The following is a 72,089-nucleotide window of genomic DNA, read 5'->3' as shown; positions in this document are numbered from 1 at the left end:
CCCACAGCCCTGTGTTGATGGTCTGAGTCAAACTAAGCATTTCTCCAGAGCAGAGAAAGCAAGAAATCCCTGTGCCCCCAACTCAAACTGATCCCATGGCCACTGAGTCCAGTGCAACGCATGGTGACTGTGTAGGACAGAATAAGGGCTCGCAACACAGGAAATCCAAAACACAGACCCCTCCCCAGGACCAATAAGGGGAGCAGCGACACTAGAAGGGTAAGGGAGGAGGGAGGGAGAAAGGGGGAACCGATCACAACATTTGATGTATTGCCTCCATCCCAGGGGGACAGACAGCAGAAAAGTGGGTGAAAGGAGAGAGCAGTCGGTGTAAGACATGGAAAAAAATAATTTATAATTTATCAAGGGGGCATGGAGGAGGGATGGTGGAGGAGGGAGGAAAAAAATAAAATTTGAGCTGATACCAAATGTTTTGAAAATGATGATGCCAACATTTTTACAGATGTATTTGATACAATTGATATACTGTATGTATTATGATAAGAGCTGTAAGAACCTCCAAGAAAATAAAATTAATATTAAAAAACCAAAATACTAATAATTTATAATTTATCAAGGGGTCACAAGGGTGAGTGGTGAGAGGGGGAAAAAAGAGGATCTGTTACCAAGGGCTCAATAGAAAGTAAATGTCAAGAAAAGAAGGACAACATTTGTACAAATATGCTTGATATAATTGCTTTAAGAGTTGTAAGAGCCCCCAATAAAATGATCTGTCAATAAAATAAAACAACTTAAAAAAAAGAATAAAACTGCCCCCTAGGATTTCCAAAGTCGTACATTTTCCCTAGAGGTGACTGCCGAGCCTTTTCCTTAAGGAGCAGCTGGTGGCTCAAGCTGCTGGCCTTGCCCTTAGTAAATAAGGGTGTCACTGCTCTGCCATCCTGGTTAAGCCCCCTTACACTGTGCCCCACCTTTATAAAAATTCAAATTATGTCAATGAATGAATGCCAGAGTATATTAAATTATTTTGCCCCCTCCCCATTCCTGTACATTTTCCTACCCTGTTTCATCTACCTGAGCCTGGCCATTTCCAGGACTCTTGATCCCAGCCCTCATGAAGGTATCTCATCTCCCAGGCACAAGCTTCTGCCCTCTGTCTCCCTATTAGCATGTCCTCCCCTCTCTCACAGAAGGCCTTGTTCGAAGGCTGGTCCTCTCTGGGCCCTGTGGTTTATAGAAGACCACATAAGAGTAGGTTTCAGAAACGCCCAAGCTGGCCACGTGAAGGGCTTATGTGGAAAAAACAGTGCTGGGCCAGGCCCTGATAGTTTCAGTCACCCTCGGGCAAAGGGTCTAGTATATGAGGGAAATCCTCTCTTCGCTTTCAGACAAACCACTACCAGACTGAGACCACATGAGACACTAAGGAAGAACCACACGTGAGAATTAGCACTGCATTGTTGATTCAACCATTCAATTGTGCGGTGGTTTGTTGAGTAGCAATCAATAATCAAGCCATCGGTTCTGCCAATTCCACCTGAGAAATGTGTCCCAAATCTTGCAGCCTTCTGGGACTAACCTGTTGTGTGTGGCAAAACTCTGTCTCTGGCCTGGGAGACAGGGTCTCCCCTTTACAGTCAGACCCAGGAAGGGATGTAAGACATGCTCCCAGCAGTTCTAAATGAACCAGAAAGGAGATGCACCACCAGAGCAGAGCAGGGAGGGAGAACGCAGACGTACTGCAAATTCAGAAGGCCAGGAGAGAGGATGATTCACCCCGAGCTGCTTGTCTTGACAAAGAGGTAGTGTTGACTTGTATCTTGAACACCAAGTGGTGGTTCATGGACTTGTCGAAGAACCAGAGCCAGCAAAAGGCTTCTGAGCAAAAACTGGATAGGATCAATTTCTCATGAACATTAGTGTGAAGTTGTTGAGGGTGTACAGTTAATTGCTTCTGGGAGGCAGAGTATGCAGGTGACCAATTGGGAGGCTGATGAGCAAATGATGGTGACAATCCAGGGGAGAAGCACCAGGACTGTGTGTGGCAGGGGGAGGAGGCAAAGAGGGGAGGTTGGAGAGGCAGCATCCGGACACAGAGAATGCTGAGAGCTGATGCATCATTTCATACAAACATAAGGGCAAAATGTGACACGAATTTGCCCTCTCCTCGAACAAGTAGACGCAAAATAAACAACTCTAAAGCTTTTATTTTGGAATAAAAATGTAGCTTCTAAAAGAAAATGGCTTCTCAAAAGACTTTATAATCAAGATTGTGTGTGTGAATTAAATGTATTACCTTAAAACTGGGTAATCAGAGATGCCCCCTTTGAAAATGCACAGCCTGTTTTAACGCACGCACATTGATTAACAATATTCATTACACCGTCGCGGAAGAACTCTTCACAAACTTCAGGCAAAACCATTGCTGATTTAAAGAAATCCTGCAGCCAGTGGTTGAGGCGATCAGGTAGTGGTGAACGTTTTTTAAAGTCTGAGTGCCCTCTGGTGGCCACAGCAGTTACTGCTTCATCAAACCGGTGCCTTTAGTTACATCTATTTAAATCATTTCAATGAGTAAAGTCTCAACTCACCTAGATCGAATTTGCGCTTTCAAATTCTCCTTTATTAAGTCCTAAATAGGCTCCACGAAATTCATGGTAAATTATCCATCTCTTAGTAGATTCTTTACAGAATTTTCTTTTTCAATGCACTCGAGGATGAGCATATATCCTCATAAAACAATTCCAGTTGCTGCTTTTTCTAAATTAAAAAAAATAATTCATTCAAATAAAGGTGCCATTCCCCCCAGGAAGGATCATTCTCAGCTGAGTCCTCTGAAGTCCCCTCTCCCACTAGAGCATGGGTCGTGCAGAGGTCGTTGAAAGGAGGGCAAGGGCAGCGGCCAGGCCAAGGGAAGACATTGCCACCTGGCATTACTTGTTGGGGGTCCACGATTGAGGCCAACCCCAGAAGTAGCTGCAGCCAATCGAAGTCTCCAGCTCTGACCATGCCACGACATTTTAAAGCTGCAAATGTGAAAGTGTTCTACTTTAAACAACAGTGTGAGCAGCAGAAGGGGTTGGTAACCAGTTCTGATGAAACTAATAAAACTAGCTTTAGGAGTGGGCAGAATGGGCAACTTGCCCAGATCCTGACCTTAAAGCCCCACCCAACTGCCTGTCTCCGCACGGTTCTTGCCCGCAGTGAGACGCACCGCTGCACACCGGTTGGTGGTCAGCCTTACGTTAGTGCAGCAGGAAACCTTGAAGCCTCTTCCGCACTGGAAAAACCATAATGAGCAGCGAGTGAAAGTGATTGTGATGGATGAAGAATTGATTGCAAGTAGAGGTTGGGTCTGTCGTTGCGAAATGAGGGCGAATTTGCTGAGCATTAAAGGGCAAGTTGCTCCTGAGAACTCCTTACGTGGTACAACCCAACACGGTGGCCCTGATCAAGCCTAGAGTGTGTAGTCCTACCAATGTAAACCAAGTGGGGAATAAAATTCGGGATGCGGATTCTGGGTAGTCAATTCATCCTACCTTTATGCCAGCTCTCCAATCCCTCATAGAAGAGGGGCAGGTAGCAGGGAATTCGGAAGGTTGCTGCTTGCTAGCCCAAGTAGTCGGCCCCTTCCTCTGTGAACAAAAATCTTGTTTAACTAAGCATAGCCTTTCTCCCAATGTTCTCATGCATCACTTCTGATTTAGGAGCGCTTTGTTTTTGTTATTATAAAGATCAAACCAGTTGTTTTATGGGTCTGTACATTGCAGCAGTGTCGGTCACACAGTTGATACTCTGTGCTGAATCAGTGTTATTACTTCATCACATATTCATCGAGAACTAGTAGATTAGATTTGAATATTGTCTTTCTAACTGATATTTCAGGGATGGTTCCAAGCTGAGCTATGAACTTTATTCCCTTGGTTTTCTGGCTTCCTAAGAAGGATCGGCTACAAGGAGCCCCGGGGCACTATTGGGTAAGTATTGGGCCACCCACTGCAAGGTTGGTGGTTCAAACCTACCAGCTGCTCCAAGGGAGAAAGATGAACTATATGCTCCTGTAAAGATGTATCGCCTCAGAAACCCTATCTGGGGTCTCTAAGAAGGGGGATCTACTCGGTGTCAGCCAAAGCAGGCTTGGATCCATTTAGAGAGTGTTCCAGAGCCAGCCTTAAGATAAATGTACACGGGATGAACGAAGCTATCTTTCTTTGATTTTTGAGGACAATCGCCTAGCTGTATAAGATGTTCACAACCACACTAGGTAATGTAAGGAAAAGAGCCATCTAATTCTGCACGGGGACCCAGTGTGATCACAGAGCTTAGAGCAAAGCGACCCTGTGGGGCCGTTCGACCTGGCCGCACAGGATCGCACAACCTCTGCAAGGACGATTTACGAAGGGGACTGAAAACACATCAGCAGGTCGGAAGGCTGCTCAAGCAGTGTGTCCGAACACCTCGCTGTGTTCCCAACACTCACCCAAGCAGAACAAGGGACAGAAACGGACTGTGCGCAGTTTTCATCTTCAAGAAAAACATTTTTCAATGTCCCCCTTTCAACATGAAACAGCTACTTGAAATAAAGTACACCAATACGCTAAAACCACAGCCTCCTCCTCCTCTATTAACTTTCAGGGGAAAAGTGCAGATTTCTTTCTCTGACAAGCTTTTTTATTTGATTACCAAGCTCCGGAGCGACCTTCTGCTATCCCAGCTTCACGTTGGCCATCAGGGCCAATAACCGTTCAGATTCCTAATTGTCACTAATGGTGCGTCACTCTACTCGGTGTGCTAATTTCTCATTTTTAATTCAGGACAGCTGACAACTCACTACTAAGGAAGCCAACCTGTAGGTGGTTTGGGATCAAGGACCTCCAGCTTGCCAATAAACCAATGGTTCTCACCCTGTGGGTCGCGACCCCTTTGGGGGCCCAACGACCCTTTCATGGGGGTCCCCTGATTCATAACAGTAGCAAAATGACAGTGATGAAGCAGCAACAAATATAATTTTATGGTTGGGGGTCACCACCACATGAGGAACTTCATGGAAGGGTCGAGGCATTAGGAAGGTTGAGAACCACTGCGATGCACTGTTCTTCCTAAACCAGGATGGGGGAGGCGATGAGTCTTTATTAAATGGACAAGTCAATATGAAGAAATAACATTTCCCCAAATCATTAACCAAAAGCATGTATTCACTTTTAAGTGTTGGGTCACTGAGTAGTACGTTGTATTTGCAATTGTCTAGCAGGGGTCCTCAAACTTTTTACACAGGGGCCAGTTCACAGTCCCTCAGACCCGTTGGTGGGCCGGACTATAGTTTTAAAAAAAAACTATGAACAAATTCCTATGCACACTGCACATATCTTATTTTAAAGTAAAAAAACCAAATGGGCAGAAACACCGGGCGGCCGGATAAATGTCTTCGGCGGGCCACATGTGGCCAGTGGATCATAGTTTGAGGATGCCTGCTTAGCGGTATGAAGATGTTTGTATTTTTCATATGTTGATCAGCAGCTCTCTGAAGCTCTGTGCCGCTCTTTCCTCTCCAGTCCTCTCTGTCCTTCAAACTTTAGCCACCTTGACCTCCCCCAACTCCCAAGCCCATCGCCTTTCCTTGGGGAGACCACTGAGTGTGCTTCACGTCTCACGTGGGTCACTGAGCTGCACTGTCAGGTGCCCGTAGCCAAAATCCATGGTTGTACATCACTTACACGGGTGTGTAGTTGTGCGGAGAGAAGGGCAGGTGCGTACATCTGGTGACTCCATCTTGGCTGCAAACAAAAGCCTGCGACTATTTCAACACAGTAAAATGTGTTCATCTTTTCCTGGAACCCCCAAGGGGGAAAATATTTGATATCAAATTCTGCAAGGGTTATAGCTTTCCCTTTCTGAGTTAAGTCTTCACCCACCTGATGTAGATTTCGTGTCCGATGTAAGATTGAGGTCTGCTTTCATTTGCTCCCCACAAAGGGGGTCCTGATTTGTTCGTTACGCAGTTCATTGTCGTGATGAGTGTATTCTGCGCCACTGTTCTGGCTTTTACATGTGTGTGCCAATTTTACATGTTCTTCATAACAGAGAGGGAAACGTGTAGAAATCTCAATTGTTCACGAGATTTCAGACACCAGAGAGTCTCATAGACTGCTACTGAGAGTAAAAATAGGACAACTTTGAAAAAGTTGAGTACATATATAATATATGATTAGTATATATATCCCAAAGACTCAGACATTTATGTGAACCAGGCTACACTTAATATAAAATGCTTGGTTATAGTATGTATAATGTATGCAACAGTACTACAAGTGAATAAGCTGTGGTGTATTAGTGCAACGAAACACTGTAAAACAGTGAAATCGACAAAAGCACACATACATACGACCATGTGAATGAAAAATGCTAATCACGGCGTGATTCTACTTACAAAGTTAGCAAATGGTGTCCATGTTTCAGATCACAAACTTTAATGTGCAACTTTCTGGAAATGTATGCAAACCTGTTGATGAGAATAAAGAAGTATGGATTCTCTGTTGACGCGAGCTGCTTGCTGGAGAAAGGGGGTTTAACCTCTCAACGAAGTGGCATATTTCTTCTAAAGCAGCAGTCAGCAAATGTTCCTGCAAAGGACTAAACAGCCATCGACATCATGGAAAAGGATACGCCTGGCTCTGCTCCAGTAAAATGTTATTTATAGTAATAGGCAGTGGGCTGACTTTAAATACAAGTATTTTACATTAAGAACCATGCAGCATAGTTCACAAGAGCAAGAAACTGGAAGCAAAAGTAGCCCAAATGTCCCACAGTGGAAGAACGGATAAACTATAGTACATGCGCACAGTGGAATACTAGGCAGCCCTGATAAACAGTGAGGGAAGCATGAACCACTGTGTGACACGGAAGGACCTGGAAGCCATTATGCTGAGTGAAGCAAGTCAATCACAAAAGGACAAGTACTGTATGAGTTCACTACTTTCTGGAGAAACACCAATTAAACACATCTTAGAGACCAATTCCCAAGGAAGTAGAGAGTCTTCCATGAACCATACATTGTTCCCCCCACCCCCACCCCTGATGTGTGCTTCATAAGAAGCACCTCGAAAGAGGAGACCTCGTATTGGCTGGCCCACTCTTTCAAGAAGGGGGAAAGGGAGAAGGCCATCCAATTGATGCTGAGACAGGCTGTGACCAATCAACAGGCCCCCCACAGGAATGAGAGGAGGACCTTACTGGAAAGTCAAGTTAAGACCAGGGAGGGCAGCACCTACATTTCAGAGGAGGTGCAGCCGGCTCTGCAGGTGAGTATGGTGGGTGGAAGGGGAGGGGCAACCTCACATCAGGAAGGGATGCTAAAGAATAGTTGCAGGGAACCGAGGGGAAGAATAGACCCGGTTCTGTCTTCCCGAGCAGATCCTTGGAATATGTTTCTCCCCAGCCTTTGGTGAGCCACACCATGGACTAAGCACTATGATGACCGTAGATTCTGGCCTTACAGGGAACATGGCATCCCCCCAGGACCACGCCAGAGGGACTCCATGTGGAGGCCCGACTGGATGAGCTGGGCCCTACTTCAAAACTACCTGCAGTCCTTGGACTTACGACTGAAAGTCCCTGATGGAAAAGAAAGCAAGGAATGGCCACCCTAGGACTGTGGAAATGGTGATCATCGGACCTGGGGTGAGACCCCTGGCTTGCTGGGAATCCAATGAAAGGAGACTCAAAACCATCATATATTAAGTATCCCAATGCTCCCCTTGCATTAATATGGCAGGTAATAATCTGATGATCAAGTATATGGCCTTACAAGAAATGTTATAGGAAAATTTACCCTGGCACCAACTTCCATGCTAAATGTAAACAGAGCTCAATGAAATAAGAAACCAATTTGTACCAAACAACTCCTCATGAATTTCAGTTCACAGTTGGACTATACTCACATAATCTCATCAACAGTACCTTACATTCTATGCCATTGGATAGGTCATCGATGTTATCAGTGCAATTGCCTTATACTCATGGGGATGATCAACAATATTTTCTTTTTTGTTTGCTTTTGTTTTGGGGAGGCTGGTTGGTTCTTATTTTTTGTTGTTGTTCTTGTTGATTTTTGTTTTTGTCATAATTTGACTGCCAAAGGTAACCAGAATCATTTATAACCCATGGATGAGCAGATGGATTCTGGGCTCCCACAATTTTAGCCCAAATCCAAGAATTAAACACATTTTAGAGACCAATTCCCAAGGAAGTAGAGGCTCCTATAACATGGACCTACTCAATACTTGCCTTGATGAAATGATCACTGAAGATAAGATTGCTACAGCAAAGTGTGGCGAAGAAAGCAGGTGATGCCTGGCTATCAATTGGAGGAAGAGTGTCTAGGGTCTGAAAGGTTTGTATCCAAACAAACAGCCACTTAAGTGAGGCGTCAACTAAATCCACATCTAAGAAGCACACCAGCCTGTGTGATTTCAAGAAAATGATAATAAAACCCAAATATAAGAAGGGGGAAAGTATCAGCACTTAATTATGGAATACCCAATTTGTGGAAGGCTTTGGAGGCTGGTAGGAATCCAAAATCTATCTGCAGAGTATCTAGTCAGCTTAAGCCTGTGGCATGTCCCCTCTGGCCACAAGGTGAGGGACAGCTTTACCATCAGACAGAGATGATTGCAAACTTGATTATTATGGATCACACCACAGTATGGTATTTGGTCAGTTGGCCTCCCTCTTGACTCATTCTGAATTTGATCTAGGTTTAAATAGTTCTCACTTGTTCCACAACAGAAATTTCTTCTCTGGCTTTTAAAATATTGTTGGTGGTCTTTTCTTTCTTCTTTATTTTTATCTTTATATTATTATTTTATTTCTGTTTATTGTATTTATTTATTTTTTTAAATGTTTATGTTGTTTCCCAGTTTGTGAAGCACAGAAGGAGTGGATTCACAAAGACAATGACCGATGCGGTGGTTTATTGGGAACGGGCAGTGGGGAGGGTGAGGGGGTTTGAGGAACAAACAATGAATATGGGAGGGGCAAGGGAACACTAGAACTGATTTGATAATGTACATACATACAACTCTTTTGAAAATCAACTCAACAATGGAAGTGTATGATACATGAATACTGTATAAAGAAACCATTTCAAAAAAGAAACCAAAGTTGACCAATGGTTACCAAGGGTGAAGAAAGAAGAGTTTCTGCTTAGGGGGCATTGAGTTTATGTTAATGGTGGTGGGATAATGTGGAAAAGGATTTCAATAGTGGTTGTATAGCATGAAGAGTATAATCGATAGCAACGGAATTCAACTTGTAGTTGTTTTTTGAATTGGAGAATGTTTTGTTGTGTATACTTTTGCTACAATTAAAAAAAACCAAATTGAATCGGAGAATATTTTGTTGTGTATAGTTTTGCTGCAATTAAAAAAACAAATAACAATGAGTACAAGGAAGAAGAAAATGTTCTAAAATTGATTGGAGTAATAATTGTACAACTTTTCTTGACATGATTGAACTATTGAATTGTACAAGCTTTCTTAGTGTGCATTTTTTCCCACTAGGCGAGCATCCAGAAACTCTCTCTGAGTCAGTGCACCCAGTGATGTCACCTGGGAAGGGTCTCCATAGTCACAGTGATTTTTTTGTGAAAGCAGTTTTCCTCGAACCGCATTTATTGTGATGGTCAATTAAAGAATAGGGTGCAGCTGTGAAATTTTGCTTCCTGCTCAGGAAAACAGCTGCAGAATTGTTCTGATGCTGAACACAGCTTACAAGGATGGTGCTATAGGAAAAACTCAAGTGTACAAATGGTTTTCTCATTTCAAAGAAAGGTGAAATGTCAATTGATGACAATCCTCATTCTGGACATCCATCAACATCCCAAATGGATGAGAATGTCGACTTGTAGTGCATTTGGAGTTCATTCCACCAGGTCAGACTGTTAATCAACTTTCTATTTAGAGGTTCTGAAAAGATAGCATAACAGTGTGTGGCAAAAACAGGCCTGCTTTGTGGCCGACAGAGGACTGGTTTTGCCACTACTACAAAGTACCTGCTCACATAAGCCATCTCAGTGTGCCAGTTTGGGCAAAAAATTGCTGCCTCTCTTGCCCCACACACCTACTTGCCTGACCTCACTCCCTGGGACTTCGTTTTGTTTCTTCAAATGAAGAGGGTCGTGAAAGGACAGTGATTTGACCATGTAGAAGAGGTGAAGAAAAAAACTGAGGGAGGTGCTGTCAACTGTCCAAACAGATGCGTTTGAAAAATGTTTCCAGGAATGGAGTCACAGATTTGACAAGTGTATTAAGTGTAATGGAGAGTGAAGTGGATAAAGTTGTTTTGTTAAAAAAAATTAAATACATAGCTTTGGGGAAAAATTCTGGTACCTTCTCTTATTTATTTTTTCTTTTTGAAATATTTATTTCTAATGACAAATTTGTCTTGAACATGGTGCAGCATGGGTAACAGTCTTCACACTGGGTACTTGCATGTGGGCGTAGCTGTTTGTGGGCGTAGCTGTATGTGGGCGGACCCACCTGGAGACGAATAGAGGAGCAGTTGGTGTCTCGGTTCCTAACACCATCGGAAGTACGTGTTTTCTAATGGTCTTAGGCAACCCCTGTGAAAGGGTTGTTTGACCCCAAAGGGGTTAAGACCCACAGGTTGAGAACCACTACTATAGAACCTACAGAACAGAGTAGAACTGCTGTGGGTTTCAGAGGCTGAAACTCTTTCTCCCAGGGAGTGGCTGGTGCTTTTGTACTGCTGACCTTGCTGTTAGCAGCCCAACATGTAACCTGGGTAGAGTGGTGGGGGGAAATGTGCAACAAAACTCAAAACATTAAGAGTAAAGGAGTAAAATGAAAACAGAGGAAGCCCCCCAACAAGATAAGCGGACACAGTGGTCGCAATGACTGGAAAGATGGCACAGGGACAGGCGGTTTCATTCTGTGGTGCACAGTGTCTGGGACGAGAAACGTACTTTATGGAAGCAACCCAACAGCACCTAACAACAGCAGTGCACGACTAGCAAAGCGCTCGGTACTTCCTGCTTCCTATCAGCTTTGCAGTAGCTCATCCTTTCAGAATGGATAGCTAGCATCATGACCAAACCAAAAATGGAAACCTGGGCAATGCAGAGAAAATGTCAAAATAAATATAAGACATAAGAAAATTCTGATGAAGATGGTACCTATACCTTAATGGTCATTCATGTAATATATCAGTACTTCATTCTCAAAGGTCATTCATGTAATATATCAGTACTTCATTCCTTGTATGGCAGAATACTGAGGGCTAAGCTGTGCCTTTGAAAACATTATGGAACAACTGCAGATATAGCTAAAGCTTTTGAAGTGATTACTAGAAAAAAAGTGATTGCCTATAAACAGCACACTGTGTCTTTTTTGAGAGGCAAAAGTAGTAGCAACTACTATGAATAAATTATTCCACGAGGTAATCACAGTAACTCAATTGTGAATATTATCACACACTACCAACAGAGGAAGAAGCTGAGGCCCAGAAAGCTTAACTGAAGTTGTCTATAGCGGCAAAACTGACAAATGGCAGAATCAATTCAAGCTCAGATTTTTCTGCCAATGAAGTCTGTGCTTTTAACAGCCATGTGATGTATATCAGCTTTCAGGGACGTCTTCGGAGCATCCACCCCCACCTTACCTCCTCTACATCTTCATCCAACTGCTCATTATGATCCACTTCTCTTACTAAATCTTGCAATTTCTTGTTCGTCAATACCTGATTGTTTTCAGGGCTGAGCCGCCCTTCAGCACCAGGAGTGCCCAGTATCTTTACCACTGTCGTGCTATTGGCCATGGAGCCTTGCGGAGGGGTGCTGGCTGGTTCCGGTTTGATGGACGAGAAATTGGAGAGGTTGATTAGGGCTGAGGGGCCAAACTGGTTCATAATCTGTCGAGCTTTGGACGTCAGCTCATAGAGCTTATCAAGATCCTGCTTATTGTTAGAGCTGTTAGGACCAAGGTCAATCAACGTTTTCCAATCTGTTTTAGGATGGTTCCTCTATGGCAGCAGCCAGTACCTTCTCTTATATGTGGATGATGTGCCAATTAAACTGTTTAAAAAATAAAAATACCACAAACAAATAAATAAATAGATAGATAGATAGCTTGCAACAGTCATAAAGTACTGTCACGAAGTTTCTAGTTTATATATCCAGGGTTGTATTCCAAATAAAACGTGTTTAAACTTGCCCTGGCAGTCAGTAGACTTCTGCAGACTAGTTCTCCCAGTAACACATTTGTCTGAATCTCCACAAGGTGTCTTAAAAAAAAAAAAAAACAAAGAAGAAGAAGGAGGAGGAGGAGGAGGAGGAGAAGGTCCAATCAAACAGTAGCTTCTGAGGGGAACTGCTGGCCAGTTAAGTGCCAGGCAGAGAGATCAATTCAGAAGGTTATTTCTGTTTGTTGGGGGTATTCTAAATGGGAACTCGAGAAATTTTCTCAAAGGACACAGGATGATCATGGGATCTTATTATGAAAATTTTTTTTAATTGAAAACTGTACTGGTAAGACAAAGGCCAGTGTTGTGCTGAGAAAAGTTTTTCATCACACAAAGCCCGTGCCCATTCTTCAAGAGCAGCAAGGGTTAGGGATCCCCTACCTGATTCACCCTACACTCTTACCTCGACCCTCGGACTTCCTTTTGTTCCCCAAATTCAAAGCCCCGTCATAACCAGAAGAGCAGAGAGTTCTTTGGGCAAATGTCAGAGAGATGCCAACAGTGCCCTCAGAAGGGCTCAGACCTAGAAGGAAGGTATTAGCTCCACGTTTGGGTAATTTTGTTTAATGTAAGTTTAATGATTTTGTGGTAATAGCTTTTAACTTAGCTTCCTACAAAAACTATAAGCCAAACTCACTGCCATTGGGTGGATTCTGACTCATAGTGACCCTATAGGGCAGGTTAGAACTGCCCCTGTGGGTGTCCAAGACGAAATCTTTATAGGAGTTGAAGATCTCATCTTTCTCAGCAGATTCTGGTATTTTTGAAGTGCTGGCCTGTGGTCAGCGACCCATAACTACTACACCACCAGCACTCCGTGCTCTCACACAGGATCTGAAAACAGTCGTTAGCCACGGTGGTAAGGGAGTTCGGTGATGAGGGCAGGGAAAAATTTTATGTAGGTAAAAGAAATGAGGTTATGCATATAATGTATGTAAGAAAGTTTTCAGTAAACTCTTATTATTATTGTTGTTATTACACTTTGTTAAACTATGATTATTATTGCTTACCTTCACTTTGGTATGTTTAGTATGTTACCAATTCTTTTAATATAAAACCTAATCCTCTTCCTTGGTTGCGATCTTAGCCATCTTGATTGAATCTTTTTATGTTGGTGGGCCTTCTACCTCACTCTTTGCATCTCAGACTTTTGGTCGTGTGGACATCTCTGGAGGTAACTATGTGGTAAATCCACTGGTTGTTTACTTTATCTGACGGCGCGGGTACTTGTTTCCTGCTGTTGTTAGGTCCCACTGAATCCATCCCAACCCACAGTGAGCCTATTGCCAATAGAGTGAAGCACTTACTGGCCCTGCACCTGCCTCACAGTCATTGCTATGTGTGAGCCCATTGTGGTAGCCACTGTGCCCATCCATCTCACTGGGGCTCTTGCTTTCTCTTGTTGACCTCCGACTTTACCAAGCAGGAGATCCCTCGCCAGGGACTAGATGCTCCCGGTATCATGTGCCAGGTCCAAAGTATGCAGTGAGGGGAGTCTCACCATCTTCACTTCAAAGGCTTATTCTGGTTGTACTTTGTCCAAGACAGATTTGTTTGTTCCTTGAAACGTATGACATTCTTTGCCAACACCTTCATTCAAGTATTTCCTCTCTGTTCCAGTCTTCCTCGTAAATTATCCGATTCCACATGCACATGAGGTGCTCTAAATACCATGAGTTGGTTGGGTGTGTCTTCACCCTCAAAGTGACGTTTTTATTTCTTAATTTTTTATCTTTTTATCTTTATTTTTTTAATGAATATATCATTTTATTGGGAGCTCTTACAGCTCTTATAACAATCCATACATCAATTGTATCAAACTCTTAAAGAGGTCTTTTTGCAGTAGATTGGTCCAATGCAATATATTCTTTAATGTCTTGACTGTGGCTTCCATGGGTATTGATATTTGTTTCCTAGAAACCTAATATTGAAAAAGCACAGTCTGTTAGTTACATAATTGGTTGTCAATTTGAGACTTAAGAGTGAAGGGGTGGAGTTTAGCCTGTCAATCAGGTCGCAGATTGATGACCTCATTTGGAGGTGCTAAGGAGATAAATAGCTCACTGGAGGCAGGACACCAGCTCACTCCCTGCGAGGCATTCCTGTGAACAAGATGCATGGAGCTATGCTAGAGCCCTAGAGCTGAAGAGTCCACGTGGAGGCCCCTGTCAGCTCTGAGATGCGTCTATTGCCACTGGATCCACAAGACTTTCCACCCACTGGCCTGGGATCTTCCTGCATTCAGCGCCATTGCATGTGTTGCATGAATCTAAAGAGGAAATTATAGACTGATATTGGGTGTATGGGCTAGTATTGAACTTATGGATTTTCTCTGGACTGGGCTGGGGTGTTTTCTCAATATTTAATTGCCTTATATATAAAGCTCTTTCTTAGACACATGAGTTTCTATGAATTTATTTCTCTAGTCAACCCAGACTAACACACACAGAATATTACCAGTAGTGTACAAAATCTGTGCCTCCTTATTGACTGGCGGGGTGAAGAAAGTGGGCTGGCATGGAGTTTTGTACAGTCTGGGTCACACTCATCTGAATTCCAAGAGCATGTTCAGATAAAAATATGATTTCCTCCCATGAGGCTTCCAGTTTTACAGAGAAAAATATCTTCTGTTTAGTACATTACTTGACACAATGAGTGGCCTTACATTTTGGAGGAGAAATTATACAAGCACATTTCCACCACTCTCTCCAGGAGTCAAGATTCTCTGGCACTGAGTCACAATGAAAGGGGGGTCCCACTGGTGCTCATAATTGACACTGTGGGGTGGCCAACCTTATTGGGCTGAACAGGCGGGGTCCTTGTGTGAGCAGGATTGACTCCGCACTGTGGCCAGGTCAACTGAGACGGGGTGGCAGAAGCAGGAAAGAACCCAGACATGCAATTAGCCCAAGCTCAAGGGAGAAAGGAGTGACCCGGGCACGTCTCAGAAAGCACAGGTTGGGAAGCTCTTTGGAAAGATCTTCTGACTTGTTAAACACATCCTGTTGTTAGACCAGTGAGGTTTTTCTTTTTCTCTTTTTTTGTTGGGAAGAGAAAGAGGAAAAGCAGTGCTCTTAAAAAATGTGTTGTTGCGGGGTACCGCCAAGTCAATGCTCCCTCCTGGCCGCCCGACACGACAGGGCAGACCTGCCTCAGAGGGGTTTTTCTAGGCTGCATCTTTCTTCCTGAGAGTCATTCCTTGGTGGATTTGAACCGCCAGCCTTTCAAGTAACAGTCAGGTACTTAACCATTGTGCCACCCGGCTTCCTCCTTATGGAAGAAGCAAGAGTGTTTCACTTAGAAAACCCTAGGAAGCAATCGCATTGATTTGGGCACTTACCTCACACTCCTTTCATCACCTCTCATGCAAACCTGTGAGTACCAAGTAGTGGGCCCATCTCTGGGGTCACCTCTGCACACCCCTGCCTGGTTCCACCTGCCAGCCAATAAGATATTTAGAGCCAGGTCTGCATCCACTTCCGCTGTGTCTCAGTAACACACTGTCACACGTTCTGTAGTGCTCGCTAAGTACCGATGCTTCAAGATTGCTTCGTGGAGTGAAATCCCAGCTCTGGTGTGAGCATCTTTATTTCAACGCATGGCTCTTTACCGGAAGCCCAAATACATATTCATCTTTACACTTGGTTAAAACCATCTATGTAAAGTTCTCAGAAGCCGAACTCTCACGGTAAATCCAGGCTATAACCACCTCTGGATTATTTTACCCTTTCAACCCCAAATCTCAAAGCATTCTGCTTGTCCATAGGACAGGGTGGAATTGCCCCTGTGGATTTCTGAAGCTAAAAATCTTTAAAGGAGCGGAAAGCATCATTGCTATCTCACAGAGCAACTGGTAGTTTCAAACTGCTTACCTTACAGCTAACAGCCCAACTCCATAATCCACTAGCCAGCAGGGCTGCCTCAAGTTAGCTATGTCAGAAATGGGAGTTGTGTAACAAAGCACTCCAAAGTCTGTGGCTTAAAATACAAATTTCTGATTACAGTGGATATATCTGTAGGTCACCTAATGATTGGCTTATCTATTGCTGATGTCAGCTGGGCTCATTCATGTCTGCTAGGTACTCTGGGTGCTCTTAAAAGCCGGGTTTGACCAGGGAGCTGGAGCAACTGGGCTCCACAAGCCCAAATTCGTTTTTCTGAGCCTTGTGGGGTAGGCTAGGCCTGTCCTTCTCGTGGCTGGCTAGCACACGAGAGAAAGTAAGACTATGCAAAGTCATTGGAAGCCGAGTCTTGAAGCTGGAGCGCCACCTCTTCTGCCTCATTCTACTGGCGGAAGCAATTCACCTTGCTAGCGGGAGAGCAGGATGCTTCCTCCCGAGGAACAGAACCACCTAGTGGCATAGCCGAGAGCCCAGGCGCGGGCATGTAGAGAAGAGAGGTGGATCCACACCAATGCAATGTAGTACCACACCCTAGACAATCACTTATATTTTTATATTGCAGCTGTCTCAGACCACAAACTATATATTTCTAATTGTACTTAACATTTACCCATCTGCCATGCTTTCAAAATTGCTGCGGTCAGTCCCTGTCAAGCAGATTCCAGCTCATGGCACCTCCTCTGGGTAGAGCAGGAAGACTCCAAAGGCTTTTCTGGGCTTGGACTTTTCGGCAGCAGGTCCTCGGGCCTGACATCTGACATGTCTCTGGGTGGTTCCACACCCTCAGCGTTTGGACTTGTAGCTAGTTTTTAACTCTTTGTGCTGCCCAGGGACTCCTAATTTGAATTTTTACTGGATATATAATGCACCATATTAACCATCTCCTTTTATTAATTGGAACTATAAGTTGGACACGGTCAGTTGTACAGTCCAGTCATTTTGTGATACATGTGATCATGATAGATGATCAGACTGAAAATTTTCTTCTAAAATTCAGAAAATAAAAGCATCAATATTAAAAATTAGTTAATATAGAAAATTTAATGTCGCTATAATGTTGATAACAGCACCTCATACAATGTTTTTTTAAAATACGTGCTCAGTATATGTGTTTTGAATAGATACTATGTAAATTTATTTGGAATGTAAAAACTGGTAAAGCAACACATTTAAACGTGAGAAATGTTGTCCAAACAGAAAAGGACATGCAGAGTATTGATGACAGTGTTCATAAGAAAATGTCACAATTTGGTATCCACCATCCTCATTCTGGTTAGAAACATATGGAAATGCTTGTGGACTTACTAAAACTTTTGGAGCCATTTCAAATTAGGAGTGGCTAGAGAGCAGCCAAGCTGATGCCACATTGCTTTTTAACCGGGGCCCCTATTTTTTTCACTCCCAAATCACCACTACTCTTATTTAAAAGGACTTCAAGAGATTGTCAGAAAATTTTTATCTGAAGTGTGATAAGCTTCACTTTCCTAGCAGGATCAAAGGGCAAGACAACTTTGTTGAAAGTTTCTTTCTCAAAGAAAGAAAATCTTGGCTCCAAATTCATTTTCCAAATCAGGAAGCAGAATTTTTTTTTTTTTTCAGGAAAACACTGAACTTGGGAAGTTAAAAAAATGTTTTTCCACTGGTTAATTATTTTTATAATTAGGTCTTGAAAACATTACCTCTTTATATTTATAAAAAAAGATTTTAGTGTCTTCGATGATCAGTTATGCAGTCATTAAAAAAAGCCTGTGGGAGTTTCAGAACTACACAGCAGACGGACTCTTGTATTTATTATGTTTGGTAGATGCGTGTATTCCAGTGAGTACTAAATGTGTATATAGCACCCCTTTGTCTCCGCTCAGCAACCTCTCTAGAGCTCTGTTACGAATTATATTGTTTAAATATGTCCGCAACTCACTTTCCGGAGAGTGATTCCCAAGTTGCTTTCAAACTGAACACATGTCGCATCTGTTTTCTGTTTATGAATGTTGAATGCTTGGCACTTTAATTGGGATATTTTTCTTTGGAACGAAATAATCTCAAATATTCGTTTAATCAAAACATCAGTTTCCTCTTGAAGTTTCCATCGTGGACTGTTGGTAGAGTTCCCAGGGCCGCTCTTCGGAGCAGTGGGAGGACCCCGCTTCCCTCGGTGTCTAGGGGGCGATCAGAGGGACAACTGGACAGAGGCGAGCGCCCACGCCTTTGGCTCCTCCATCCTTCCTCCCTCTCCCCTGTAGATTTCCCCTGGCTCCCGAGAGCTCACATTCAAGCGCTCTGGAAAACTGAGCTCTCACTCTTCCGATCATGTTTATAACTCCCTCCCCACCCGAACCCTCGTTTGTTTGTTTGTTTTGCTTTCTACCCTTTAAATCGTAATGGGAATAGAAGAACTTTTCCCACAGGCCAAGTTCCGGGATGCTGGCGAGACCTCGTAGCTCCTTCCTCTGCCAAATTCAATCAAAAGGTGTTATGGGGTCTTGATCTTTAGGATAGATGTACTTGAGGGAAACTGAGGGACCATCAACAGCAATTCTGGCAGCATGCATACAGTGGAGCTGGGTGGAGTGGAACACAGAGGGACCGGAGCCTAAGAAGACCAGGAGGCTGTTGTAGTCCTCCATGGGAAATGGGGATGGTCATGACTGGACTAGGAGGGGGGGCGGGGGAGGAGGCAGGGGAGGAGAGGGAGACAGTATTTGTTATTGGGAAAAGTATGGATTTCACATTCAGAAAGTTCTAGGTGGAAATCTCCGCACAATCACTCCTGAGTTGTTTCCCCAAGAAAGGTATCAAATTGCTCTATCCCTCCACTTCTCTACTTGTGAAATTAGCATATTTCATTATGGTAAAGACTAAATTATAAACATTTTAAATGTCTAATCTTTAGAAGCTCACTGAGACTTAAAGCAGGCATATTTGAAAGACACTGTAAAGGAAGAACTAAATGCCCATGAATTGGATTCCGGAAATAAAGGAGAAAGAAGGTAGCTAGTTCCCGACGCATTACAATGTACTTGGGAGAGCATTGGTTTGGAGTTGTTGCTGGAGGAGGGTGGCTGGTTTTTAACCCCTAACAACCCCATGTGACGGCAGAGCTGCCCCTCCGACGGTAGTGGGTCACCAGGTCTTCCGCCCACAGAGTGGCTGGGTTTGAACCAACTCTTTGGTTAACAGTCGTCCCAGCTTTGGTTAACTCTTGTACCAACAAGGAAGATGATAAACTCAGTACTGAAGTTTGAAAGGATGGTAGACTATCCAACTCAAAGGGTCAAGAATGTAGTTGGAAATATACAGTACCTCCTGGAATACATACAAGAAGGTTACCAAAAATAAATAAATAAACCAAACGGCATCAAGTTGATTCTGACCCTTAGTGCCCCTGGAGAGGAGGTAGACAGTCCCGTCTTTCTCTGAAGAACGGCTGATGCGTTTGAAGTGCTAACCTTAGGGCAGGCAGCCTGACACTGACCTCACAGCACTGCCGGGCGATCGATGTGAAAGAAAGAAGCATGTAATCGGAAGCAGTCCTTGAATCCTGAGACTAGACAAACACACCATTGATGACTCACAGAACCTTTGGGAAATATCCACAATCAGGAAAAAGCAAAAGAAGATGAAGGGAAGAGGCTCCAGGAAATCCTTCTGGGATGGACCCATGAAAAGGTCTCAAAGGGTAGCTGATATCGGGAAATGATCTGCCACGTTGTCAACACAGTGGAGGCAACGGAGAGGTTCATCAAGGAGGGGGGTATTCAGTCAGAGCACTCGCCAAAAGTGGTTTTAAAATGCCGTTGCTGCAAATTTCAGGGCCAAGTTCATTACCTTGGCTCAAAATGGACTCCCTTTTCCAAATTCACTCTGTGTGCCCATGAGCTCCGTGTCTTCTTGCTCTTCATCTTCGGAATTCCATGCACTGGCGTTGGAGGATTTGGGAGGAGGCAGTCCTGTGGCCAAGCCAGGTGGCCCATGCTCTCCCTTCCTCTTCCTGTCGCCGTCTTTAGGCCTCCTGCCTCTCTCAAACTAGGGGAGACTGGCGAGTCACCTCTCCCCATTGCAGAGTTGTTTGATCGCATCGCGATTTGGTGTAGGAAAGCAAGATCGGGTGAGGTTGTCACCCAGTGTTTCATGAGAGTTTTCCAACACTTTTAATAGGTACAATTCAGTGGCCTTTAATTATTTTATTCATATGCAAACATTGCTCCTCTCCCTTTCCAAAATGTTCCATCACCTCGCCCCCCCCCCAAAAAAAACCCCAGATGCTCAGTAACTCCTGAACAGACATGGAAAATATTTTAGAACAATTGATAAAAACAAAAAGAACAAAGAAGAAGAAGAACAGAAACCAGGTTAAAGAACACTATATGCAGAATACAAACCTATCTTTTAAAATAATATGTAAATATATAAATACATATAGAATGTGGCTTGAAACTGTTTTCCGACGACGAGGCTCAGGTCATTCGGTCAAGGCGTTTGGTCATGTCTAAGGCATGTCAGATGTGCCTCTCACCTTCCATCTTCAATAGAGGATTCCAGTACCGTCCAGGGGTCTTCTGCATAGGAGCCTTCAAAATTGCAACTCTAGGCTTGAACTTTTCCTTCATTTCTTTTGGCTTGAAAAATGCTGAGTGTTTTCTTCCCTTTTGGTGTGTCCCCTGCCCACCCCCACCCCCCACTTACTAGAATCCTCTGAATACTTTTGTGGTAAAGGAGTATCCTGCAGTCAATAATTTGGGTCAATGTGAACATGACAGCTCTTTCTGGACGTCTCTCAACCACATCTTTACATCCACCAGTCTCTACAATTCCTTTAGAAAATAAGCCTATTTAACACGTAATCTAATATTTCCTAGATTTTTAAACCCTCTTTTATCAATGTTAATATACCATGGAAACAATGTCTGCCACGAAGACCGGGAGAGGCACTGGAGGAAATGTTAACGTCGTGATTGTGATGGGTTTCCTGTGTTTCCTGACATTCCCTCAGCTGATGGATGCAATCCCTAAAGACCTGTTGATTCCCCCAAGGGGCAGGCCCTCTGCCGTGTGGTGGGACTCCATCACGATGGGCCGCTGAACACCACTGCAGGATCTCAATGGGTACTCCACAATGTCACCTTTGCATTTCTTCAAGCCGAAAATAAAACGATAGAAATCCCAGAAGTTTGCTTCTACATAGCCGTTTTTCCCACCTCCAACTTTTCTTTCATTATCTGAAAGCTAGGAAAAGTTAATATTTCTTTGACTGTGTAACTTGGATTTTTCTCAGAGAGCATATGTGAAGAATTTTCTCTAATAAATATTATCATTGAAAATAGAGAGAGCAGAAGATATACACAAGGGCTAACGTGTTTTAGCTCCTTTTCAAAAGATATCCATGCTCTTTCATTCTGGTACACAGTCTAGTAACATCAGTTGTATATGTAGTGGTTAGTAACTAGCTTATTTTCATTTAGGACAGGATGTGCAAATTCCAAACTATGATATACTTCAATGTTGACTTTAATGTTTAAAAGTATGTTCGAGCTAGAATGAGTCTTTCTATTAGTCTAATATTAGTGTTATTAAAAATATTAGTCTAAGATTTAAAAAATAGGTCAATTCAAAAATCACGGAGTAGCTTTAAATGGCACATTTTGATCTGCTGTATCAAAGAGAACTCAGACATTAATAATCACTAAGATAAAATGAGCACTTTCAACCTGTCATCTTTCACAATCGACCGTGTCATCAGTGTCTCATCTTCTTTTACAGACCAGGGAATTAACGAATGATAACGGGGCTAAATACCGGGCCTTCAAGGCAATCTTGGAGCAGTCGAGAGGATTCCGACTTTACTCTTTTGCTCTCCTTCCCTTTGTTTGTTTCCTTTTTTTGACCAATTTGAATTTTGAGAGAGAGAGAAGCCTATGAAGTTGAGCAACTGAGCAGGTATCAGCCCCTGGGGGAACTTCAAAGCAAAGGCTCCAAGTCAGAGGAGGCCTGGGGAGGGGCCGTCCCACATGGGAAAGAGTCAGAACACAGGGCGGGGCTGTGTGTAACTGGATGCTAGGGACTGAATGGTATCCCTCCAAAACATGCGGTGGAAATCTTAACCCCACTGTCTCCTTCCAATCCCAGTCGTGAATGGGTCTTCTTTTTACAAAAATGGGCCAGTATTCATATTCAAGTAGGCAGAATCAATCTCTTTTGAGGGAGCACCCATTGCCATCCAGTGGTGCTGAATCAGAGCAACCTTACACAGGGTTTCTGCAGCTGTAAATCTTCGCAGGAGCACACAGTGCCGGCTCCCCTCTGTGAGGTGGGTTAAACCACGGATCCAGAAGGCAGAGGTCTGACTGGCATTACCTGACATGCACCAGAGCTCAGAGCTCCTACAGGAGATGACAGCGACTTCTTTCTCCGGCAGAGTGGCTGGTGGTTTAGAACTGCCCAGCTTCTGCTGTCAGCCTAACTCTTACCCGACAGTGCCACCGACAGAGGGCAAATCGCACAAGCCACGAAGCAAGAAGTACAGCTGGGGGAAGACAGATGCCATGCCAGATGGAATCTTCAGGAAACCCAGAAACTGGCTGGACAGAAAACAGGACCTCCCAGGCCAACAAAGTTCCAAAAGGAACTCCCTGCCATCGAGTCAATGTCGACTCCTAGCGACCCTACACGACAGGGTAGAACTGCCCCAGTGAGTTTCCCGGACTGTAACGCTTGACTCCTCTTTCTCCCTCAAAGTGACGGCTGGTTTCCAGCTGCTGAACTTTGCAGTTAGCCTCTCAACCGAGAGAGCTGGGACCTGAACTTGAACTTCTAGCTTCCTAAACTGTGAGAAAATAAAATGTGTGTTTTGAAGCAACTCTCTTGTGCTATGTGTTGTAGCAGCACTAGATAAAACAGACACTGGTTTATTTTGTGTTAGACACCAAGTGGGGTCCCTTCCCCCATGTTCCCTGAGCCCCAGGTGCCCAGAGCTCTTCCCAGGGTCGAGGCCCTCCTTATGCTGCTCCCTGCCTCCGGGGTTGTGATGGATTGACCTGGCTTGACCCCTGTCCTCCAAAGAAGATAGGTTGGAGTCCTCACCCTTATGGAAGCAGGATCTTTAAAGATGCAAGGTTCCTGTGAGGTTATCACGGAGAAGAGAAGAAAACACACAGGCGAGGTAGAGAAAGGACGTCAGCGCTAAGCCAGCTAGCTGCAAGCCAAAGATGCCTAGAGACATCAGAGCTGGGAGAGAAACCTGGGAAGAGACCCTCCCTTGGAGCCTCAGGAAGAATCTACATGGCTGAGACTCCACAACAGTGAGCCAAATAGCGTTCTGGTCTTTTAAGGCCCCCACCCCCCACTTGTGGCCCATTGTTCCTGCAGCCCTAGGAAAGTCGAACGTGGCACAATGACAGCCCATTCCACATGGAGTTAAGTCCTACACACTCTTTAGGTCCCAAGTGAAAAGTCGTTTTCTCGGAGACACCCCCTCTCTCCCTGCCTCCCTGGGCCCACATTCCCATTAAGACCACCCCTTCACAGAGCACTCCTCCTGTGCTTGCCGGTGCCTCCCTCATGCCCACCTCTTTCAGTGGAGTCCCGGTATGAGGAGCTAAGATGCAATCATCCCTATTATAAGACACCATGCGGGTGAGGGCCTTGCACGTAACAGCCAAGTAGATTGTGCTGCACCAATGAATCCTTCAATCACGAGGGCCAATACTAAGGCTTCCAAAACATACTTGTTGTGTGGTGTACTATTCCATGGCACCAGGGGTATGGCTAAAGGCGACTTGGGGGCTGCTTAACCAGGATGTACTGAAAGAAATGGGGCATTTAGAGGAAAGGAAAAAAAAATATTCACTAGCTCGAGATATTATAAAAGTCACGTGGCAGTCAGGTCAGAGCCAGGGGCTTAGCGCTCTAGTTGAAGAAGCTAAGGCACCGTCAATGAAGGTGGCCTTGTGGGTCCTCTTCAATGGACTTGTTTGCTCAAGGAACCCCTATGAAATGTGGGGCTCGGCACCTTTTCTACATGTAGGGACAACAAATGCAAATTCTGTGAGGGCAGGAAGAGAGAGTCGAGCAAGGATGACCTCTTGGAGGAGCTGAGTGTGGGCGCTCATCCCACAAAGGCAGAGGCTGCTCTGTGCCAGCAGAATTTTGCTCAGCAGCATCAGTGTTTTAAGCATTCATGAAAAGTCAGAAATTCAAAATTGTTTTAAAATCCTAAGATTTAAATGTTGATGAATAATTTAATTTTTTAAAATTTTGAAAGCTTCTTAAAATGCATCTGATGGTTAAATTCAGCTTCTGGTTTGGAATTGGGGGTGAGTGCTTTTGCCCCTTGCCAGAAGGAGTCCAGGTGTCATCTATAGTGGCTGCAAGTAGAGCTGCTAACCACAAAGTCAGCCGCTCAAATCCACCACTTGCTCCTTGGGAGAAAGATGAGGATTTCCGGTCCCTGTAAAGATTTACAGCCTCAGAAACTGTGTTAGACAGGGTTCCCTAGAGAGATAAAACCAGATTGCTGATAATTATATATATATATATTTATAAAGATAGATATATAACACAGGAAATGAACTGTTAAATTATAAAGCAGTACAAATGGCTCAGTGCAACTGACTCCCGTGAGAGAGTTGTGAGACAATGGCAGTCCCTCAAGTCTTAAGGGCCACCAGGTAGTCCTCTATAGTAGTGAGCTAGGTATCCCAGCACAGGCAGCAAATAGCAAGGCAGGTCACCAACCGTCAGTCTCCAGCTCCAGAGATGTACATTCCAATTCTCTGGTGAGGTAAGTCCTAAAGGGACCTCACATTACAGTGACACAGTCCACAGGAGAGGTGTCCCACAGGTCGTGCAGCTTGCACATTGAGGCACAGAACAAGCAAGGCAATTTGCACAGGTCCGATGATCAAAGAGTGAGAGACAAGAAAGGTGAGGCTCACCGAGCCATTTATCTCTCTGCCCTTCAATTAATCCCACATGCGTTTATCGGCCAGGCTGGCACAATAAACTAACTACTTCAGAACCCCACAGGGACAGTTCTAATCCATCCTATGGGGTCAATACGAGTCAGCATTGTCTCCAGGTCAGCGAGGGCCCACTTGTCAGGGACTGTTCTTGGTGTTTTATATATATTATCCCATTTTAATCAGTTTGTAAATGTGTTTGTTATACATATATGCATTACATATAAAATTTAAATCAAATGTATACTCATTTCTATAATGCACATTACTATTAGGCTTATAGTGAAAACAGTCCCGAGCTGCTGAACCCCCCCATTCCTAACTTCTTGCTCCCATGATTGTCAACCCTTTTAGTCGTTTTCTTCTGGCATTTGTTTAGCTATTTATTCTTTTCCATTTCAATCAAACATGGGTACATGCTTCTTCAATTCCTATTCTTTCAACATAGTCATAATCTCACTTTTGTGATATTAAAACTTACTGTTTGCATTACTTTGACTACGCATATCCAAAATTGAACCATATGGCCTAGTTTGATTTGATTTGCTTTCTTTTGCAAGTTTTTGCTTTCCTTTGGAGTAACTGCATCATCATTTTGTAGTTCAGTGCCTTTGAGTCAGACCCTACTCGTCGTGCCCGTATGCACTACAGAACGAAACGCTGCCCGATCCTAAGCCATCTTGACAATTGTTATGTTTGGGCCCATTGTTCCAGCTGCTGTGTCAGTCCATTTCATTGAGGGTCTTCCACCTCTCCACTGACCCCTGACTACCAGACAGGATGTCCTCCTTCAGGAACAGCCTCTCCTGCCAACACGGCTAAAGCACCTCACACAAAGTCTCGCCACGTTCGCTTCTAAGGAGCATTCTTAGCTGTACTTCTTAGATTTGTTTGTCTTCCTTGAAGTCCACGGTACTTTTGATATTCTTTGTCACCATCGTAACTACAAGGGATCAGTTCTATGGGCCTCCTTACTCCTTCTTCAGTTTCCCATGTACACGAAACAATCAAACAGATCATGGTTTGGAGCAGGTGCACCTTACTTCTAAAAGTGACATCGTTGTCATCCAGAACTTCAAAGACGTCTTTTGCAGCAGATTTATCCAAGTGCAATGTCATTGATCTCTTGACTGCTGTTTCCATGAGTGTTGATTGTAAATCCATATAAAATTAAGCACTTGACATCTTCAGTACTCTGTTCATTTATATTAGTATCGTCTACTGGCCCTGTTGTCGCCATCTCTAATTCCCAAAACCAATAATAGCATTGACATTCTCTCCTGGCTGGACTGAAATTCACTGGGTGAGCTGTCACCTTTGTTTTCTTCATGGAGACCTCCATCTGCTACTTCTGCCTCCTGCTTCCTTTGGACCAGTGGCTTTCTAGGACAGGAACCACCTTCTCGTCTGCTCTTCCCGCAACTTTAGGTTTTGGTTTGTATATTTTGCTTACTCTTTGTTTGGTGAGAGCTCACCCGACAATTGAAAGGGCACATCAGGAAAAGCGGTGGGTTTTGATGATTAACATTTCTAAAAGTATCTTTATCCTACACTCACATTAGACATATTAGTAAGTCATTCTCATTTGGAAATAATTTCCCTCGGAATTTGATAGTTGATTTTCTATTGAATTCTGGCTTAACATTTTGCTCTTGTGCTATCTGATTCAATTCTGATCCTGATCCATATATTGGATTTTTTTTCCTTTGGAAGCTTTGAAACTTTGCACGTAAGTCAGAAGAGGTAGTTACAGTTCGCATCTTATGTCAATCAAATGTTTGTCTTATATATTTTACAGTGCATCATTTTTTGAAAAATTGCTTTCTTCAAACTGATAGGAATCAGTATCGGTTTTATAATGTCATTTTCAAATATTTATAGCTATAGGTATTGAGAAAATTAACATAAAACAGAAAAATTAGGTTTTTATAGTATTTTTCTCAATTATTTGGACACTTTCAGCTTACTTGCTAAAAGTGTATAATTATCTCATTTAAAATGATTTGTACTTATTTACTACTTAGCCTAAGCCCTGTGGCATAGTGGGTCATGAATTGGGCTGTTAACCACAAGGTTAGCAGTTTGAAAACACTGGTCAGCTCATCGGGGATGAAAAATGAGGCTTTCTATTCCTGCAAGGGTTTAGTCTCAGAAGCCCATGTACAGGGGCCATTCTACTTGGTCCAATTGGGTCTCTAAGAGTTACAAGTGAAGGTGAACAAACCGCCATCTAACTCAGAAGCAACAAAGCCCACATGGAAGAAGCACACTAGCCTGTGTGATCACGAGGTGTCAAAGGGAACAAGTATAAGGCATCATAAAACAAAACAAAACAAAAAAACCTTACCATAGTGAATGAAGGGGGAAGTGCAGAGTGGAGACCCAAAGCCCATTTGTGACCACTGGAGATCCCCTCACAGAGAGGTCTAGGGGAGGAGGTGAGTCAGTCAGGGTGCGATGTAGCACTGATGAAGAATGCAGCTTTCCTCCAGTTCTTAAATGCTTCCTCACCGCCCCCCCCCCCACTACCATGATCCGAATTCTACCTTGCAAGTCTGGATAGGGCAGAGGTTGTACACTGGTGCATATGGGAGCTGGAGGCACAGGGAATCCAGGGTGGATACCTTCAGGACCAGGGGTGTGAGGGGCGATACTGGGAGAGTAGAGGGTGAGTGGGTTGGAAAGGGGGAACCGATTACAAGGATCTACATGTGACCTCCTCCCTGGGGGACAGACAACAGAAAAGGGGGTGATGGGAGACTCCAGACAGGGCAAGATATGACAAAATAATAATTTATAAATTATCAAGGGCTCATGAGGGAGGGGGGAGCGAAGAGGGAGGCGAAAAAAGAGGACCTGATGCAATGGGCTTACGTGGAGAGCAAATGCTTCGAAAATGATTAGGGCAAAGAATGTACAGATGTGCTTTATACAATTGATGTATGTATATGTATGGATTGTGATAAGAGTTGTATGAGCCCCTAATAATAAAAAAATAAAAGAATGACAGTGAAAAAAGAGTCTCAATTGAGCCAATGACAGTTTGGTTTTTCTACGCAAAACAAGAAAGCAAACAAAAATACATTAAAGAAGGACCTCTAGATATAATAAAGCATCTTTTAAAAGAACACAGTAATAACATTTTGATGCATATCACAGAAGTGTCCATTTGTTATTAGTCAAGTATTTCCTAAAATAGGCTTTACAGCAATTGAAGCCATGGAAGCTTTTGTAGTGGGGCATTGCCCAAATGCACATTATGTGGCACGTGACTGTGATGAATTCAGTAAAATTTTCCAATTCAAATTCGTGGTTTGTGTCCTCACTGGCCCTGATCCAAAGGCCCTCTGGGTCTCTGTTACTCTTATGATAATTTTCCAACAGCACCTCTTGGCACGATGAACTGATTTAAAATGTGTTTATTTATAGTTTAATCGCACACAAAATTGCTATTTTAAAAAAGGAGTCCATATTTCTAGGTGTATATTATTCAACAACCAAGAAACATTTTGCTTATCTTTTATAGATAAAGATGTGAAGGCACACTATTGCTTTGGGATCTAAAGGTCTGGCAAGAAAGGTAAAGAGGCTAATAGCTAATAGTGACTTTGACTGGAGTGTACAAAATTTTTCCCCCCTGGAAAATATTAATATATGTCCCCTTCAGGTATTTAGACCTACCTGTGTGGTTTTCTGAAAAAGAGGAGGCTGTTGGCTCCTGAAAAAAGACTTAGTCTCAAACCCCTCCATAGCATTGCTCTGCGTGGGAAGAGATGCAGCGTTAATGGTAAGTTTAGTCTTTTTGGAGGCTGACCGCCATGCCTTCCTCCCACGGAGCAGCTGGAGAGGTTCACATGACCAACCCTTTAGTTAGCACTCAAGTGCTTACGCATTATACCAAACAGAGACGAGTTCCTGCTGAAGATTTAAGAATAAGGAAACTCTTTAAGTACCTTTCTCTCCTACGGAAAGGGAGGTGTGGGGAAGACAAAAAAGAAATATTTCTCTAAGTTGTTTAGTTTCATTTGTAGGAAACTGACCAGTTGATGGTCTCCGTTAAGTGGAAGCAGTTTTGATGTGATTTCTCTTACTTCAGGAATTGATTTTCTATACTTTTTAAGATTTTATCTTTATGTGCATGTCATGTGATTGGAGGTGACGTCTGGATGCTGATTCCTGAAGCAGCGATTTCCATTCTCCCTTGCTGTCGTGTGCAATGCCTGAAAGCACCTCAAGGTGTCAGACTAGCTCAGCTCCAGCATGTACTCCATTCTACTTCCAGGGGACACTCGACTTGGTGTGTTATGGGGCAGGACTTCGTGCTATCATTGTTCAGACTCTTAAAACATGTCTTTAAAACTTTAAAAATTGTTCAATTCAAGCATTACTGAATCCTGCCAACATTTGTTCTTCGGTCTGTTAAATGGCCTACCAAGGGAATAATGAAGTGCCTACATCACAGACAGAAAAAAAAAAATTAAAGTGGACTATCTGCCATCTTGTGGAGAAGTGAGGGAAATACAATTACTCAATAGTCCAAAGCTATAAATCCTCAGCATTATTTCTCTATATACCATTGCCACTCACTTGAAATAGTACCAATATGTCCCGCTTTTTTACGTAGTCACGCGGAATAATTCTGACTGTTAGATCACCTTGAGTGCCTTTCGGTGATGCCAACGTTCCTCCACTCTTTACGTCTGCACGCGGTGCCCTCGTAGGGTGGCATTAATGCAACCGGTGTGTACACTCTAAGGTTGAACAGTATCCCCTAGAATTTTGCTTCTCCCATACCTGACATTACAACTTCAACAAACACAAGTGGCTGTCAATTCTGACTGATGGTGAGCCCATGTTTATGAAGGACTGTAATCCATAACAGGCTTCATGCGAATTTCCCAGTAGACTACTAGGCCTTTCTTCGGAGGCCCCTCTGGGTGGGCTTGAACCGCCAACTGTTCCGTTAGAGCCAAGCGCTTAGCCATCTGCAGCATCCAGGGGCCCCCTGAGCAGTAATGAATCCTTCAACTTCTTAAGACTGTTCTCTTCCTCATTTTAAGCAACAGACGCAAAAGAAGTCAATCAAGACAAGATTATGGTGAACAGGGATCTGAGGCAATTCAAACTGACTCTACAGCACACAAATCAAAGTTGTTTCAATGGTCAAAACCCATCTTTCATATCACGATGGCAAGTCAAAAAATCATTATGAAATCATAGAAACTTTCCTTATACAAAAATATCAAAACGTGAAGCCTGTGTTTCTCGACATCTCCATCTGAATCTATACACTGCTCAACACAGCGTTTTCGTCCAAGCTTCCCTTGAAGTACTTGTGCTCTTCAATTCACACACTAAAAGGAACTCAAATCATACTCCTCTTTAACGTCCCCGAGCTTGGGGAACATGAGTCTGTCTGAGGTGTAAGATCAGGCATATAGGGTGTTTGGGTAAGATTTCCCTCCCACCCAAACTCTCACAGCACACGACGCTTTCTATCTGCAGAATGAGCAGGCGCATGGTCACAACAGGACGTCTCTCCTGCTCCTTCTCACTAGTTCTCAATTCTAATAAGGTACTGTGATCACCATGTGTCCTTCAAAAAATCTACCTAGATTGCTCCTTTAGGATCGCAAGACACCATAGCCTTCTGAGCTGGCCCCTGCCTTGAATTTAAGCGGCCTAGTTGACCCCCTGGTGGGGTAGTGGTTATGATGGGCTACAGCTCAGAGCAGGAGCAGCTCCTTGGAAGACTGGCTTTCTACTCCTGTAAACACGAACAGGAACAGCAGAGCTGTAGAATAGTGTGGGAGGAACTCTTGGTGTCAACAAGTAATGAAGGATGGCATGTGCAGGCATGTCCGATTCTTGCCTCATGACAATCAGGAAGCAAGAGGGTAGCTAAACCATCTTCGTTGCATCAAACAGTAAACCTGTGAATGCCGGGCTTGCTCTGTTGCGTGGGAATGCTAGTGAGGGCTTTAAAGTGAAGTCCAGGTCATGGGCCATTCTGAACAGTACCACCACCCCCCTCCCGCCCCACCCCGGTTTTTAAACAGTGCAAAATGTTGTTACTGTTTTAATATTTAATATACTGTATTTGTTGTGTTGTTTTAAGAGGTATTTCTAAAACCTAGGGCTGTTAACTTTATGTTAAAGCTCTGGAGAAAAAAGAATTTAAAAGCATAATTACTGGGCCTCAAACCCAATTACTTGGTTTTCCATTCGCTATGGAAAAAAAGATATTTAGCTCTCAAACTTTTGTGTGTTTGAACAAGAACTTGGAACAAAGTGGGTTGGACAACCAAGGTTGTCAATGCATAGGGCCACGATCCATAGAAAAGCCATCATGCTTGATAAAGCAGAGTGCGGCAGAAGACAAGGTGGACTGGCATGGGGACCGCACAGCGCTCAGACGTGGTAACTGAGGATGGCGCGACCAGGTGGTGCTGCAGTCTGCCCCTCAACTAACCACGGACATAGGGTCCCTGCGAGCCAGAAACGACTCACAGCAGTGATGCCTGAGGTATTATTAAACACTTACTATTCTATCTTGCATAATAAAGTCTTCTGAAAGCCATTTTACACATGAACAAGCATAGTCAACAGGTATAAAACTGTTAGAAGAATTTCTAGGGGGGGTTGGGAAAAAGAAGAAATTCTCAAAATAGACGTTTAAAGCAAAGGGCATTTACATTCCTTTGCTGTCAAACTAAACTTTTTTCTGTTATATAAGCTGTCACAATGTTTACACTTTTGCCAACAATTGTTTCCCCGCCCCCCCCTAATCTTTAACATAAGATTTGGACATTAAGTTAAAATTGTTTCAATGTTCTCCATAGTTTTGAGTACTTTAGTTTTAAGTGAGAATAGTTGTGGTGCCATTTTTATCTTTCCCAGTTAACTGTTCACATCTTATGTGTATTTTTGACTGTTATCTGTGTAAGGATGGAGCCCTAGTTGGTTAAGAACGGGGCTGCTTCTATAAGGTCAGTAGTTCAAAACCAGCCACTCCTGGTGAGAATGACACGGCTTTTGACTCCTATCATCAGCAAGTTCTACTGTCCCATAGGGTCACCGTGAGTCAGGATCAACTTGATGACAGTGAAATAAAGTATTAAAGAAATTAGTCTTTTAACTTTGCAAACTGCAATCCCTCCCATTACGTTCCTCATAAGTTTATTAGACAAAACTCATTCCTTTTACTTTGCATTGGAGTCACAACTCCAAATGACTTTTAACGAGTCTCCTGTGATTTTTAACACCAGTTTCTCATTTCCTAACTTAAATCTTTAATACCATTGGTTTAAGATATAAAGCATCTTTTCCCTTTGGTTACCTATTATTCCAGCACCACTTAAGAATCTCTTCCCATATTTAAATGTTAACTGTAACCTATCGATTTCTAAATGTATTAAGGCGTTTCTTCTGGATAACCCACACTTATCATTCTAATTAAACACTGACACCGTAGTTTTACACTTCTATTCTTAGACGTGTTTGTAGCTTGTAGTAATTTTGAGGTCGTTCTCCCAGTTAACTTCCTAGTTAATTTATAGAATTATTCATTTCTGAATATTAATGCAAGTCACCATTGTTGAGTGTGCTATTTTAAGTTTCAGATAGCCACTTTAGGTTTTAGTTTTATATAAACGGCTCCATAGAAAACCTTCCAATATTTCCAGAAGTTAACTACATTAATACAAGGTTACAGGATGCATCATTTTGATACATCTTGATTTCAACAGATGTTACTGAAACCGTTTACATCTACCTCCTACTATTTATGCTTTTATCCACTTTTAAGATAAACACATATCCAAATTTATTTATTAGGCCTTGCAATCTCAAAATTCTGTGTGGTATACCTATATATGTCAATCCGTAGTGAATGTAAATGGGAGTATTAATCCCAGTAAACCAGTTTCATTCACAAAAGCATTACTTCAGTAATAAATATAAAGGTAGTAAAAAAGTTGTTCTTGGAAAGCACATAAAAGACAATAAAAAATTTATAAAACAAAGATAAACAATGCGGTGACTGTCACACTGACAGACCTAAGTGACTTAGGACACATCAAGTACCTCTAATGTACCGTTAAATGTCAGATATTTTACAGGTACACAGCATCATGTAATTCCATTGGTAAGTTAATAGTATATGTTGTTTTTAAATAATTTTATTGAAAGAAAACGTGGTTTCATTCACATCAATTTGATGCGTGTCTGTTGATAGGTACATAAGAAATGCCTATAAGCTTACTGTTAAAAATCATTTTCAAAAAAGGAAATAAAATACAAAGGTTCATTTTGCCCCCAAATCTCGTGTTCTTTTGTGTACCCAATGATCTAAAGACTATTTTCCAATAATCTTAACACATGGCAGTTAAAATGAATAGTGACAGCGAGACAAATCGCACACACAATGAAAAATAGCACCAAAGTATGGCACCATTTATGAACACATTCTATACACTATCCATTTCCATATTATCCTTATGAAGGGATCAAGTTCTATAATCCCTCAGGTTTTCAAAGGTCTATGAATTTTCATAGACTTGGAAGCATAAAAACATGGAGAAAGATGCAAACTTCAGAAAGGCTCCTTGTGATTAATGGGAAGAGCGGGAAACGGCAAAGCCCACTAAGTAAACAGGCTACCTCACTCTTGTATTAAAAAAAAAAGCTTTAATATAACGAATTAACATTCGGTACAAAAGTCGAGGTACCATATATATTCAAGTATAAGCTGAGTTTTCCAGCACATTTTTAATGCAGTTTTTGTGGTAAAATTAGGTGCCGCGGCAGATATCCGGGTCGGCTTACACTTGAGTATATATGGTTCTTTTATGACTACCTAAAATATCTCATAACAGTTATAAAAAATCACGTTTGACTAATCTGTCTTCCGCTATTCCATAATTTTTATTTTAAAAGAATCATTTTGAGTCTGGCAAAAATACAAGAAATTCCCCTGAACATGGAAACTCTCGGTTGTTTTTCCTCTTCTGTACAACTTGGGACTCAGCTATCTGCTTCCTCCACTTAGAATGTAATTAAAGGGCGCATTTTCCCAGTTTCACTCGCAGACGTAGTAAACTGGGTAGACAATCGCAATTAAATGAGGTCTGAAATCCTGGGTGAAGTAGGGGGACTGCAATGTCATTAAATAGAAATAAAATAACCAGGTTTTGTGGAAACGGTGCTTTCATTTTAGCCTAATGCAGCAGACAAGAAAGGCCGGGCTTGTTTACCCGGTAAACACAGCCACAGCATGCCTATTCTATTTGGTACACTGAAACTAATAACTTCATTATTTTCGTTTATTCCTCTTGCAATTAGAGATAAGTACTGAAAATCTTCTTTCCTTCTAGCTGGCCAATGTGGGGGGAGAAAAGCATATTTATGTTATATATCTATCTTCAAGAAGGCCTGGTGGCTAGTCCCACTATGAGACATGACGTCCCTCACTGGCCAATGGCCCTGCAGGGGACAGCACCAGAGACAGTGTGGGAATTGCGCCCGATCTGACCCCACCTCACTGAGGCAAAGCACTGGGGGAGTGCAGCGGAACAGCAAGGGAATGGAGCAGCAGGGTCGCCAGGGAATGCTGAAAGTGGACTTTGGGGCCAAGCCATGGTGTTCCAACAGACTGGACTGGAAAACACTCCTAAAAGTCAACAAACGATCCTTGAACTAACTACAAGCTTTTCTTTCTTGATGTGTTGTTTTGTTGTCAGTGGTTTGTTGTTTTGTTGTACTGTTGCTTTGTTTTCCTGTCTTGTTTTTGTGCATGTTATCTCCACAGGTCTGTCTAAATAAGATAGGCTGGATGAACTACCTGGAGCAAAAACAACAGACCGACAGTTCCGGGGGACATGGGATAGGGGGAGGTGGGGGGTAAGGAAGTGGTGTTAACAAACCCAGGGACAAGAGAACAAGGGATCCAAATTGGTGGTGAGGGGGGAGTGGCAGGCCTGGGAGGGAATGATCAAGGCTAAGGTAATGTAAAGAAGAGGTATAGCTGTAACCCAGGTAGGGACGGAGCATGATAGTGGGACAGAGGAAAGTCAAGGGAAATACAGGAAAGAGCTAGGAGGCAAACGACATTTATAGAGGTCTAGACAGACATGTACATATGCAAATACATATATATATATGAGGATGGGGAAATAGATCTATGTGCCTATATTTATAGGTTTAGTATTAAGGTGGCAGAAGGACCTTGGGCCTCTACTCAAGAATTCCCTCAATGCAAGAATACCTTCTTCTATTAAATTGGCATTCTATGATGCTCACCCTCCCGACACAACTGCTGAAGACAAAGCGGGTGAGTAAGCAAATGTGGTGAAGAAAGCTGATGGTGCCCGGCTATCAAAAGAGATAGCATCTGCGGTCTTAAAGACTTGAGGATAAACAAGCGGCCATCTAGCTCAGAAGCAACAAAGCCCACATGGAAGAAAACACCAGCCTGTGTGATCACGTGGTTCCGAAGGGATCAGTTATCAGACATCAAAGAATAATAAACCATATCATTGGGTGCACACCTACATGGTACGATCGCCGAGGACAAACGGATGCATAAGCAAATGTGGCGAAGAAAGCTGATGGTGCCCGGCTATCAAGAGATAGTGTCTGGGGCCTTAAAGGCTTGAAGGTGAACAAGCGGCCATCTAGCTCAGAAGCAACAAAGCCCACATGGAAGCACACCAGCCTGTGCGATCACGAGGTGTCGAAAGGATCAGGTATAAGGCATCATCAGAAAAATAAATCTTACCATAGTGAATGAAGGGGGAAGTGCAGAGTGGAGACACAAAGCCCATTTGTCGGTCACTGGAGATCCCCTTGCAGAGGGGTCTAAGGGAGGAGATGAGTCAGTCAGTCAGGGTGCGATGTAGCACCGATGAATACAGCTTTCCTCCAGTTCCTAAATGCTACCCCCCACACCTCCGCCCACTACCATGATCCGAATTCTACCTTGCAAGTCTGGATAGAGCAGAGGATGTACACTGGTGCAGATGGGAGCTGGAGGCACAGGGAATCCAGGGCAGATGATACCTCCAGGACCAGGGGTGTGAGGGGCGATACTGGGAAGGTGGAGGGTGAGTGGGTTGGAAAGAGGGAATCGATTAAAAGGATCTACATGTGACCTCCTCCCTGGGGGACAGACAACAGAAAACGGGTTAAAGGAGATGCCAGAAAGGGCAAGATATGACAAAATAATAATTTATAAATTATCAAGGGCTCATGAGGGAGGGGGGAGCCGGGAGGGAGGGGAAAAAAAGAGGACCTGATGCAAAGGGCTATGTGGAGAGCAAATGCTTTGAAATTGATGAGAGCAAAGAATATATAGATGTGTTTTACACAATTGACATATGTGTGGATTGTGATCAGAGTTGTATGAGTCCCTAATAAAATGTTTTTGTTTTTTTTTAAAAAAGGCCTGGTGGCAGTGGCTAAAGTGCTCGGCTGAAAACGCCCAGAAAGGAGGTGTGAATCAACCGCCTGCCCTGCAAGAGAAAGTGCGGCAGTCCGCTTCTGACAAGACTGGCAACCTTGGAAACCCCCCGAGGCAGTTCGACCCAGGACAGCAGCATCGCTACGAGTCAGAACTGGCTCCCTGATAAGGGGTGATTTGGTTCGACCTACATTTTACTCTACCCCTGCCATGAACACTGAATTCCTTCATTCTCCAACCAAATGACCTTTCTCTCTATTCACTGATAACCTTATTCCAAACTTCAGTGAGAAGAGTCTTAACCGAATGTAATAAGTTTCATAGTTGGTAATATTCATAATTATCTAGATTCATATATACTGATGATAACATTACAAGAAAATGGCAGCAAATGGTACACAAAAGGTAGCCCCACTAACATAAAACTGATTACACATGAGGATTCATACTGTATTCTGAGTACCAGGAATTTACATATATATATATAATCCAGCATATGGTGTGAACTGAAGCAAAATAATAAACAAATGATCTCCTTTCAAGTGTAGTCAGAAATGTCCTAATTCTCTAGAATGATCTTATCACTAGTCTCAAACAAGATTTAAGGTATTAATAACAGACAAAAGACAATCCAAATACAATTTTTTAATAAAGATAATTACAAAAGATGGAAAAATCAGCTCAGAAAGGTCAATTGCTTCTTTAATAGATCAGTTTTTTGACATAATAACACATCAATTTTAAATACTATCACGTAAAGCATGGTGGAGAAAAAAAAATTTGCTTCATAATTAGAAAAACTCACAATAGAACTTGCCAAGAAAAACAAAAAAACGAAAGCCTTTTTGTAAATAAATACAGTCCATGCCAAAGTAGTATAAAATGAAGCCAAGTCTCCAACAAGAAAACAGTTTTCTTCTCAATTATTTTCTCACTTTTTTAATGGTTTCCTGAAACTGGTGAGACTCAAATTCAAGGGCTGCTGAGCTGTTCTGATTTGGCTCTGTTAAAAGAGTTAACAGAAATATTAACAACGGCACATTCTCAGTTTAAATGCACTGACCTATTGACCAAGCCCTGTAGGCTGATGCCAAGAAACATGAACTGATAATGACCTTCTAAGTTCATTTTTTAGGAATGCTTTCCCTTTTTTTTTTATTCTTGTAGGTTCCTTAAACTAATCCAAGATAGCCTACAAATGTTAGTACAAATTGTGACCAAATATTTGCATGATTTATGATAAAAACTGCACTGTTTTTATTTAGAAATTGTGTAATCCTGGTCTTGCCTGTAGGTTTTGGGGGAATTAAAAATAATAAACGTCACCATTTTATTGAGCATGTACAACGTCGACAATCTATGTGCAGTTCAGTGACGCTGCTGATTACACTCTTGGAGCTGGGCAACTCCTCTCAAGCTTCTTCTCTGTGTTGTTTCTCCCAAACTCAACGCCCCTTAAGTTCTCTATCTAATCTTTCAAGTTGCTGTTATCAACTGGATTCCAATTTAGATGGATCTCGGAAGAGGACAATGCTCAAAGCACTGTGTACTAGTTAAACTGTCGAGGTTTGGTTTAAGAAAGTGTCTGGAGATCATCTTAGCTTAAGGTTTAAAAGATTACCTCAGGCCTTTACTTTTCCCAGGATTCATGCAGACTTAATGGTTCCAGAAATTATGGATTCCATGAAACTTAGCCATTCTGTTCTTCATTTCGCAGCCCCCCCCCCCCCCCCCCCGGACCAGGATTCTTCTACAGAATCTTGGGTGAGGACAGTCAGTACTGTTTACCCAGGCCCCATGCAGTGCTGAATTTCTGGCTAGGCGCACAGTGCTGCAATGAGTACTGCTGTGCACGTGTGTCTGCTCTCTGCTGGGGCTACACTGCGGAATACGGTGCTTGCATCACACGACAGGCTGAGTTTTCTGGAGGAACGAGTATATTGTTTTCCATAATTCCTTTATCACTGTCCATGTTCACTAGCAATAATGAAGGATTCCAAATTTTCTCACACATTTATTAGTTTTATCGTATGTAATCATTAGATAATACAATTTACCCTTTGGTATCTGTTTTTTCAGCGCTATTGTCCTTGGATTTATCTTCTTCCTTAACATCTAAAAACAAAAGTTGGAAGACAAATAAAACCTTATTTTGAACTACACATACAAAAAAGCTTAACTTATAAAGCATACAATGTTGTCACATACAATCTTACTATTTATGAATTCAATAACGAAACACACTTACTATGCTAGGTGCTAATGCTACATGATAGAAGTTCAGGCTGTTAACACAGCAATATAGTCCCTGCCCCTTAGGAACTTCCGGTTCTTTAGATCACAGCATTCGAGTGGGACATGAGCTATGAAGAAGTTGAGGGCAGTCATGAGCCCCACACTGTGGTAGCGGGGGACGTATCACGAAGAAGTAACATTTGAGAGGCATCCTGAAGAATGAATACATTTGGATGGGGAAAAACAGAAGTACCTCCAACAGATGGCAGCTATGAAGGAACTGACAGGTTAGAATGAAGAGCGGAAAGAAGGCCCTCATGGCTGGAGTACTCTTAGTAAAGGGGGAGGGGGTAGGAGAGAGATGCGTCCAGAGAGACAAATCCTACTGTCAATGTCAGTATCTTTCATTCTTAACCTTCATTCTGTAATTAAACACTATATTATAGTGTAATTATACACTGAATTTAACAATTTTAATAAAACTTGAGCAGCACTACTATATATTCAAGATCACTGATAAAATTTATTCTGCATGTGCCAAAATTTCTTTAAATACCCAAATAAACCAAAATTAAGAGGCATGACCTAATAATAAATATATGATAAGATATATTGTTCTACATACTACAGACATTTTAGGGGACTGATCTGATCTATAGTACACATGTGTATTTAGGAGCTATATTATTCTTTGTTTTTTTAAATCATTTATCGGGGGCTCATACAGGTTTTACCATAATACATCCATCCATCCATTATGTCAAGCACATTTGTACATTTGTTGCCATCATCATTCTCAAAACATTTGCTTTCTAATTGAGCCCCTGGTATCAGCTCCGCCCCCTCCCTCTCTGACAAACCGTTGATAATTTATAAATTGTTAGTATTTTTTCATGTCTTATACTGACCGATGTCTTCCTTCACCCACATTTCTGCTGTTTGTCCCCCAGGGAGGGGGTTATATGTAGATCATTGTGATCTGCTTCCCCTTCCTCCCCACACCTTCCCTTTACCCTCCCTGGTATTGCTACTCTCGTTAGTCTTGAGGGGTTTATCTGCCCTGTATTCCGTGCTTCCAGCTCTTATCTGTACCCTTGTACATCCTCTCGTCTAGCCAGAGTTGTAAGGTAGCATTGGGATCATGATAGTGGCGGGGAGGAAACATTAAAGAACTAGAGGAAAGTTTTATATTTCAGTGGTGCGATACTGCACCCTGACTGGCATGTCTCTTCCTTGTGACTTAGGAGCTATAGTATGCAGCATTGATAATCTTGTCAAATTCTACCTATGTGCACGTAATAACCCAAATACCAAAATGGGATGTGGGAAGAATAAAGGAATGGTCCTAACTCTAGGCCTTAGCCCACATACGTAGTTTTGAAAGGTTTCCATAGTAATATATATTTTTTAATCAGTCAGTTGGGGGATTTTAACAATTGCAAGGCCCCATTGAGTTTCAGGACCAATAAATTAGTAATGCTTTACAAAAAACTTATAAAACCTGCAATAAGTGTACTGAAGAACTAAATACTAACTCTAGTCCATTAACCTAAATCAAAGGAACTCTTTTTTTTAAAAACTCTATTTACAAAGAGGAGAATAAAGACCTAAAAGTAAAAAAAACCAAAACTATTTATTACTAAAATATCAGTGAAAGACATGCAACCCATCAGAACAAAAAGAAGAGAAAATAACTTTCTAGATTAAAAGAAACTTCAAAAAAGACACTATAAGACATCCAGAGTGAGGTAGAAGAAAAATGCTAAAAAACCTCTACACTAAAGCAATGCCCTCCTTACCTCAATAATACCCCAGAGGGATTTCAGGATGCCAATATGTACATTAGAGCAGATTGTGGTGCCGCCAATGTAATACGACAGTAAGCCAATTATAAAATAGTAGAGAACAATAAATACCTTACAGAGGAGTGACTCTAGCAGTAAAGGAACAGAACAGTAAAAGAACAGAATTAGATGCGAAAGACATGCTATAGATTCGTAAATCTCTTTTGCAAAATGAAGAACAAGAGCTCTTTCACTAGATACAGAGAAAAGATGTTTCACCCAATTTCCCACATGCTACAGAGTCCGACTTTACAGGTCCAATGAGATTGGTGCTCATGACCATTACTCGTACACACACAGGTATGCAGCGTCCATCAAGAGACTTATTTCATTTGCTGTTGTTCCTGGAGGAGAGGACGAGCTGTCAGAGCAGCAGGGAGACATGTCAAACCCGACAATGAAGTGCTTGCTGGAATAGGGCACGTTTCAGCAAAACAAAAGCAGTATTTACAAAGTGCTCTGGGAATCCAGTCTTAAATGCTTCCTTTCTCATAAGACAAAATGCTCATGAGATAGCATTTTGAAGGTAAGGCATCAGACAGTAGTCAAGCTTCTTCAGCCCAGTTCCCAAATCCCAGATTATTTTCTGAACAAAATGTTTGACCTTTTAAAAAATGATCAAACAGGTCTAAGGAAAATTTAATTCTTCTTTTGTGCTTTATTCCCATTAGCAAACCTTAGGTAAACCCTGAATTTAAATCCACTGTCAGCAAGTCTATTCCAACTGCACACAGACTACAAGTGATCAATGCCCATTTGGTCTCTTATATAGTCTATACTACAGTGTGTAATGCTTACTAGTTTATGCCTATGTCATCAAGAGAAGGTCAATGAAGTTTGTATTATTATAAAACCAAATGTGAATAACATTTCAAAAATCTCTAAAAACATATTTCAGAATTAAGCACCAATTAAATTAAAAAAATAAAACACCTCTGAGGGGCCAGCCCCAAACCCAACTATGTGGAAACCTGTCCCCTCACCCACAGAAGAATTTATTCCAGAGGACAGCACTGAAGCTACAGCTCGTCTGATCAGAGCACATGGGAGCAAATGAAGGGGGAGGAAGAGAGAGTGAAGCACATGCAGCCCACCAAGGCTTGATGATGACATTCACGCTCCGAGCAGCCAATCCAGAGAAGGCCACATGGCCGGCCCCATTATGAGACACAATATCCCTCACTGACCCATAGCCCTATAGGGGACAACATTGGAGACACAGTGTGGGAATTCCCCCTGATCTGACCCCACCTCACTGAGGCAAAACACTAAGGGCGTGCAACAGAACAGCAAGGGGAACAGAGCAAGGAAGTCCCCAGGGAATACCAAAAATAGACTTTGGGGCCAGGGCTTGGCATCCCATCCGACTCAACCAGAAAACACTCCTAAAGGCCAACAAACAGTCCTGGAACTAACTACAAGCTTTTCTTTCTTGTTGTGTTTTGTTTTGCTATTGGCTTGCTGTTGTTGTTGTGGGGGGAAAGGAAATGGGTGTTAACAAACCCAGGGACAAAGGAACAAGTGATCCAAATCAGGGTGAAGAGGGTGTAGGAGGCCTGGTAGTGTGACCAAGGGTAATGTAACCAAGAGGAATTATTAAACCCAAATGAAGGCTGAACATGATAGTGGGACAAGAGGAAAGTAAAAGGAAATAAGAGGAAAGAGCTAGGAAGCAAAGGGCATATATACAGATCTAAATAAAGGCATGTACATATGCAAATGTATTTATATATGTTGATGTGGAAATAGATCTATGTACATACATTTACAGGTTTAGTATTAAGGTAGCAGATGGACATTTGGCCTCCACTCGAGTACTCCCTCAATGCAATAATACTTTGTTCTATTAAACCGACATTCCATGATGCTCACCTACCCGACACAATTACTGACGACAAAGCGGGTGCATAAGCAAATGTGGTGAAGAACGCTGATGGTGCCCAACTATCAAAAGATGTAGCGTCTGGGGTCTTAAAGGCTTGAAGGTGAACAAGCGGCCATCTAGCTCAGAAGCAACAAAGCCCACATGGAAGAAGCACACCAGTCTGTGCGAACACAAGGTGTCGAAGGGATCAGGCATCATCAGAACGAAAAAAATCTTATCATTGTGAATGAGGGAGACTGGAGAGTGGAGACCTAAAGTCCATCTGTAGGCAATTGGACATCCCCTTACAGAAGGGTCGCGGGGAGGAGACGAGCCAGTCAGGGTGCAATGTAGCAACCATGAAAAATACAACTTCCCTCTAGTTCCTAAATCACCCCCCCCCCCAACTATCACGATCCCAATTCTACCTTGCAAGTCTAGGTAGACCAGAGGATGTACACTGGTACAGAAAGGAACTGGGAATCCAGGGCGGATGATCCCTTCAGGACCAGTGGTGAGAGTGGTGATACTGGGAAGGTGGAGGGACGGTAGGTGGAAAGGGGGAAACGATTACAAGGATCTACGTTTAACCTCCTCCCTGGGGGAGGGACAACAGAAAAGTGGGTGAAGGGAGATGTCAGACAATGTAAGATATGACAAAATAATAATTTTTAAATTATCATGGGTTCATGAGGGAGCTGGAAGTGGGGAGGAAGGAGGAAAATAGAAGAGCTAATGCCAGGGACTTCAGTAGAGAGCAAATGTTTTGAGAATGACGAAGGCAATGAATGCACAAATGTGCTTTATACAATTAATGTATGTATGGATTGTGATAAGAGTTGTATGAGCCCCTAATATAATGATTAAAAAAAACACCTACCAAGCATGACCCATACCCTACACTCTCCTCCTGTACTTACATGATTGACTTCGGGATGAAGTACTGTTGCTCATTTAAAAAGCTTACAATTAAAACACAGTCACCAAAATGAAGACTGACCTGCTTTTTTGTCTTCCATTTCCTTCTTATCTTCCTCGATTCTTGCTTTTTTTGCTCCTTTCTTATGATCAGCCACATTTCTACGACCCCCTTCTCCTTCATCCTCAGAATCGGAGAATTCTTCATCACATGCTATCCGCTTATCTGATGCTCGAACTGACACATTATAAAGATTTTAATATGACATGAAATAGTACAGGATTTACAACTGTTACAGCGGACTACATACAATTCCCCTAACCAGTCACTACTTAAAAATACCAGAAAATAATGTTTAAGTATTTTAAAATTTGAACTAAATGTATAGTCTGTTCGGTACTAAAAATGCCGGTTTGATCTAGGAGGAAACAGTTCAAAGAAACATGAAAAATATTTGGGGGTTTTATTTAAAAAGCTAAAAAACAAGACTCAAGAATCGTTCTATACCTATCAATATATGCTACAAACCTAGCAGCAACATTAAGTGGAACATGAGGATGCAAATAAAACAGGAGCTTAATTGTATCCATACCTCATCTTACTTCAGATACCTGGGATGTTTTCTAATTATTACCAAATATGCTTAAGTGGCTAACTATGTTAAGCATATTTTCAATGGCATTATGTAGACGCATATAAACTGGAATTACGGATAAACCAGGCTTTGAGATTTCAAAAGTGAAATCTACATCTGATTAAAAATAGATAAAAAGAAATTATTTTCCTCATAAAATTTCACATATGGGAAGTTGTTAGACTACAAAAATCTATTTGTTCCAAATCAACCAAACTCACTGCTATTACAACTCACAGGCAGCCTATCGCTCAGAGCAGAACTGCCCCCATGGGTTTCTCAGACTAAAGGAAACAAAACGTCTCATCTTGCTGTCAAGTGGTGTTGATTAGACTTGCTGGTTAGCCACCCAAGAGCTAATCCACCAGGCCACAGGGCCGCTACAATTAGCTCGTGTTGCTCGCTTTCATCAAACAGAGAAAGGTGGCACCGGGCACATCAAGGCTTTCACTTACTAGAGACTCTCTTGTCTGGATCTTCTCCATCTTCATCTCCACTGTCTTCATGGACAGCATCCTCGGGAATAGCCTGCATTTGGACACCTGGCGCATGAGGTAACATGCGCAAATTTTCAAATAAACGCTGTCTAAATTAAATAACGCATAAAAGTTATTAGACACAATTTATTGGAAGTTCCTTTTCTGCGCACGAGGAAGCATCAAGCAGCAATTCCATCTTTTATCCAGCTAATAACCCCATGAGTAAAACAATACTAACGCTGATTAAGCACTGACATTGATTTCACAAGGTAATTCAATGGATGCTATAGCGCAACAAGAAGGAACCTTAAGCACACTGACAATTAACCTGTCAAAGACTACACAGCTAGTTTGTACGAGAGAGGATGTACACCCAGGCAACCAGGATAAGGAACCGTTCTAAACACTGCTCATTAAGATAAGGCATTCATTATTTATCAAAACATGTCCAACATTAAAAATAAAATTTTCATATAAATTAAAACCTTCTGCAGATTTAAAATCCTCTCAAGTGGTAACAGAAATGTGTGAACTAAAGCCCATATAGTTCCATTAATTAAAAGCTAAAACAATCTACTATACAGCTTCCTATATGAAAGTGCAATGGTTATCAAAACAGTCCAACGATTTCTTACTTGATTTTTTCCATATATTCTGGAGTGTTCTGGTTTGTCATGTTTGATGGACTAATATGCAATTTGAAGTCTGGTCCAAAATATTCAAAGTAATCATTATATGGCAACTCTATTAAAAAAAAAAACCAACTCAAGTTACATATAAAAAGTTCAGGTTTTATATGAATCCATTAGCAAGCACAGATGCAGGTTATGAAATATTTCAAAGAAAAAATATAACTGAATATTAATTGAACAAAAAATTCTTGTTCATCTACAAAGTGGCTTCTTCAAATACTTCATAATCTTTTAATTCCTTTTTCTCACAAATGTTGGGAAATCCTATGATATCAATCGTAATTAAAGATATTGTATTAAGAACTTACCATTAGGAATTTCACAATCAAGGGCAACAGCAGTTTCATATGTCCAACATCGGGCAACGTTACGAATTGTGTATCCGCCTCCCCCAAGCATCAGCAATGGTAAGTTAAAAGTTTTCACAACTTCTACACATTTAGCATGACCTAACACAAAAAGGATTCAGATAATAACAAATCTGTACAGTTAAGTTTTTAAAAATCAATTTTAAAAAGATAAAAATATAAACCAAATGTTACGCAGCTCATAGTAATGCTTTTCGATTTTTAAAAGTCAAGATGTTAAAATTTCAAGGAAATATCCAGGATAACTCTTTTATTGAACACTTTGTACACAATGATCTTCTCTACATAAGATATAAAGAACACTTTTTTTCCGGTAGAAAAGTCAAGTACACAGCTAGATTAAAATATAACAAAATAAAACACGTTTGTGACAAGGAGGATGGTTCACACATCAGGCTACTGGGAACCAAATCAAGTTACAATGAAACACAATGCACAATCTAGACTGATTGTTTTGTTTTCATTTCTCCTTACAAATTACTAAGGCCATACTCAAAAATTTAAAGAGTATCGTAGGTATATTATGGTTACTTTTCTTTTTATTTACTTATTTTAAAAATCATTTTTCTGGGGGCTTACAGCTCTGATCACAAATGGATACTTTTCTTAATGGCTTAAAAAGAATACCTATTACTACTAAAAAAATTAAAGATCTTGGGATGGAGAGCAGAGAAGAGGGCAGGGGGAAATATCAGACAGTGTAACATATGGAATAATTTATGAACTATGAAGAATTCATGAGGGAGGGGCTGTTGGGAGGGAGGGGGAAAATGAGCAGCTGATATTTTTGTTTTGTTTTTCAGAATGGGTACAGTTTTATTTTTTAAGACATTTTATTAGGGACTCATACAACTCTGATCACATTTGTACATTTCATTGCCCTCATCATTTTCAAAGCATTTGCTCTCCACTTAAACCCTTGGCATCAGGTCCTCTTTTTATACCCCTCCTTCCCCCTCCACCACGAGCCCTTGATAATTTATAAATTACTGTCACATCCTGCCCTGTCCGATGTCACCCTTTACCCCCTTTTCTGCTGCCCATTCCCCAGGGAGGAGATCACATGCAGATCCCTGTAATCGGTTCCCTCTTTCCAACCCACTCACCCTCTACCCTCCCAGTACCACCGACACCCCTGGTCCTGAAGGTATCATCTGCCCTGGATTCCCTGTGCCTCCAGCTCCCATCTGCACCAGTGTACATCCTCTGGTCTATCCGGACTTGCAGGGTAGAATTCGGATCATGGTAGTGGGGTGGGGGGGGGTGGGGGGTAAAGGAAGCATTTAGGAATTAGAGGAAAGATGTATTCTACATCAGTGCTACATCGCACCCTGACTGACTCATCTCCTTCCCTAGACCCCTTTGCGAGTGGCTCTCCAGTGGCTGACAAATGGGCTTTGGGTCTCCACTCTGTACTTCCCCCTTCATTCACTATGGTAAGGTTTTTTTTTTCTGATGATGCCTGATCCTTTCTACACCTTGCGATTGCACAGGCTGGTGTGCTTCTTCCATGTGGGCTTTGTTGCTTCTGAGCTAGATGGCCGCTTGTTCACCTTCAAGCCTTTAAGACCCCAGACACTATCTCTTTTGATAGCCAGGCACCATCAGCTTTCTTCGCCACATTTGCTTATGCATCCGTTTGTCCTCGGCGATCGTACCATGGGGGTGTGCACCCAATGATATGATTTATTATTCTTTGATGTCTGAAAACTGATCCCTTCGGAACCACGTGATCACACAGGCTGGTGTGTTCTTCCATGTGGGCTTTGTTGCTTCTGAGCTAGATGGCTGCTTGTTTATCTTCAAGCCTTTAAGACCGCAGATGCTATCTCTTTTGATAGCCGGGCGCCATCAGCTTTCTTCACCACATTTACTTGTTCACCCGCTTTGTCTTCAGCGGTTGTGTCGGGAGGGTGAGCATCATAGAATGCCAATTTAATAGAAGTATTCTTGCATTGAGGGATTGCTTGATTGGAGGCCCAAGGTCCTTCTGCCACTTTAATACTAAACCTATAAATACAGGCACATAGATCTATTTCCCCATCCATATATATATATATATATATGCATATGTACAAGTCTTTGTCTAGACCTCTATAAATGTCGTTTGCCTCCTAGCTCTTTCCTCTATTTCCCTTGACTTTTCTCCTGTCCCACTATCATGCTCCGTCCCCACCTAGGTTTCAGCTATACCTCTTTGTTACATTACCCTTGATCATGCCCTACCAGGCCTCCCACACCCACCGCAACACCAATTTGGACCACTTGTTGTTCCCTTGTCCCTGGATTTGTTAACACCACTTCCTTATCCTCTACCTCCCCTTATCCCACTATCCCCCCGGAACTGTCGGTTCCGTTGTTTTTCCTCCAGATTGTTCATCCAGCCTATCTTATTTAGACTGACCGAGCAGCTGATATTAAGGGCTCAAGTAGAAGGCAGATGTTTTGAGAATCATGATGGCAATAAATGTACATATGTGCTTGATACAATGGGTATATGTATGGATTGTGATAAGAATTGTACGAGCCCCCAATAAAATGATTAAAAAATTTTTTTTAAAGATCTTGTACATGTAGAAATTTGAATACAAAAATCAAGCCTATCATGAAAAACAATCATTCCCTTGGGATGAATGTTAACATTTAAAGTTAATTAAATTACCCGTCACTTTTTCAGGTATAAAACTCAATAAAAGTTGGGTAAGATGATAAATCTTTTGATACTGCTGTTCTAACCCCTGGTTACTACAACCACAGCTCTCAGGTCAATGTACTGTGGAAATGGACATACGGGAATTGTTTTTGGTGTTGGGATAATATGGATAGTTAAATGCTCGCTTTTTGTAATGAGAACTGGATATTAAAGAAAATTTCAATTAAGTAAGAAAATGTGGTAATTTTTAGAAACAAACACCCAAAAGGAAGCAACTGAAGAGCTTAAGTCATTCACTAGATGTGTACATACAGAAATTAATAAATATGTAATTTACTGAAACAAGAATAGCTGTAGTTCTAAAAATCAATTTCAAATGAACTTTAAACAAAAATGCATGAAAAAAAAATAAAGCATACAACTCTCAAAATAGGCAAAAAATCATGACAAGAGTATTCAGGGGAAGTTTGGGGGACCAAAGGGAAAAATCTGGAAACCAAAAGAACCTCCAAATTGGTTGCCACTGAGTGGGTTCCAACTCCCCAGTGACAGCGGACTGTTCAGAGTAGAGCTGGCCACCCCATGGCTGTGACGGCTCCTAAGACAATCACAGCCTCTCAGTGAGTGTGAACCTACACAGCTTCTGGAGAGCAGACAGTGCCATTCAGGGACTCCCTGACTCCCTCCGTCCTTTCAAATGCTTACCTTTGACGGTCAGATTGAAGCACCCCAGTCTATCACCAGACAGAGAGTCTGCACCACACTGTAAGACCACAGCACTAGGTTGATACATCTCCATTACTTTTGAGATAATCTAAATAAAAGAAAAAAGATGTCATTATCTCTAATGGTATTTTAAAATTCCATGTCAACGTTGCAAATAGTTAATACTTACTGGCTTAAATATCTGTCCGTATGACTCATCGTCTATACCATCTCTCATTGGAAAGTTCACAGCATAGTATTTTCCCTTTCCCGCGCCAATATCCTAAAGGAGAATATGTTGAAATTAAAATGTGATGTTTATTTTTAAATTTTAAATTAAAATGCCAGACCATAGCTCCAATTCTAAATTATTCTATAGATTGAGAAGGAACATAGAAATGAAATAAGGCAGACTACAAAAGCACATGTTACAACATTTATGGACTACTCATAAAACCTCAAAAGATTCTAATCTAATTAATCTGTGATTATTTTTTAGAAGAAATTCAACACCAAGGGCTAATGAAAGGCACACGCACAGCAGACCAGACCACAAAATTGGTTTTAAAACAATAGCTTCAACATGAGTTTGGTTCAAATAAAACTTTATGGAAGAAGGGGCGATGCTGGGAGAGTGGAGGGTGAGAGGGTTGGAAAGGGGGATAGAAAAAGTAACAAATAAAATAGAAATAAATGTACTTAATGTGCTCGGCAGGAAAAATCTCGTAACTCCCACTGCATTCCACTTTGAATGTTTTGTCAATACCATGTGCTTTCATTAAAGGGAGACATACTGAATCAAGCTGCATTTCTGATATATTTTATTATGAATTAAGGATTTTGATAAACATTATAATGGGGCCAAGATGTCCCTCTAGACTCCAGTGGTAATAATATGTGAGATATATGACAGGACACCCTCCAAAAAACAACCTTATCAGTTTCAGAGTACTCTCCATTATACTCATTACACAATTCTGACTCTAAAACTGAAATTGAGAATACTTTCTATCTGCTTTGTTCGTCAAATCTGTGATTCCACTCTTGGAAGCATTTTTCAAACGCATCTGTTTGGATGGCTGAAAGCACCTCCCTCGTTTTTTTCTTCACCTCTTTAAGTTGCTACCCTTTCATGTCCCTCTTTACTAAGAAACAAAAAGAAATTGCACAGGAGCGAAGTCAAGTGTGTCAGGTGCGAAAAGCAAGAGGTATGCTGTTTTTTGCCCCAAAACTGGAGCACTGAGATGGCTGCATGAGCAGGTGCATTGTCATGGTGGCAAAACCAATCCCGTCTGTCACAAATCAGGCCTCTTTTTACACACTATTTTCCAATCATTTCAGAACCTCTAAATAGAAAGCTTGACAATGGTATGACTTGGTGGAAAGAACTCCAAATGCACTATCCCTCTCACATCAAAAAAACAAATGAGCATTTGTGTGTGTGTATGTGTGTGTGCGCACCCCTCATATGTAGTTCTGGACTTGGGGGGTTAGGTAGGGTTAGTGGGACACACCTGTCCACTAAACTGTTCTATCTTCTGTATCCGTTGGTAAACTCATTGCTATTGAGTCAATTCCAACTTATGCCTGAAAAATGTAATAATCTCGTGAGCATAAAATCATCAGAAGAATGATAACTTCCAAATAATGCACAGGAATCCCGAAATATTCTTACAGGGGCTATTTTCTAGTAAAAAAGTCAAGAGAGACAAACGTTTATAAAATCTCACTTACAGAATGGTGATGCCAGAAGGGTATGGGAAGTGTAGGAGAGGAAGGGAGAAAGGGGGAACCAATCACAATGATGAACACATAACCATACATCCTCTACAGGGGGAAGAACAGGCAACATGGGGGAAAGGAGACTGGTCAGTGTGAGAGATGAAAATAACAACAATGTACAAGCTATCAGGGGTTTATGAGGGTGGGGGGGGGAAGGGGAAGGAAAAAAAGAGCTGGCACCGAGGGCTCAATAGAAAGTAATGTCTACAAGAGAATGAGGGCAACATAAGTACAAGCATGCCTCATTCAACTGATGTATGGATTGTGATGAGTTGTAGGAGCCCCCAATAAAATGGTTTAAAAAAATCCCACTTACAGGACCTTACATTAACACTCCATAAAAAGTTATTCGTGCATTCATGCATTTATTCCGCTTCAGTGCGCAGACCCTTTCTCGAGGTTGCATAAAGTCGATGGACAGCAGCTGCCCAATGAAGCCAGGAGGACACTGTAGCTAAGTACTATGTAGCCCAGGAGTCACAACGACAGTGTAAAAGGCAGCCCAGAAGAGGCTACGGTATCTCCCTTAACTCCTGCATCACCATATATTTCAGATACTGACTAGGGCGGGAGGGTCGGGGGAGAGATGAGGACAGCATACTATGATTAGTCCTATTAATTCAAGACCAGTCATAAGGAATTTGAGAAAGACCTGGCTATTCTATTGCACCAATATTTACAACCAGCCATGTATAGGTAACCCGTGAGTACAATGTAAAGATTCAAATTGAACATGAAAAAGTGCTTCGGGCTTTTTTAAACATTAAAACCCAGCAAAAGAACAGTCCTTTAAGGTCTCATTGTTTTTTTGCTTATACTAAGCAAAACTGAATTCTAACAAATGTTATAGTTCCCATAACGTGCTTCCACTTTACATCCAAGTTTCAAGTTAATGACGAGAACAATATATTGAAGTATAGGATTATTAGGTTAATACTATTCAGAGTTTAGGATTACCCTCAAGTCTCCAGTGCCAGGAAAGTATTCCCCATATTTATGGAATGATACAGTCATCACACGATCTGTTGTATAAAAAGCTTCTTCAACACCATCACCATGATGAATATCAATATCAATATATAAGACTCTCTGATGATATCTGAAAATAAAGTCATGTTGAGTTTCTATGGTTTTACAATGGGAAGAGCAGGCAACATTCAGAAAGTACTATTTTGAATGCTTGCACTTCAGAATGGTTAATTTTTTACATTACTTCAAGACTAAGGCACTACTCAAACATTGAAAGGTACATATGAAGGGCTTCAATAGATTTGTGAGGACATTCCATTATCTTTTATTACCATGAACCTTTTGAAGGTCCCCATATGCTCCCAGACCTTTAAATTCCTTCTTTGGGTTGAATATACGTGGGATTTTGTATTTTCTCTCTAGTTTGACTTATTCACCATGCTTTTGTACATTTCTATGTATTAGTGACTAAAGATTATGATATCATATTCAAGATTATTGTATTCAACTCAAGTAATTTTTTTGTATTATTACACAGGGGTGGACAAATTTCTGACCACAGGACAATTGTGGCAAGCTGCCTTTTTCGTACGGCTTATGAGCCAATATAAGCTGTGAGTCAGTAAGCTAAAACAAAGGAATGATGTCATGGCATTTGACAAGAACATGGCATTTGCTTTAAGTCCACATATAAAGTGTTACTGAAACACAGCCATGCTCACTTGTTTCTCTTGTGTCTCTGGCTTCTTTTGTGCTGTAAGTCAATCGTTGTAAAAGAGACCACGGAGTGTTGCTGCCATCACTTCACCAACAGGAGTGATGTAGTTATTACTTGAATGCATCTGAAGAGTCAGATTTATCAATGTTCTAGAACATTCGTTTTTATAAAACTAGTGCAAACCCACAATGTCAAAACAAGAAAAGTAAATTTTGAATGGCATCCTTTTAAAGCTATCATTTTTTTATTAGTTGAAACTCTTAATTCAAACTCAAATAACCAAATATTACATATGCGTTTATGTTAGACATTTCTCACTTTTAAGAATCTAATAATAAAATGCCTGCACTTTTACATTGGGTTTATAATGAATTCACAGAACTCATCATAAACTATGGGGGGGGGGGGGGAGAAGAGACCTCACACATAGGTTCCAATTAGAATATTTATCACAGGGAAAGAATCAATATAATCTAACTTACTTTAGTAATTCAAGGATGGCAAGCACAATATCATTAACATAACAGAATCCTGAGGCTTCTGATTTCTTAGCATGATGTAATCCTCCAGCCCAGTTAACAGCCATATCGGTTTGTTGTCGGTTTAACTTCACAGCCCCAGCTATGGCACAGAAACAAGTCAAGCTACAATTTTAACACGATTAACATAAAAATTCAATAAAACCAGGCAAAAGTGCAATAAGAGTATGCCATGTGTAAGTAAACTTTAATTTTCCTAATCTAAAGTTTAAGTAAGAAGGTCATTAGCAAAGGTAAAGAAGATTGCCTAGGTTGCCACTAGAAGCAGTGTCTCCTTAGGCAAATACTGTTTCACAGTGTGACCCTGCCCTCCCAAATGACTAAGTAAGGATATTCACAGGAAAAGAAATGGCGGGTAATTATGGTCACAAGGAGGAGGTGGGGGTAGGGGTGAGTCTTAAGTGAAAACACAACATAAACTAAAAAGTTAAATGTAAAGCTTGAGTCATTATGATCATAAAACCAGGAATCTGTGAAGACAACTGTACGCAAGCATATGCATTCGGATTCCTTTTTGTTAATAAAATCTACAGCTATTTAAAATTCTACTTTTAACAAATGGCCTTCCTGAAAGAAACCCACAGTAATTTTAAGTGTGACTGTATCAAGACACTTACCAACTGAGCCACCTGTTGAGAGCTGACAAAACTCAAAGAGTCCATCAAACACTGGGCAATCCTCTCCAACATTAACTACAGAAAAACGGTTTCATTAATTTCTATCCATTTTGTAATTTAAGAAAAGCTTTTTCTTACAAAAAAACAATTTCAACAAATACTTTTTCTTTTCATTTCACATAATTTTTAAAACAAACTATAGTAGTAACTTAAAGTTGGCGTGTAAATTATTTACCTAAGATAAAGCAAAAAGGGGGTCTCAAAGAGCGGTCTCAAAAAGCTCATAAATGTCCCAGTATCTTTCAAACTGTATTTTCCAAGTAAAATTTTGAAGCCCCCTTGTAATTATATATGAAACACCATCTCTAAGTTCTTAAGAAAATTACCTGTAGAACACCTGCTTCTACCAACAAATCAATTATGCAAAGAGAAAAAGTATCTGCTTTAATCTGATTAAAACATGGACTTAGTTTTATAGGTATGTCTACTCAAAGAAATATGACTCAAATGTCTAAGATACATACACACACCACAGCATGTTTAGTTCAATGAAGTTGCTTACTAACAAAATAATGTTTATAACTATCAAGTTGGCCCTCACTCTCCAAGAAACCTGGTCACTCTTTAATATAGCTTAGTACACCCTTAATTTGAAAACCTTTAGCACTAAATAAAGTAAAAAACAAATCTTAATTTCTTACTGTTCTGATACGATAATAAACCTTATTATTATGTATACACTTTCAGTCTTGCTTATTCATTTGTTCCAGAAGTACCCATGGCTCTAAGTCTGACTCCATATAAACATAAAAACAAAACGGGGACTACAAAAACTCTCTTCCAATGGTATAACATTTTGGTAATTCAAATCAGTTGTAGAAATATAAAGTTCTATGACTATATGAAATACCTAGCTAACATTAAAATTATCTTTGAAAAAAAATCATTGCAAAAGTTCATCAATGAAAACAAGTTCCAGCTTAAAGCTTTAAAAATTCCTTAAAGATGTTATCTGGTATTCCATCTTCAAAACAATACTTCAACAATCTCAAAAGTACTTGTAAAGTTTTCAAATAGAATACAATACAGAAGAGAACTGAATGCTTCACTAATATCACAACCAAGGGGGTAAAGGATCACACGTATTACAGTTGAGATTAAAACACACATATGAAAGATAAACAGTAAAAATCAAGTTAAGGTCAATGAAAATAGTCCAATCCATAGAATTGTTTTTTAAGTCTAGGCATAAGATCTCCTCGATGAATATTCATTTCCCACAGCATCCTCCAGAAGGTACCGTGTAGAGGGACATCCAAACAGCTCTTTGGCAGAGAAATAGGCCTCAGGTAGAATTTTTAGCTTTTAAAGTAGCTCTATTAGTACTTTTATTCTGAGGAACCCAATGAGTAAATTGGAGTAAACTTTTTAGATCAATAGGAAAAAGGTTCAGATATTGGTAACTTCAAGCTTCTAAAATGCTCATTCATATATACCAATAGTTAAATATATTTTCAATATAAAAACTTACATCTCTGCATCTGCTTACTGTACTCAGACATGTTATCTGGTCTTATTGAACGTAGAAATTTGATGTACTCATCACTGTGATATTTTGTCATTTCTTCAGCAGTGGCTTTATGGGGCCTCTGTAGCAAAGTTAAGTGTCAGAATCGTGAAATTACAATTGTACTATCAAGCAAAACCATATCAACAAAATCCCAACTGCTATCAAGTTGAATAAGACTAATCCTGACCCCTGAGAGGACTTGAGTTGAACTGCCCCAAGGGTTTCCACGGCTATCCATCTGCACAGGCGCGCACACCACCTCACCTTTGGGCCCAGGAACTAGTAGGTGCACAGGGCAGACCTCAAAGTCACTGCACCATCACGGCTCCCCTGGCCCCAACAGTCCTCTTACAATGTTTAAGTCCTCCTGAACAAACCACCCGTTCCAAACTACTCTACATTTATACATGTGTAATTCAGAAACCAGTCATCAATTCAAAAACTAGTTTCAAATACCTTTAGTCAGGCTTACACTAAATATAAATTAATCATAACTTATATTTTAGCAATGTTTCAATTTTTTATGGAATCAAATCCATGCTTATAAATTTCAGTTTTTCTAACTTTCCATTATACACATTCAGCTCTGTATTCAGTGATTTCATCACTGGCTTCCCAGAAAGAGGATTGCTCTCAATTCTCAGTCTTTGTTCACAATGTTCCTTTCTTTTTCTTTGCCTATCCTAATCAGCCTTATCTTGAAGAGCTCCATTTTATTTATCCATCTGCTTTCTAATTTTTTTAATAAATCATTTTATTGGGGGCTATTACAGCTCTTATAGCAAACAATTCATTCATCAACTGTATCAAGCAAGCAGATTTTACATATGTTGTCATCAGCATTTTCAAAACATTTTCTTTCTACTTGTTATCCATCTGCACTCTAGGAAAGAAACTCAGACACAGAGTCTGCCTAACATTGCTAACTGCTTCAAGTCTTTCTTTTCTACCCAGATAAATAGGAATTGCTGTGTGTTATATTTTATATATACTCCAGCCCATCTCCAAAAACATTTAAAGGAGCTGTTCAATCTTACATTGTTTGTATCCTGCTTGGCCCCTAATGATACATATTGCATGTTCAACAAATATCTGTAGAATTGTCTGAGAAATTTTTCGCAATTATTTTCAGATCAACTTTCTCAACAACAGGTACCATCAACAAGATCTGTGACAGATATTGAGTCAGATAAGCTGAGTTGTTTTCCAGAACTATGAAACCTGGGACTGAGGAATTCCTTTGAAAATGTAGAGAAAGGAGGGAAAAAGAGGCTATAGCAACAACCACAATCAGTTTTCACTAATGAATAAATAATGTTTTCTTCTAGATGGTTTCAGCTGCAAGATTATAGCTATTCCATTAGCAGCTAAAAAAAATAAAACCCCAACAGTTTCAGAATAATAGAATAAAAAAAGAACCAAGATGATTATCCATTATGAAAAGGCATACTTACATATATTTCCATTTTTCTATATAAGCCATAATTTAGCAGCAAGTTATGGGTCATACGGATCCTATGGGGTTTCATAGGATGACCCTGTCCGTAATAGTAATTTCCAATATCACCTGAAATAAACAATACAGACAAGAGAATCATTAAGAACTATCTGAATTAAGGAGCATTTGTCAATAAAATGCATTTGTTGCTTCGCCCACTGATTTTAGATTCTACAATCTTCAAACTTCAGGAAACTTGAAGATCATATGCATACTTAGACATACTGGTAATATTTATTTGTTGGTTTAGAAAAAGTTATTTGTAACTCTTGCAATTTACTTGAGTGGGCCCAGATAAAACATTCTTTATTTTAAAAGTAGTTTTTGTTGCTTAAAGTTAAGACTTGCTTTTAGTATTCTCTGGTAAATTAAAATGCTTAAAATAAATACTCTGAGTTTTATATGGCTCAAAATTTCACCATCAAATATTGCTTCTTCAATGATTTACTGGCATCTCTGACATTCTTCATAAGCTGACATTATGGGGATTAAAATGTTCTCATTATAGTCTATAAACGATGTCTTCGGGAACTTAATACATAATCATGATATTTTTATGGAAATAGAGTGCTCATTTTTTAATCATGAGAAAGTTCTACTTCCTATTTTTACATCTTACATCCCAGTACCTTAAAATTTATACCCAAGACTTATTTTATAATAAGCAAACAATACAACAATCACAATTTCTCATTCACTAACTTCCAACAGAATCAGTTTTTAAGTTCTCTAATAGTGGTAACCAACAAGTTTTAAAATATATAGAATTTTTCTAACATTGTGGCACTGCATATTTTCAAAAGCCTTTATTAAGTTAGAAGTTACTTTTAATACTGACACTAGTCTTTGGATAAGCATTCTAAATTTTGTTGGGAAAACCAAGCTGATTTTAATGAAACCCTCCAGAGTTACAAAATTTCATGTACCTAAACTAAATAAACCGAAAACCAAACTCGCTGCCGAGTCGAGCCCTGCTGACTCAGAGCCAACCTTACAGGGCAGGGAAGAACTGCCCCTATGAGCTTCGGAGACGCACTCACTATGGAAGTAGAAAGCCCTGGCCTCCTCTGGGGGAGTGGCTGGCTGATTGTTTGGAACTGCTGACCTTTCGGATCACAGCCAAACTCTAGGCCACCACGGCCCCTCAATTAATGAAAGGAGGGTTATTTCTAAGGTAGCTATTACCACCAAAAGAATTACTAAGATAAAATGCTTCTACATGTACTACACTTTAGTTATGGGCATACTGCGTATTCAATGGACAATCGTCAAACTCCTGCCACTGAGTCATTTCTGATTCATAATGGTTATAAATCTTTTAAGATTTCTCCTTCACAGAAAGCCATAAACTTTAATAGATGATTTTTCTAATCATTTGACCACCACTGAATATTAAACAAGGGAGACAAAAGTAAAATTTCTCATCAAATGCATCTAAGGGAAAAATGATAGCAGTAATTAATATGTATTGAGCACTTAAACCATTTTTAAGTATTCACATACATTATCTTTAATCTTCTTAACAACCCAATTGTTATTATTATTCTTATATTATAGTTGAAGAAAGTAAGGCCAGTCAAGCAAGTTTTCCAGTCATACAGCTAGCAGGTGGCGGAGCTGGATTAAGCCCCAAAAGGCAACTCTTATCCAAGGCTCTCAGAAGGAGATACTGGAAGAGGAATGCACTGGTAGCCACTAGGGCTTACAGGGAGGCTTGACAAAGGCTACAATATAGAATATAATTTTTAATAAAGACTTAAGGTCTTAATTTATAGAAAAATAAACAAATTACCCACCCTAAATCATCTAACATAATTTACTTTTTTACTAAAAAGAACCTCAGATTTACATGAATGCATATAACTGACTGGCAGTTTCACTGCTGTATTGTACAAGTCCCAGTCCCCAAGTAATGTTTGTCTATAAGACCTGCCAAGCTAATAGTGGGATCCCACATGTAAGAGACTGTGTAAGGATCATTTCAACTTTTCTTCCTCTTACTCAATTCCATGCCTCAAAATATTCTAGGTAGGATGCTTAGCAATCATACAAATTAATACAAATAAAATATTTCTATTAATTTAAGAATCTTATGGGGACTTTGATGACTAAGAGGATGCCAGAGATTAGACCGAGGTCATTTTTGTGTCTGATTTTCATCAAAATACTTTTAAAGACTTTTTAACATAAAGGCTTAAGATTTGAATTTATAGAAAATTAACAGAACGGAATACTGACTGTTACCTTGGCAGCTCTTAAGACAAATACAAGTATCACAATGAAATAGACATAAAAAACAAACAAACAGTTCAGGGTGGTTCCTTGGATGAACAGACTTTGCCAGGGTGAAGAAATAATAATCAGCATAATTTTAGGAACAGCTCATTCTTTAGCTATCAGAAGTAGCTATATAAGGCACACAACCTCTTATCCAAACTTTTGAGACTAGGCATGTTTCATATTTTAGATGTTAGTTTACTAGCAAAATTTAACAAGACTGAATTCCTTGAAACAGTCTCAATCTTGGCGTTCACAGTACTTAAAGAAAACAAAAACAACACAACCCTGCTACCATGAAGTCCACGTGCCTCTATGTGTCAGAGTAGAACTATGGTCCACAGGATTCAATTGCTAATTTTTCAGAAGTGGATCATCAGGCCTTTCTTCCAAGCCACCCAAGGGTGGACTCAAACCTCCAACTTTTGGGTTAGCAACCAAGCCCCCATTAACCACAACCAACTCTCTGACTAGTTGATTCTGACCCATAAAGACCCTAGAGAACAGCATAGAAATAGCCCTTTGAGTTTCGGAGACTTGAAATCTTTAAGGGAGGAGACAGCTTCATTTTTCCCCCTAAGAGCAGCTAGCTGGTAGGTTTGAACCAATGACCTTGTGGTTAATAGCTAAATGCATAGCCCACCTCATCACCAGGGCCCCTTTAGTGACTCCTATTACTTATACACTCCAGGATTGTACTACACCTCCTCCAACTTTTATTTAAATCTTATAGGGTCACTATGAGTCCCAATCAACTGGGATCAGTAGTCCTTAATCTTCCTAATGCCGCGACCCCTCAGTACCTCATGTTGTGGTGACCCTCCAACCATAAAATTATTTTTGTTGCTACTTCAAAACTGTAATTTTGCTACTGTTTTGAATGGGGTGACCCATGTGAAAGGGTCAGTCGAACCCCAAAGAGGTCTCGATCCTTGAGTTGAGAACCAATGAATTAGATGACCATGAGTAAGGGGTTTCTCAAGTTCATTTATTCATTTAACAAACTGTTCTAAGGAACAAGACTCTCCTAAACATACCCACAGCCATCAAGTCAATGCTGACTCATAGCAAGCCCCTGGGGGTTTCTGAGACCGTAACTGTTTGTTGGCGTGGAAAGCCCCATCTTTTTCCTGAGGTGCTGCCTTTTGGATGGCAGCCCATCTCATAACCACTACACCACCAGGCTCCTATTTGGGAACAAGAGTTATGTCTAAATCCTCTTCTTGAGTCCTAGGTCTTTTTGTTTATCAACAGCATCCTTTTTCTGCCTCAATACTTATCAAGCTGATGAACCCTGAATTTATGTCTCGCCTTACCTCCCTGAACTCCATCCTCTGACGAAATCCAACTTTCGCAGCAATATTTTCACTTAAACTTAAATGAAGTATTTCAAATAACACTTGAAGCAGAGATCATGATCATTCTTCCTCATCTCAGTGAGTGGCATTACCACCACCACCCCCCCCCCAAACTTCTTATTCCAAATGTAAAAAAAGCACAGAAACACATGGGGTATGACTATCTCTCAGCTTCAACCCATAAACACCTTCTATGTCTTTTTCCTTCCAAAAGCTCTCTTAAATTTCTATTAGCTGCAAGCATTTTATGCAGACCAATGTATTCCGCATCAAGCCACCTCCGTACCCATACCCTCCCATTATTGTGGTGTGCCGTCGAGTCAATTCTAAAAGCTGCAATCGGTACCGAAGCAGCCTGTCACCCCTCATCCCAGAGTGGCTGGCAGGCTCAAATTGCTGACTTTTTGGCAAACAGGCTAGCACGCTTAACCACTGCTTCTCCAAGACTCTTTCTAACACTCCTTACCAATTCTTTGTTCACTCACCAGTGTCCTCTACTTAAAACCATACAGTTCTTTTTACTCTCGGAGTTTGAGTCTAAATCCATTACCAATATCTTATGTTGTCAGTCCCTGAATATCCAATTTAGCATCTCATGGTCCCCTATGCCTTTCTGCTTAAGTAATACTAACGTCAATACCAGTGTTTTAAACCTACCAATTGCTCCTAATGTTTCCATAAAGAGTAAAGACTTGGCAACTTTATGGGTACTTTTTTATGATAATGGGTTTCTTGATTTCCTATTAAATCAACTACCTAGGCCTGATATGTCTTATGCCAGGAATCCTTTCCTCTTATTTTAGGCCTCCCCTGGTTACGCAACCATAAACTCACCCAACTCACTGCCATCAAGGCCCTTTCCAAAACTCGAGAACTTCTTCTACAGCTCAGAATTGAAGCAACCTTTCACCTCGGCACATAGGGGACTTCAACATCTCCTATCACTGAACCCTGAGCTGACTTGATGAATAGATAACACAAGTATTCCTGCTGTATGGTTCCAGTTCACACATGCATGAGGTCGATCCCAAACAAAACATGTTTAACAAGTCTCTGCCATCAGTAGATGGCTACAGATAGGCTCTCTCATAGACACCTTGAGGTGCTTTACCCCTCCCCCCAAAACAGTATAACCCAAACAGTGGCTTCCAAGGGTATTTTTGAAACCAATTAAATTCAAGTCAGAGGGGACAGCTAGGACATATGTTTCTGGGATTTCCAACTGCGCAATCTTGATAAATTTTCTCAGGACAGAGAGTGGTCCCTGGGCACTTATTATAAAGAAAATGCAAGAGGACATTGGTGAGAAAAGGCCAGTAACACTGCACATCGAGGAAGCCTTTCCTTCATGACAATGCACTTGCTCATTCATTTTGGTAGCAAGGGCTTTTATATAAGAATTTCACGGGGAAATCTTTCCCCCGCCTTGATCATATTCCTTCAAACTTTTTATTCCTCAAATTCCAAGATTATTTACAAGGAACACAATTTGAGTCCCTCACGCATGTCCAAACTGCCAGTTTGACATGATGTAAATATAAGAGTGTATTATTCTTCAGGGAAGTGTTAACAGTTGGAAACACCATCTTCTTTAGTGTATAGAACCATGTGGAAAACATATCAGCATGAGCTGCATATTTTGACATTTCTGTTTTAACAAAAGTTTCTACTATTTCATAGCAATATTTTTATTGCTCTCATATAAGCAGGTTTCTATGAAACAGAATAAGACTAGCACCCAAACACATGTAGTTTTAAATTAATCTGGTTCTTATTTCAGCACTACTAACATGTACAAGAGGGCTTCCAAGAGTTCATGAAGAAATAGCTTTTTTAATTTAATTTTAAGTTTTGTAAAAAAATTTCATTAGCATTTTTGCTAAGGAAAAGAAAAAAATAACTACCATACACACTCGTAAGCCGAGTTTTTCAGCGCATTTTTAAATGCATCTTTTGGTGGTAAAATTAGGTGCCTCAGCTGATATTCGGGTTGGCTTATACTCAAGTATACACGGTAGAACTTTTTGTAGCACAGGAAGTAAGAAAATGGCATTGCCCTGTGTTTTAGTCTGGGTAGACTAGAGAAACAATTCCATGGACACACATATGTGTGACACACACATAAGAGATTTATATACAAGAGCAATTGAACATTGAGAAAACATCCCAGCCCAGACCATGTCCATAAGTCTGATATTAAGCCATATGCCTGATACCAATCTATAAAGTCCTCTTCAGACGCATGAAACACATGCAATGACGCCGAATATAGAAGGTCACAGGCCAGTGGGTAGAAAGTGCTTGGATCCAGTGACACTGGAAACATCTCAGGGCTGGCAGCGGTCTCTGCATGACTTCTCCACCACCCAGGGCTGCATCAGGGTTGGGGGGTCCATGTGTCTTGACAGCTGCTGTTTCCCACGGTGTGTGCAAAAAGAGAAAGTGGCTCTCGCCTCCAAGGAGGAAATTCAGGATTTCCCAGAATTCTCAGGAGGCCATGCCCACACAGAGGCCACATTGGCTATGATCTGATTGACAGGCTAGCCTCCACCCCTACAAGCTTAATCCTTAAATTGACAATTATATAACTACAACACCCTCTCTTTAGAAAAATCCTAGAGATAATGTAGAAAAAGAATGTGTGGACTTAAGTCAAATACGAAATATTGATGCTCTCATCTGTAACAGAAAAACTGGCACTTTATCTTCCCCCAATGTACCTCAGAGTAGTTTTAAGAACTTGAATGTTACACGTATAGTACTTTACCTGTATAAATGTAAGTATTACTTATTCATCAATAATGCTGGACATTTTGAAGCATTTGTATTTTTTTAAGACATTGGGGAAGTAGACATAGTCTCTGTCTCATGAGGGCCATATTCCAGTGGAGAGAAAGATAAAAGGTAAGGTGGTATATGAGACAAGATAAAAATAAAGCAATACCAGGACTGATATTTAGGAAAGGTACTCAGATTAATGTGAAACTTCAAGGAAGGGAAAAAGGATATGCAGGGGCAAAGGTTCCAGACATAAGAAAATCTTATTCTAATTTATAATTAACAACAACAAAAAAAGAAACCCACCACCATTTAATTAATTCTGACTCATTCAACTCACCCCCCCAAAAAACATAAAACTTACTGCTGACTCATAGCATCATAGCAACACCCCCACCCCTGGGTTTCAGAGACTATTTATAGTAGAATGCCCAGTCTATCATATCTCCAGGAGCTGCTGGTGGTTTTGAACTGTTCACCATGCGGCTCCCAGCCCAGTGTATAACCACTACACCCTCAGGAAAGCCCCCTGACTCATAGTGACATTATATTGGTGCAGTCTTTACTCAGTGGGCTGCTTATGGTTAAGATTAGTAGTTCAAAATCACCAGCTACTTCGAAAGAGAAAAGAGGAGACTTTCTACTTCCGTAAGAGAGTTCATCTCAAAACCCCACAGGGGCAGTTCTACTGTGTCCTGTACAGGGTAGCGATAAGTCCTAATTGACTTGATGGAAGTGAGTTTATTGGGTTTCTAAGACTGTATCTTTATGGGAGCAAATACTTACCCCCAAAACCCCATCGACTATATCCATATTTTGATGCAAAATTAATACCGTTTCTATTTATGAGCAGAGGTTGTAATTCCTTCAGCAATTTGATATACCTCAAACAAGTGATTAATTTTTTTTTAAATGCTGCCAATTAGATCTCTTTGAATTTTCTAGAGTAAGTTAGAAGATACTAAATGCCATACCTTGGTAACCTTTACATTCTATTTTTGTACAAAGTCCAGTAAGCTTGTATAAGTTTATAAATTATGTACACATAAACAACCCTACTGTATTGCGCACATCACTAAACACACTAAATGCGGCAGTCTTCAAAAGCTTCATTTAAAAGTGGTTTTGAAATTGGGTGATACTGTCGGGGTTGGGTGAGGGTAGCAGATACCTACACTTTATCCTGGGTTATAGACCACAATATAAGGTTTTAATCACTAAGAGAACCCCAAGTAATTTTTTTCTGAAAACATACATTTAGAAACCTAGGACTTACAATATACAGGTAGCATTTCTAAATGCAGTATTAAAACATAAGTCAAACGCTTACATCGACCATCATGCTTTGCTAACTACATTTAGTGACAGAAATCACAAGATTTACGGGGGAAAAAGAACCCCAGTGAGTACTTGTTTACATCACCTTACAGATTATTGGTAATCTTACAGTTTTGTACATAATATTTTAGAAAAGTCTTTGGAAACTTGAGAGGCATGAGTACAGAAGAACACCTCTTACTTTTCTTCAAAAAAATACCTTAAGGTTCACTTGGAATCAGCATCTCAGTAATGTAAAGGGTACAATAATGACGACTCTAAAGTGTAAACAAGTAAGTTACGTTTTTAGAAGCCCTTTATGAGTCGGGCTGCTAACCACAAGGTCAGCAGTTGGAAACTACCAGCAGCTTCATAAGAGAAAGACGAAGCTTTCTATTCCCATAAAAAGATTGACAATCCTGGAAACCCAGAGGGGCAGCTCTTATCTGTCCTATAGGGTTGTTATAAGTTGAAAACAACTAGATGGAGGTGTTTTGGTTGTTGATTTGTTTTGTTTTGTTTTTCATTTCAAGAAACTCAATCACTGTCATGGAGTTGATGCCAACTCATAGACAGAGTAGAACTCCCTGTAGGTTAGAGACTATGAGCTCTTTACTGAAATAGAAAGGCTCCTCTTTTTCCTGCAAAGGGGCTAGTGCAGATCTTGCAGTAAGCAGCCCTCATTTGAGACACACAGCCTCAAAGGTAGACATCCTCTTGGTATCCCCAAGAAGCTCTTAAACAAACGAAAATCAAACAAAAAACACTCCCACTGCATCAATTCCAACTCAAAGCAACCAAGTGTTTCTTTGGGTTGTTATAAATTTTTCCAGGTACAGACAGCTTTATCGCTTTCTCCCATTGAGCAGCTAGTAGATTTGAAACAACAACCTTCTGGCTAGCAGTGCAAGGCTTCTCCTATCTTGCTACCAGGACTCAGAGAAGTTCATAACCCACTACTACCGAGTTGATTCCTACTCTTATGAAACTGAAAGAGTAGTGGTAGCATAGTGGTTCCAATGGATTGCTATGCTCAAAGACAGCAGTTGGAAACCACCAGTATCCCCTTGGGAGAAAGATGAGACTTTCTACTCCTGTAAAGAATTACTTTAGGAAACCTACTGGGGGGTGGGTGAGGTATCCTACCTTGTCTAATAGGGTCATTCACTATTCAGAATTGACTCAATGGCATTGAGTTTGCTTTTGGTTCTTGGCAACCCTAAGGCTCATAGAGCTTGCCTAATATCCCTCCCTCCAAAGTTTAAAGGTAGGTCTTCTATGGTGCTATTTGTGGTGAAATGATATTTTTTAGTATGGCTCTTCTATCCAAGCCTAGCTCCCATCAAATGACTGGGTGGGACCATACAAATGGGTCACGTGAAGCACTAACAGAAGGGACTGGTCGATTTAGTTGTCATTCCCTTGGCTAGCTGGAACTGAATTTCCAGGACCATCAAGAAAGAGCTACTGGCACATGTTTGAGATCCTTGCTTAACGTGGCAGAGGCTGAGACCAGAGGGCACCAAGTGACAGAGCAAAGGAGGCAAGCCACGACTACTGATTGAGGCAGGGCGAAGCAACATGGAGACTGAGACTGTGATGTAGAGCAGCAGGCTGGATTCCTGGACCATGGAAGGGGATGTCAAGGGACGTGGCTGAGATGCTAAGACAAGAGAAAGACTTGGCTCTAGGCTTTCTACTCCCTTAATAGAGTTACAGTCTCAGAAACTCAAAGGGGCAGCTCCCCTCTCTCCTACAGGGTCACTATGAGTCGACATCTACTCAATGGCAGGAATTTGTTTTCAACTGATCATATTAGCAATCAGCATAATAGTATTTCTATGACTCTTTAAAAACTTGCGACTCAATTAGGTGTGCACATACAGAGCCTTCTTTCCCATGAACACTTAAAACGTATGCAACTAAATATTCCCTTCTAAAACTAGAGTCATGTACGAGCCACATATAATATTAAACACCTGGGTGTTGCCCTTCAGGTTGAATGAGCTGAAAGCAGTTGCATGAGCTGTAACAAAGTACTAATTAAGTCACAACCATAAAACTTAAGTAGTCCTATCAAATCATATCCTGTCCTTGGGACCCCCCCCCCCACAACCGCCTCCCCAGGAACCCCTGGCCGCCCAGGAAGCTAGAGGTGGGTAGACCAGGAGGGTGGGAAGGGAGGGTGTGTGTTTGAACCTTCAACCCCATATTCCCATATATATATATGTATATATATGATGGCAGTGAATAATAAAACCTAAGCGTGACAAAGATAATTCGATGCTTCTGTACGTTTTATGGGATTGATTTGTTAGGGCACGGGGGTGGGGTGGGGGGGTAGTTATGACATTGTGGGCGAGCAGGGGCGGCCATGGTGGCGGAAGTGGTGGCATAACTTTAACAAAGGCTTATCACAGATGGGCCCAGGAACAAACTGCTGCTAAGAAAACTGCACTTCAAGTCTACCTCAGTTCTACAGCTGAAGTCTAATGACATGTGGTTATAAGCCAGCTTATTCCCATCGGAGCTCACTACTGTCGACAGCATCCAAGAGCGACAGGGCTTAAAGCAGAACTGTCCGTTCAAGTTTCCCAAATCTTGAAAAGAACAAATCTCTAAACCCTAGGAAAGACATTTTAAAAATTAACCTGTACATCTAGCTATTTACATTCCAATTTGATCGGGAAGTGTAGGGTCTTAGTTTTGCTAGTCAATGTGTGTGAATTTTTCAACTTCCAGAAATGTAATCATGTAACCCATTTAAAATTAAAATGTATATCCATCTCTACCCCTTTAACAAGGCATAAGTTCATGTTGGTTTATAATACATTTTTAAATGGCTGCATTTTGGTCAGTGTTGAATAGATTTTTGTCAAAGTTCAAGAACAAATGTAAATTATGTCCACTTTATTTACCTGGGTGTGGTTAAGTGGGGGGTAGGGGGGATGAATCTGGCCTGGGTCTACTATAAGCCCAGCTGGTGCAAAAAACCCTAACCTGTGTTTAAAGGACATGATTTCTGAGCTGATGGAATTATTTTATCTTGTATGTTTAAACTACCCATTTGCTCTCTGGATTGACAAATGTGGTCCTCCTGTACTGTAAGGAGTCCAGGTGGTGCTGTGGGTTAGGCATTGGGCCGTGAACCATAATGTGAGCAGTTTCCACCCATGGCCGGGGGAAGGCAGGGAGATGAGGTTATCTCCCATAAACCTTATCTATACAGGCAACCGTACAGATGGCCACTCTGAGTGGAATTGTCTGGATGACAGTGGGTACTTGGGGATTACATTACAAGCAATTTAAGACTTTCTAGTAAAATAATATCTTTTAACAAGATTACTTAATCCCTGCTAACTGAAGAGGTTACATGGCTCTTTTCAAATTATGGTCAGATTTTTTTTTCTGTTGCCATGAGTCTTAATCCTTAGAACAACATTGCTGTTTTTCAGTCTCCCACCATCCTTTCCAAATATGATTGATATATGTGCAAGAGATCAAATGTAGGCAGCAGGGTCCCCTCAACTTGGGACTTGCACAAATCAGATAGGATTTTCAGGCCACAGAAGTTCAGCTCTTGGTTTAACTTTGAAGTTTCTTCTCAAGAGTCTTTCACTGGGAGCTCTGCTAAATTAATGTCTTCGCTTTTCTCTGTAAAACCGGTTACTGCTCTATTCAGTTAAATTCTATACAGGAAAACAGGACTTGTACATTGCTCCTTGTACTGAGTTTAATTTACTAATGATACTCGGAACTTCTGCACTAGCCCTCCAAGTGTCCTTATTCCATCCACTTAACAACCTTCACAAGCAAGATGCCCAAGTTTGGGTCTATTTCCTGGTGCAACAAAGACCAACAAAGAAGTGGGTGGGAACCAGCTCTGGCAGAGGGCAAGCCAGGACCCATCCAGAGCTGATGTTCAGCACCAGCACTAGCAGCTCCAACTTTCGTTCCACGTCACACACACCCCCACCCCCCGCCAACTTGTTTCCCAGGAAGGTAAACCGCCCCACAAGCGAAGCCACCTCCGTGATTACGGAAGTAGAATCCTTCCTTTTGAATCCCGCGAAAGTGGCGCTCAGAGAACCCGCGGAACAAAGGCGAGGGATGGTGCCCTCGCACGGCACAGGGGAGGGGGTGCCACCAGCCGGACTTGGGCCCACATCCGTAGTCACTACCCTCTCCAAGGCCCAGCCGGCCACTCGCGGGGGCGGCAGTCGGCGGAGGACCGGTCCCCCCGCACACCGGCCCGAAGGAGAAGGCGGGGCCAGGAGGGGAGGGGCCAGGAGGGGCGGGGCCTCGACGAGGCCAGGGACACAAGGGGCGGGGCCCCTGTCGTCGACAGGCTTTGTGTGCAGTCTGCCCAGGGGTCTAGAGACTGACCCTGGGGGTGAGTGGGGGGCTCTATCAAGACCCCCTCAAACCCCCGATCCCACGAGAGGTGGACCGTCCCCTTCGCCTCCATCACGAGGCGGGGGTAGACTGGCACCATCCCGACAGGCAGGCGGCCACCTTCAGGGCGGCGGGCCGCAGTGCCAGAGAAAGGGGCTCAGGAGGGAAGTGGGGCGTCCCCCCAGCTCCCGTCCGGGGAGCGGCTCGGGGCCGAGGGATCCCCCGCGGGCGGTGTAAGGTCGGGAATGGGTTACGATCACTCAAACGCCCGTCCCTCCTCCCGCACCCCCACTCCAGACCCGGCCATCGGCGCCCACTCGCGACGGCGGCCGCGGCGCCCGGCCTGCCGGGAGCGACCTAGGCCTGCAGCCGCAGCTCGGCCCGCCCCTCACCATCGTAGTAGTAGCAGACTTTCTTCTTGCCGCCTCCTTGACTGTACGCCATGGGTCCCCGGCCACCGCCGCCTCCCGGCTCCTCCTCCTGCTGCTGCCGCTGCCGCTGCCGCCGCTTCCGCCGAGCCTCGGCGGGAGAGAAGAAGGCCGGGGCGGTGGGAACGGTCGTCCCTCAGGGAAGGGCAGGCCGCGGGGAGGCGAGGAGGGGCCACCGGGAGGGGTCCGTGCCGCCCGGCCGAGGGGCCGAAAGCTCGGAGCGGGGGGGTGGCAGCGGCGCCAGCTCGCGACTCTGGGGCGGGGGACGGGGCCGGCCAACCACCTCCCGAGGCCGTGGGGAGGTGGGGCGCGTCCACCGCGGCCTCCAGAGGGGAGCAAGGGGGACGACGAGCGGAAGGAGGGCGCCTCCTGTTTGGGTAACGAATGCTCAGGATGGACGAACACCGGGCGGCGAGCAGCGCCAACGACAGTCGCCAAACGACGCTGAAAGACAGACTCTCTCCCGGTGGATACAGGGAGCCAGCTGACGGGTTGACGGTCACCCCCCCGGGGTCCCAGAACAGTGGTTTCGCCCGTGCCGAGTCTGCGCAGTCGGCTCCTTCCAACGGCTGCCTCCGCTGTCTAGACCCTTCAGCGCCGGCCCACGCCGCTCCCCTCCCCCGCTGTCGCGAAGCGCGCGTCGGAGCCCGCCCGAGCCGACCACGTGCCACGGGCTGGCGGGAAGAGAGCCGCGTCCCACCGATGGACCCGATCGCCTGGGTTGTCCCACTTGTTCATTCATTCTTTCATTTTTGCTGATAATTGCTTTGCGGCAGTGACTTGTGGGAAAACCTCTTGAAAACGTCTACAAGAACTGCCTGGGTTAGAATGAGCGTTTAGGGACCTTTACCTGTAAGGCATGGTTCTAAGCATTGTTAGTTATTCTAAGCATTGAATGTATTCCCTATCTACCAACACTCTCCTAAATCAAACTTACCACTGGGGAGTCGATTCCGATGCATATGACCCCCTATGATAAGTCCGAGCTGCCCTATAGGGTTCCCAAGGTCGTAAATATCAGCGGAAGCCCATTGCCAAATCTCTGTCCCTCGGTTGGACGGGTTCCTTCTGCACAACTTCAGCAACTGCGGTGTCAACAGTTTAACCAGCCACCTGTGTAGGAGCTCTGTGGTTAACCACTTTGCTGCTAGGTTGGCAGTTGGAGAACACAAGGTGCTTCCATCGAGAATTCAGTCTTGGGAACTTTGCGCTATGTAAAGGGTCACTGTGAGTCAGAATCAGCAATGGATTTAGTTTGGGAATTACTAAATCATTTTCAAGTCTTGACATCGCTGGGCTGTAATGACTATTTCTAGTCTTTTTTTTTTTTTATAAGAGGAGACAGATTAAATCCTGATCCTAACAACTACCAATTTGATGTTCTAGGGATTTGAATTCAGGTTAGGTATTGCTCTAAGGATCCTTAAGGCCTTTTTGAAGATGAACGCAAAGCCTCTTTTGAATTTGTCATCCCCTACCTAGTAAACCATCTGACTGATTCAAAATAGCTAACACCAGTCCATTTCAGTTCACCAATGCCTGGGATATTTCATTTTTGATGGCGAACAATTTTCCTAGGTTCGTACTTCATACATTTCAAGTTCCAATTATTAATTGATGTTTGCAGCTCTTTCTTCTTATTTCGACTCAACCCACCAGCAAGTGAAGGTCCTGAAGGCTTTACTCCATTCACATTACTGTAGTGAGGGACTCCTTTGAGAACACAGCTCTTCCTCCGTCATGCTTGTAGTGCCTTCTGACCTGAGGGGCTCATCTTCTGGCACTAGTTTTGACAATATTGTGCTGCTTTTCATGAGGTTTTCCGTATCTGATAATGTTCTCCAGCTATTCATAAGATTATAAGCGACTAATTTCTTATTACCGGACAGCCATTTCCTAATGCAGTATATTCTTAATCTGGAAGCTCTGCTGAAACCTGTTGACTTTGGGTGACTGCTGATATTTGAAACACCAGTGATGTAGCTTCTAACATTGCAGCAACACGCAAGCCACCACACTCCTGGCATACAGGTTGTGTCAGGAATATTGGAAGTCCCACGGACTGCCAAAAGAACCAATAAAACTATCTTGGAAGAAGTACTGTCAGGATGCTCTTTAGAAGCAAGGGTGACAAAGCAAATGCCGTATATACTCGTGTATAAGCTGAGTATTTCAGCACCAAAAATGTGCTGAAAAATGGGTTCGGCTTATACACGGGTCAGTGGTACCCCAGCGAGGTGTAACATCTCATGGGTGATTGCCCTTCCTCCGCTGTTCATTCAAAGCCCCGCTGACACTGTAGGGCTTTGAATGTTTGTTTACTCACATCTAACCAATCAGAGCCGTCCTATGACGTGGACCGGCTCCAATTCGCAGAAGCACCTGTAGTGATTCACTTACTCTGGCAGCTGAACTGGTAAGGATGTGTCTGTGGCTGCGCTCCGTCTCTCTCCTCTGGTCTCTGTGTTAAGTCACATCCTGCATTTCCCACCTTTGGTTTATACTCGAGTCAGTCAGTTTTTCTGGTTTCCCAGGAAATAATTAGGTACCTCGGCTTATACTCAGGTCGGTTATATTTGAGTATATACAGTACATATGAGCCTCATGTACTAAGGACATGTTATCAGGAGAGACGAGTTCCTGGTAGAGGACATTATCCTATGTAAAGTAGGGGGCCATGAAAAAGACTCGTGGCAAGGATGGATTGACTGTGGCTGTAGCAATGACTTTAAACGTAAGCATAACAATTGTAAAGATGGCACAGGACTGGCTGATGTTTTGTTCTGTTGTGCAAAGGGTTTCTATGAGTCACGACAGACTCAATCACGCCTAACAACGACAACTGCTTACCCAAAAGTTCCAGTTCCAACCCAGCCAGCAGCTCTGTGGGAAAAAGACTTGGTGATCTGTTTTAATCAAA

General features: G+C 41.8%; 1 protein-coding gene across 1 annotated transcript; it reads right to left on the bottom strand.

Moving 5' to 3' along the window:
* Positions 1 to 37,155: 37,155 nt before the first annotated feature.
* HDAC2 (histone deacetylase 2) lies at positions 37,156 to 69,439 on the bottom strand. Its single transcript, XM_075554651.1, has 14 exons — positions 69,134 to 69,439; positions 56,573 to 56,685; positions 55,080 to 55,197; positions 53,549 to 53,623; positions 52,875 to 53,013; positions 51,663 to 51,804; positions 49,114 to 49,206; positions 48,924 to 49,032; positions 45,506 to 45,646; positions 45,141 to 45,249; positions 44,482 to 44,612; positions 43,474 to 43,629; positions 38,588 to 38,645; positions 37,156 to 37,533 (listed from the first exon to the last, which is right to left on the bottom strand). Exons 1-14 carry the CDS (start codon positions 69,183 to 69,185, stop codon positions 37,503 to 37,505), a joined length of 1,467 nt encoding a protein of 488 aa, XP_075410766.1. The 5' UTR covers positions 69,186 to 69,439; the 3' UTR covers positions 37,156 to 37,502.
* Between the last annotated feature and the right edge of the window lie 2,650 nt (positions 69,440 to 72,089).

Source organism: Tenrec ecaudatus, chromosome 7 (genome assembly GCF_050624435.1).
Source record: "Tenrec ecaudatus isolate mTenEca1 chromosome 7, mTenEca1.hap1, whole genome shotgun sequence".
Taxonomy (NCBI): Eukaryota; Metazoa; Chordata; class Mammalia; order Afrosoricida; family Tenrecidae; genus Tenrec; species Tenrec ecaudatus.
This window is presented reverse-complemented; position numbering and strand designations above follow the sequence as displayed.

Bases quoted from the DNA above. Each gene is read 5' to 3' on its own strand.
- HDAC2 (XM_075554651.1), bottom strand. From the start codon at position 69,185: ATGGCGTACAGTCAAGGAGGCGGCAAGAAGAAAGTCTGCTACTACTAC. The intron at 49,207-51,662 runs GTAATCCTAAAC...ATTCTCCTTTAG, and splicing joins CTGGCACTGGAGACTTGAGG to GATATTGGCGCGGGAAAGGG. The intron at 38,646-43,473 runs GTCAGTCTTCAT...TTTTGTTTTTAG, and splicing joins AATGGAAGACAAAAAAGCAG to ATGTTAAGGAAGAAGATAAA.